The sequence below is a fragment of the Perca fluviatilis genome, chromosome 9, assembly GCF_010015445.1.
Source record: "Perca fluviatilis chromosome 9, GENO_Pfluv_1.0, whole genome shotgun sequence".
Taxonomy (NCBI): domain Eukaryota; kingdom Metazoa; phylum Chordata; class Actinopteri; order Perciformes; family Percidae; genus Perca; species Perca fluviatilis.
This window is the reverse complement of record NC_053120.1, coordinates 25,476,609-25,544,882: the sequence shown is the minus strand read 5'-3', so window position 1 is coordinate 25,544,882 and position 68,274 is coordinate 25,476,609. Positions and strand designations below refer to the sequence as shown.

Below are 68,274 nucleotides of genomic sequence, written 5' to 3'. Positions count from 1 at the left end.
ATACTCAACATAGCTTACACAGCTCTGTGCCTTTTTGTTTCTTTTTGTGATCATCGTTACTGCCCAACATGTAAGCCAGACCACCCAATAAATGCCAAATTGTAATTCAAACCTAACTCAAACCTTAAATCCACATTATAGCATTTCACAGTGTGTTACAGAGCACTAAGTGATTGTAATATGACAATCATGACAACTACAGCTTAAAAGTGTATAAAGAGAAGTAGTAAAGGTGTAAAGCCAATCCAGTTACATTTTACTTCAAGATAATTTAACATTACAACTACTGAAACATAATTGTATGGCATTTTTGTCTTTATTTGCCACTACAGAAGCTCGGGGGAAACATAGAGAGGGGGATGACGTGAGACGAGGGTGTCCAGCTGGGCTCACGCCAAAAACTTGTGGTTACATGATACACCATCTTTACCCGTAAGAAAACTAGGTTTCTCCACTTTACTACTATCAACAGCTCAGGCCAGGAACAGTTTATCTTGATAGATGTGGGCAGACTGATGTAAAGTACTGGTAAAAACAATCAAGAAGAAACAGATAATACCAACAGTGTCTGACTATGAAGCTCCATTTTTTGTGCGGGGACACAATGTTCTTCCCTCTAGTTCCTCTCTGGAGCTTCAGGTCTGAGCAGAACAGTGGACTGTTTTTCCTCCCCACTACTCATTTCAAAAGTGCAATCCAAGGGAGACAGAGCAAACAGGAGTAGAGAAGAAGGATGTAGATGATTAAACATAATAATCAGGGTGGTGATAAAAGAGGAGTGACACTTAATTGTGCAGCAACAGCAGCAGCAGGACCCCAGCTCCCCCTTTAACCTCCAGATTGTGCTCCAGTTTGACCAGGAAATGTTTTTTTTTTTTTGGATGTGCTGCATCTGTGTGAATGTGCATGCATTATGAAACATAAAGAAAGGTTACAGCAATGACCAGTTGTAGGACGTTCTGCGGTTAGAAAAGTTAACTTAAGTTCCATCTCTGGTCTTTAGCAAATGCAGTGCACAATACATAGCGGGGGAAAAACTGAAGAGATCATATGCTACCTGATTTGTCTTCATTTCGCCATTGATCCAGGACAATTTACTCTATAAGTCCATTTTTGGTCTTCATTTTAGATAAGCTTGCATTTAGATTGCATTACAAGCATAATACAAAGTTTTGTAAAACTGTTGTAAAAATTACCTAATTTGTAATTTCAAAGCCATCTGAAATGAATCGGACAGTTTATATTACCATTTTCATACAAGATTTGCAATGAGAAATACAGCATTCCTTAATAAATGTAAGAAGTGGAAATCTACATGGGAGCAAGTGTTGTTGAAATGACACGATGACAAGTCTTAAACTGATTAACAACCCGGCCAGTTGACAAAATCATGCGTGTTTCCAAATATCTGGACAGGCTTTGGCCGGTCTGAGGATGGTAGGAGGATAATCTGCACTGATCACCCAGGTCAGGTCTTCTTCGCCCTGTTACTGCAGCCCCTGACTCACGCTGACAGTTAGGATGGTCAGTAAAATTTTCCTTTAGAAGTTTTCCCTCTGCAAGTGGGTGCAGGTCTGAAAGAGAAGTGGCAGAGTGGTGAGAAAGACTCTCACACTGCTGTTAAAGAATGAAAGAATTAGAGAAAGAGGGGGATGGTCGGGCAGCGAGAAGGTTGTCAACCATGTTAGGAAATTACCCAGAGGGCATTTAGCAGGTTCGTTAATCCACATTCCCACAGTAGCTTGACCATGAGTATGCTGCTCTCTCCCTTTGTTTTGTTGCTGCTGCTCCTGTCCTGACAGAACAGCAGTGAACTGTAAGGCAGGGCCAGACTACTCATGTTGTTCTTCAGAAAGGCTAATTAATAACCTGTACAGTGAAAGAGCCAGACTGACTGAGCTTTGCAATAGGACCCAGTAGTTGCTATGAGACAGGGAAATGTCAATGTTGTTGCCTGTCAAGGGTGTATGAAGCTATAGTCAGCAGTAGGTTAGCTTAGCTTAGCTTAGCTTAGCATAAAGTCGGGAAACAGCTAGCCTGGCTCTCTAAAGTAAAACAATCTGCCTACCAGCACCTCACAAAGCTTACTAACTAGCTTGTTAGTATTAGTAAGCTTGTTTATTTAATTCATACAAAAACCAAAGTGTAAAACTAAACTAAAGTTGTGGTTACAGGTGGTTCAGGTTACCAGGCAGCCAGTGGAGACTCCAGAGTTTGTGCTAAGCTAAGCTAACCATCTAATGGCCAGATATGAGAGGGGTATCTATCTTTTAATTTAACTTTTCATCTTTCCCTGCAAGAAAGCCAAGAAGCAACAATTTTACAAAATGTCCTAACATTTTCACATAAAGAAAAGAAAACACACAAAAAAGAAAGAAACACATGAAATAAATAACAGTGGAGTGGAGAGGGACTGGAAATATAGAGAAAGGGATATGCAACCAAGGCTACATAGTTCCTCATAGTAACGTTATCTTATGGCTGACTGGACTCCCCATGAGTAAGAGGTTAAATTGGGAAGTCAACAGCTTTTATCTTTTGCCAGCTGTCAGTTGTGTTTTGCGCCCTGCTTCCAGGAGTTACTGTTTTTAGTAAGCAACTTCAAAGGAAATCATAGAGGATTTCATAAGCAGTGAACTTTGTGTTTGTTTTAACGTGTTAGGCCCAATGCAGACAATTCTCTGTTAAGTTTAGGCCAGCCTATTATTACTTTGCTCCTCACACTGCTGGCCGCCTGCTGCTTACTGCCCGCCGGCTGTGTTCATGTGGGGAAGTGCATTCCCAGGTGCTGTGCTGGATATCGAGATGATGATTTGTGGCCTTGTCAGAGAAGACTGAGCCATGAAGAGGATGTCAGAGCGCTGACATCATCGGCCATAATGTCATATTTACTCATTAATCATATAACCACTTATATCATATTTATGACTTTCATTGTACTTTATAATGACAATGCAGGGATGAGGATGGACGTTTGGTATGAATTTTTCACTTTTAACAACCAACTATATCTATTATTATACAACCGCTGGTACAACCACTATAAACCCTATGCACCCCAAGGCATGATGTGACTCTATAAGTTAAGGATTTTCCACATTTGCCCAAATGTGTACCGGCTGAATGCCTCAGTGACAGTTGTGCTCCTGTCAGACACAGAAGTTTATGTAAATTTATCCTGTACCGAATCCAGGTTCATTCAAGAATTTGATAGAAAGGATTTGCCCCCATGTAATATGACGTAACATGACATAAACAATATTTAAGTTATTTTGACAAGTGCACTGAGTTACGCAGCAAACGAACCATGAAAAATCAGACTTGAATGCTGAGTAAAGCATCTTTTTGGCTGTATGGTTTATGCTGACTGCAGTGTTGTGCTTTGCAGTGGCATGTTCGTCTTGCACCAAGTGCCAAATTACATTTTTTAAACACCCTTTTTGTACCAGGATATGTAGTATAGTTTGTCAATGTTTCATGTTTATTTGCTTGGCCTAGGTGCCCCTCTGGTTAACTGCTCAGACTGCTGGCCAGAGTGAATCTCATTCGACCTATTTACATATTTTGACCATATAAATCATGTCTGATAAAGACTTTCTGTCTGTTTATGGATGCATTATTTTGTTTTTTTAAAGGGGCTATACTCGATATTCAGCGCATACAGCCCCTTTAAGTATCCAGACATGACTGCGTGCCATCAGCTAAAAGTTTAGAAGAGTTGCTAAGCATAACTGGTCATAGCAAATTCATTGTACAGGAAATACCGTAATAGCACATCTTCATTTTAAATCGTTCGAAACCAACTGCAAATTTTACTTCATGGAAAAAAGGGACACCGCGTCCAGTAGTGATGGTGAGACTGCTGTTATCTGTATCCCGAGGTACAATTATGCAGAATTTATGCTGTTTTTTACACTGCCTGGTGGATTTTATCCTGTAAATCCAGTGTTCTCCTCTTATTTTGTTGAAAATAAATCTTGGCATCCACTAGGGCTGGGTGATATGGCCCAAAAAAAAATCCCTGATTTTTTCACAAAAAATCAAATTTAAGATTTAAATTGATTTCCCAGCTTGTTGCAGGTTTAAAAAACCTCAATCATATGGATCATGTGATGGTCTATCCCGCTGTAATATTATTTCCATGCAAGTCTTAGATTTAACTAAAGCAAATACACATTTGTCCATCATTTGTCTATTCTAAACATAAATTTGTTACATGTTAGCTGTTATTTACTAAGCAAATTGTACCTATTGTACCTTATTTTTTAATCCCTCTGATAGATATTTAAACCGAAGAAAATGGAAAGAATCACACAGGCTTGAAAGGTCATCAGTTTTGTGATGTTGGAGGAGTTCCCCCAATCCAGGTGCGTTACCTTGGGCTCCATTCCTACGTGGGAATGCAACAGTGAAGCACAAATTGTTCCTGGTTTTGTTACACTGTGAGTTTGGCCATTTTTGGAGAGCAGTTTATCCAAGTGTACGGAAAAAATTATCAGAATGGGATAGGCTATTGTGTGTTATCTGGTGCCGATATGGGCATTTGTGAATGATTAGCAGCATATGCCTTTGGTGTGTGTCAGTACATATTAAATCACAGTACTGGCACTCTGTGCTAAAATGAGTGTGTTTGATTATCTTCATTGTTCTGGTGCTTGTATGTGTATGAATGTGCAAGAACGTATGTCCCTTTTCACATATGTGTGTGTTTGAATGCTATTACACACATAATGGGTGTGTGTTTCTGCTCTGCTTCACTGGCTCAGCCCCTGTTTTCCATTCACTTCCCCAGTTACCTCACAAGGCTGACAGTGAGCCAGAACCTCCATATGTTGAGTAAAATGCCAAAATCATCTCTGACCTCCCAATCAGTATCACCTGAGGAGTCGTATTCTGCATTCACATCCAATCTGGGGGAAACTAAAAAGGTCTTTTTAACATCTGCTCAGGTTTTTGACATAATGTCCAGAAACACAGGGTGATATTTCCCAGAGAAGCAGCTCCTAATGACGCAAACTTCACTTCTCTCTGTACTAGAGCACAATTTGCTTTGAAAAAACTGATGTTGTACACACCTCATACGAACTTAGATAGCTGCCCATATCTTCACCAATTTGGAACATTTTACACACCATTTGACATCAAAGCCACCCGCCCATTTACAGACATGACTCGTTTAAGTTGAATCTCAGATGGCTTCAGATAAAATAGTCAGAGCACATCTGGCAGCACCTTGAAGCAACCCTGCTGAGAGAAAGTCCACCAATCGCTGAGTCACATTTTTTATACTGCTCATATAGCTCCAGGATATCAATGGAAATAAATAATTTCACATGTAATGATGAGGTGAATAGAAATTACTAAGTGGCCCAATTTCCATTTTCCAAACACATTGACTGTAGAGCCTAATCTTTGCCAGGCTATTACTGAGCCTTAACCAGCAAACTCTCTGTAATGCTGAAGAGGTGCAGCTGACGATGTTGTACCTGCCAACAGTCCAACCCCATCCTCTCTGCCCTGTAGCAAGAAGGTACTCATGGGAAGGTTTTCTCTGTAGACCCAACATATCTGTTCAATCAAGTTTCAGTAAACAAAGAGAATTGGCTTTCCAATCCCTGAACCTTTTTTGAGCTCTCTCTCTCTCCCCCTGGAGTGAAAATGATTGTTCCTGGCTCCAGCCTAGACTGTGAATTCTTGCTTAGATGCCCCATGTGTTCCAACGCACTTCCAGCAGTATTGTCAGAGCTTGGCAGCACAGCAATAGAGTTGGCAAAACACTGAAACACAATGGCATTTTGGTATGAGCACTCTCATCTGGAAAGGGAGAGTAGATAAGGCGAAGTAAAGAGAATGAGAGGTTTTTCATGTTTTTCCTTTGTTCCTCCATCAGCTTTTCCATTTGTTTCTTTAACCACTTTTTGTCTCTCTCTATTTTTTTACTCTCTTTCCGCCGTCTTTCACAACCAGAGCGTGTTTCAAATAATGAGTTGCTATGACTGCATGACTGATATTGTTTTGGATGTTTAAATAGTGTAAATAGTTGCTTGTGTCCATAAGAGAACTTCACCGTGCAATACCCATTATTGACATGAATGTCAAAAGAGCAATAGCCTAGATGTGTTTTAGAACAAATATTAAGGGTTTTGGTGCCAAAAAAATGACATGGTATCCCACTCATCTGCCCAGCTAAAATCATAGAGTATATGGTAATTTACTAGGAGAGTCTTGCTCTTATGATGACTGAGCTTCTATCCAGAGAGTTTACGAAAGTGGTCTAGAACTGCAGGGAAAGATTGTACTAGATTGAAGACATATAAAAGTAGATCATCAGCATAGAGTAACATACCCTGACACACGTTTCTTTCCAGCAACCAAATGGCTGAAAAGCTTTGGGCCAGGAAACCTTTTTCTGGTGCCTTAGGGCAGAGGGAAGGGCATGCATGTATTACTGCAAGCGCACTCTTTCTTAATTTGGTGGTCATCGGCAGTACTGCAACAAAAAAAAATCACTTTTCGACCAAAAAGCACTTAGCCAACCAACATTTTAAAAGAGAATTCTGTAAAGCTGTTAACACGACACCTGTGACTGTAAACAGGGTCAGATAGGTTCCCTTTTTAAACAATGAAAATGTAATACTTGAACAACTTTTCAGGAGCTTAGAAAAGCTACTTTTAGGTGCGTGACATCATTACAATGTAAAGTTTATGGTAGGGGGAAAGACGGAATCATTAATGGCAAAATATAGGCTGTTCAGCCAGCACATACACCAACAACTTTTCTATTTCTCGTAATATACCATAGGAGAAGGGGGTGACTCTGTGCCAATGGTCTGTTCAGATACCATTGCAGCATCTCTCATTTCAGCACAGGCTCCTGAAATTACATTCCTCCAATGCAAATGTTCAGTAAAAAGTAATAATGTAGACGTCAGGTTGGTGAATTGCAATACAACATTGGAAGCCAGGCTTCTTATCCTGTGTCCTACCAACAGTCAACATAGACTTTCCTTATATCTAACCATTATGAATATTTTTTCTCCCAATATTACACTTAAGTGCAAGCCCGCCGGCCTTGGCTACTCTTGTTGACCCTGAGAGTCATGAGGAATTTCCCTTTCCCCTCCATCTTTCTACCCATCACCCCCTCCTCTTTCTCCTTTGCCCTACTAAGCCCTCAAGAGGCCTGTAGCCACGTCAGCCTCCACAGGAGAGACTATACTGCAAAGTCAACAAAGACACACACACATTGGCATAGTTATTATGTTTTAAAGGCATCTACGCTCTGGTCTGAAAGAGGCTTTCTTGCTTCTTAATTACATGCAGCACACAGTCATTATTGGCAACTATATTAGATCGTTTATTTAATCAACAGTCACCTTACACTTGCCTGCTGGATCCTTTCAGACCCATGTTTACCTAAAAGGGCCAGTCTCAGAGACAAGCCTCTGTGTTTAAAGGCCAGATGTCAGCCTTCTCCTTCGTGACACACTCCCTGTTATCTGACACCCTCCTGCTCTGGATAACCTTAAAGCTAGAGAGAGTAATGGAGTGGGTTGATAATTACGTTATGTGATGGGGATGCAGATGTGACCAACATATTAGTACCGCATGATTGCTGCACTGCAATCTAACCAAACAAACTTTTTTTAGCAAATATACAAATGTGTGGTAAAAATAATATGGCTATTTCTTTTCTTAAAATGTGATATAAGAATGTGTGCCTTTCATATATTATACAGACCAGTATCAGAATTGGTTGAATAAGGGATCATTTGGAATTTTCTTACCTACAAACTACAAACAAAAATAATGTTGCTGATAATACTCGTAGCTGCTGCAGTAGTGGCAGGTGTAATATGTGGATGTTTTGAGAAGAGCACAAGAAGGACTACAGATGACAAGAGGGATTGATGCATGTAAGTAGGTGAAAGGACAGTTGGTCTTGTGCACTGAGATTCAGTAACGAGGGAAGAATAAATAGACGTCTATGAAGTGATAGAGAGAGAGAGAGTGAGGGAGTGGTTGGGTGTGTAGGTGAGGCCTGGGGAAGCATGTTGTGTCCAGATGCTGATCATAAAGACAGAAAAAGTGAGAGGAAGCCCAAACTCAAAGCTGCAGGCAGCAGAATAATGAGGCTGCAATTTACTGTAAACTTCAAAACAGGAATGAGGAGATGTGGCACGAGGCAAGAAAGAGATAGATATAGAGGAATGGAGTGATGAGAAGGGAGCCCATATTGTATGTATGTGCAGAGAGGCATACTATAGTTATATCCTCATTTCAATATTGTTTTCACAGACACCCAGGTAATGTTGCTAGCTGTGTTTAGATGTAGATGGGTCTCCATAGTTGGATCAAATATTCATAATCCTGTATAGTTTCAGAGACATCAGCTTCGCATAGCTAAAGAATTTGGCAGCAACTGCAAAGTCTCTAGCATTAAGCTCACACTACAATACAGTTCAGCTGCTGTGGGTTATCTTGCCTGAAGGTAGAGGAAATTGAGGAGCACATAGTTGCCTCCTGAAGAAGGACAAACGTGTCTAAAATGAAATGAGATGGAGGAGAGGATGCCCCATGGAAATAATGGAAAGCATAAAATAAGGCACATCAAAATAAGGCACATTGAAAGGCAAAGATTACTTTATTTGATTCTGTTTTCTTTGCCTGATTAAACTTGCAGCAGACACAGTGTACAGAGTCCTGAGTGCTCACAGGGGCTGGGCAGTGGGAGGAACCCTAAAGCAAGTGGTATACTCGCCATCCCGACCTGTCGCGTGTGGTGGTTGCGACACTAGTTGTAGTCTTCTCCTGAACAGAGGTGTCGCTAATGAGGAAAGGCTACCGACTTTGCTATTTCTACGGACTAGAAGAACAAGAAAAAAGTAAACAGTGGCAGAACTGGCACCGACATTGACGTCAGTGTTTCGATTCGATCACCTACTTCGTCGGATCAAGCCTTTCATTCACCATAAAAGAACTCATCTTAACCCAGTAAGTTTACAAGAAAGACTTGTAGTCACTCTAAGAGTCCTGGCATCTGGTTGCCCTCGAACTCGTCCACGCTTCCTGCTTCCGCTTTGTCGTGCGCCGCTGGTCGCGCAATTTAACTCCTGACGCGCCAGCAAGATCTACGTCATTTTGACGTCATGTATCATCCTCAATACATGTAGAAGCATCATAACACAATTAGGGTAAAAGCTTTCTTTTTATTGGCAAAATCTACTTCTTTATTGAAGTAATTGTTACCACATTTCATTTTTAACCATGATGATGGTGAGGCAAAGAAAAAGCATCATTAGCATTTTAATGATATATGTGTAGAACAAAGTGAGTCTGATCATTTATAAGTTTGGAAGGGGTTTAATGAGGTCTTTGAGGAATTCACCGAAAGTTTAATTCTGTATCGATAAGAACATTTTGCACATTTTAAGTTTATGTTTAGCAGTAAAATAAAGTGATCCAAACAGAAAACCACTTGCTCTCTTATATACCCATAAACATACACATACCATTTTATACTATATACTGTATGTTCCCACATGCTGTACCATGTATTGCTCTTTACTTCCCAGAAGTCCCCTCCTGTTTAATCCCTGCCTGGAACCGAGACTGTCATAGGAAGATGGCGTGTAGGAACGCATTTATTTCCCCCAGCGATGTGCAGTTTAGCGGTTGAAAAAGCATGTAAATGTGAGTGCAGATGTACTCATTACCAGTCAGGTGTTTCAAAGCCCACTATAAAAAAAACATGCATGCACAACGTGCTTGCACACACACTCTTTTGACTTTTTACACACATACCCACCACCCTTTACACACACTCAAAAAGATACATTTGAAATGGAAAACTACCACTTGGGCGACAGATAAATCACCAGTCACACTGCTGTAAAAACAACATTCCCAGGACACGAAAATGAACGTCCATATGTTTTGTCACACATTTGCAGGTGTAGGCACACAGACACACACTCACACACACACACGCTATTAAAATTATTGACCGCTGTGTCTCCTTCAGGCTCACGGCCCCTCTCCAGCTGGTGATTATGTCTGATGAGTTATTTTTCTGTCTGACTGGAGATTATTGAAATTCCACACCTAAGAGGGCTCTGCCTCCTTCTGACTAATCCATGTGTGCAAAGCAAGACTGTGCATGTTTGTGTGTGATTTGTGCACGTGTGTAGTTTGTGTAGTTATATAAGCATAGGTGTGCATGTCTGTGTGAAAACAGGTGTTTCTGTATTGCTATTTGTGCAAAATGTGGGTAAATGAAGAGTGTCAACACTGTTATCTTACTTAAAATACAAGTAGATGGTGCACAAGTGTGTGTGTGTGTGTGTGTGTGTGTGTGTGTGTGTGTGTGTGTGTGTGTGTGTGTGTGTGTGTGTGTTGTGTGTGTGTGTGTGTGTGTGTGTGTGTGTTTGTGTATCTCTCTCTCCAGCTAAAATTGGGTGTGATTTTGGATAGAGTACAGGGAGAAATATTACAGCAAGCGATGGAAAACTCCATCACTAAGTGTGTGTGTGTGTGTGTGTGTGTGTGTGTGTGTGTGTGTGTTTAATGCCCACATTCAAGTACATACTTCTGCTGACTCTGCATTTTGTCGACCTTTCCACTTTAAAGGGCAATTTACAGTAAATGCAAAGACAGGTGATATTTATTTTTCTGAAACTCGTATAGAAGTGATTGGGAACTGCATAGTGATACAGTTACAGTTTTTCATTTTCCTTGCACAAATGTATATACACACACGCACTCTCACCCACACATACAGTAGTCACAGTGGCCCTCATATATCAGCCTAACGTAGAAACCAGCGCAGAAATCACAAATCACACCAATTAGAGCGTAAGAATGGTTGTACATTGATAAATGCAGCGGCTGGAAACGATCGTAATTTAAATATCACGCCCCAATATATTCTCGGTTTTGAGGCCTCGCCCCTACAATTTACAACATGGTGAGATGTAATCCGGCTGAGAAGCGGCACTTTTCAGAGGTGGAGATTGAAACCCTGATATTTCGGGTTCATTTGCACTAACCTGTGTATTATTTGGCAGCCTGAAAACTGTTATTAAAGGCTGTAGAAAGAATGCGGAATGGAAAGAGATCACTGATGCGGTCAACAGTGTTGCTGTAGTAAATCGGACTCCAGCTGAAGTTTATTTAATTTATACACCTTTGACATATGTATGCTATAGTCCTAATAGTAATATACAGGCTTATATTGCAATCTCTTAGGCCTACATGTTGTAGGCCTATCTATATTCAAATAAACACACAGTAGCGGAGTTTATGCAGTGTCTTTTATTTTACTCGTGTTTTTTTCATGAGTCAGAACGAGGCAACAGCTGTGAGGGAGAGCGCATGTCCTCCGCCCCCCGTGCTGGACCACCACCCCAACCTGTCTCCTGACAGCAGAGGGTCTGGAAAAACAAGCCGAAATAACTCGGTCAATGGCACATATAAGTATTCAAATTCAGATTAAGGGAATTATATCTTTAGGCTGGGTTAATTTTGATGGACATCCTCGTGGCAGTTCTGTTAGCGTGTGCCTGATATTACTTGTCTTTGTTATTTTCTACCCAGAGTGCCTCAGAGTAACGTTTGTCTGCACTGTGGCTCCTCAGACTTTGGCTGTGCTTCGGCAGTGCGGTTAATTAGGCAGTAAGGAAGCTTTGCAACGCTGAGGCCGCCTGTTGTAACATCAGACAGTAACTGGATAAATCTGGAAGCTTGAACATCTTCTTCCAAAACACGCTGTCTGAATGTCACTGCTCAGAGTGTCACAACCTGTTCCCTGTTACCTTAAGTTAACGACAGTTTGACTCAGCTTCACATCCTCATATTTTTCCAGAGGGTGTTATTCCTGGAAACAGTGTTGACATGCCAAGATGTTTGTTTCTGCGCAGGGAAAGCTGTTTACATCTCAAGTGTTTAGCAGATGCATTTAAATAGGCAGCATAGTTTCAAGAGTTCATTTGAATGACATCCCATGTTGTCTGGGTTGGTGTTTCAGGGCAGCAACAGACCATAATGTGGACAACACCACTGCCATGTTGAGAGAATGGCTGAAGAGAGCCCAGGGTGTCTACCACTACGTGGAGTGGAGACCCATGGAGGAGCCGAGGTGAGTCACGGTTCCCACAGGAATAATTTATTAACATTGAATCAAAGTAATTGCACTCTATGCTTTACTTCTGGTTCTGGTTTTGTCACATAATTAGTTAAATAGTGACGACCAATTGACAAGCTTTTACCTCTGTATCAGGTCCTACACAGATGAGTGGGGTCCGAAGCACTGGCCTCCGTCAAGGTTCAACCATGTGATGAAGCTGAGGCAGGCGGCACTGAAGGCTGCCAGGGAACGATGGGCTGACTACATACTGGTAAGACTTAAGATACTGTTTGAGTATTGTATATGCTGCTGCTGCTGATGATGTGATTGTAAAGCATGAAGGAAACAGCTGATGCTATTCAGTGATGTCAGTGCTCTGCCTGAACTATTAGTGAATTAGTTTTAGAGATGGGAACATAAAATAATTTTTTTGATTTGTAACTGAGGGCCATTGATTGTCTTTGTGATGTTTTGATGTGGATTTGACTGTTTACATCACGTATAGCTTGATGTACACTGCAAAAATATATTTCTAATACTGATATTTGTAATTTGCGTTTAAAGAATTTTCTAATGCTGTGTTCATTTAAAGGGACAGTTCACCCCAAAATCCAAAATACATATTTTTCCTCTTACCTGTTGTGCTATTTATCAATCTAGATTGTTTTGGTGTGAGTTGCCCAGTGTTGGAGATATCGGCCACAGATATGTCTGTCTCTTGAATACAATGCAACTAGATGGCACTCATCTTGTGGTGCTCACAGCGCCAAAAGAATACATTTGAAAAACTCAACAGCATTGTCTCTTTCGAGAAATCTTGACCCTGTTACTCAAGAAAATCTACAGCCTTGGTTGTGAACAGTTTCATGTAGGAAATATTTTCTTTCTTCCGAACAACACCTGCCAACCATATCATGCCCAGAAAGAAACGTACTCATGGACGAGAGGCTCAAGACAGCGTGAGATGTAAACATTAATGGCGTCCTCCTCGGCTGAGCTGTAGCGTTAGCTAGCTCAGGTGAGCTAACAGTATCGGTTTGCTATAAAGTAATCTCCACAAGCTAGCAATGTTGGACCACAGCAACTCACACTACAACAATATAGATTGATAAATAGCACTACAGGTAAGAGGGAAGATTTGTATTTTTGATTTTGGGGTGAACTGTTCCTTTCAGTAAATGTAACTTGTGTTCTTTTAATTAGATACAAGGGACATGTTTGTTAAAGATTGACCACAAGGCTCTCTGATTTAGTTTCAGAATGTATATGATATGATGAGTGACTTGTACACTCAGACCATCTTCCCTCTTTAGTTTGTAGACAGTGACAACCTGTTGACCAACCCCCGTGTGCTGAACCTGCTGATGGCTGAAAACTTGACCGTGGCTGCTCCCATGTTAGAGTCTCGCTCTCTTTACTCCAATTTCTGGTGTGGTATCACCCCACAGGTACACGTTAGACTTAAATTCATACGTCTGTCCATCCACTCAGCTTGACTTATTCCTTGAAACCCTCGTTCTTCATCTCCCTCCTCTCTCTCAGGGTTACTACAAGCGAACCCCAGACTACCAGCCGATCAGGGAGTGGAAGCGGCTTGGCTGTTTCTCTGTTCCCATGGTGCACAGCACCTTCTTATTAGACCTGCGTCGTGAATCCAGCAGGGACCTGGCCTTCTACCCTCCTCACCCTGACTACAGCTGGGCATTTGACGACATCATGGTGTTTGCTTTCTCAGCACGTCAAGCAGGTCCGTTTGAAAAACTCAACTCACAGCAAACTGACACATTTGTAGCAGGGCTGCGAATGCCACATGGCAGCTTCACTGAGATGAGCTGAGGACTGTTAGTGAATTCCTTAATTCATGAGTAGTCTATTTCAAACGTTTCTTTACTCTGCATGTGTGCACTGCTGAGGGCTTTTTTTTTGGTTTTATGCAAATGTGTGACATTACGGCAGATGAGCAAAAGCAGAGAAAAATGGTTCCATGTGTTTGTCTTGACTATGCGTGTGTGTGTGTGTGTGTGTGTGTGTTATGCACACTAAAAATATGATATTATACGAAAACTAGGAGACCTCCGACTGGTCACGTGACATCGGCTACAGAGCTCCGTGCTACAGAGCGGCAGTTGCTAGCTGTAGGCCCTCTGAGGTCTAAGCCATTTTTTTCCCATATTTGGTTTGCCTGGTGTAATAATGCCTGTATAACCTCAACCATGTGAAGCGGTGCTCTGTACTCAGCGCTCAGTCACCTATTCTGGGGTAACTAGACCACCACCTACCGCTGACCTGACGGAGCACCACCAGTATACTGAAATATAAAATGTATCAATCTTTGATTGAAAAAGGAAATTCCAATAAATTTAAATTGCAGAAACAATTTAAATGTTCAGTCAGAATTACAACACAGCTATCAATGTGTGGAATATTGAAGTTTAACATATGTGACGCCTGGATACTGGTGTCCACAGTGGGCAACATGATGTATTTCATCTCTCTCAAAGCATCAAATTTCTAATTTCTAATTTATTCTAAGAAAAATATAAGATGGCCAAAAGATCACACTGTCTATCACATTATCAATAATATAACAATAACACTTAAAGGAACATCAAGCAGTTCATTCCCCGTGGGAGTATTTATTAGTTTCTGGGAAGCATGTTGGCTTTAGTGTGACACTTGGTGCATGTTTATTTGAAATGTTTGGGTTTTATTTATAGAACCATGTGCACATGTGTGTGTGTGTGTGTGTGTGTGTGTGTGTGTGTGTGTGTGTGTGTGTGTGTGTGTGTGTGTGTGTGTGTGTGTGTGTGTGTGTGTGTGTGTGTGTGTGTGTGTGTGTGTGTGTGTGTCTTCCAGGGGTGCAGATGTATGTGTGTAACAGAGAACACTATGGTCTCCTGCCCGTCCCTCTCAAAGCACAGCAGAGTGTGGAAGATGAAAGCGAGAGTTTCATACACACCATCACGGAGGCTTTGAGTGAGTACACACACACACACACACACACACACACAGACACACACATGTTCCAGCTGATTCCTTGAATCCTTGATTACTTCACCTCTCAGGTTTGTTTCTTCTCCTTCTTGACCTCCGTGAACCTTTATGATTACATCCTGCCAACCCACTTTGCTAATTTGAATCCCCCTCCTCTGTATCTGTCTCTTCCCTCTCCCTGTTTATTCAACCCCCACCTCCCTCTTACTTTCTCTCACTTTTGCCCTCCCTCACTGCTCAGATTTTAAATAAATCAAATTAAATAAACCACCACGATCCGGAGGAAATTCAGTTATTTTCTAATCCTGTTTTTGCTGTCTTAACCTTTCGCCTTCCTCCTCTCTCTGTCAACAGTTGACCACGACATTGAGCCCTCTGAGCACCTGTACTCTCCGCCATCACCGCAGGACACCATGGGCTTCGATAAAGTGAGTGTGTTGGCTCTGCCTGGAGGAACAGGAGCTTTTCAACTTCTGTCTCTCTTTATATTTACTGTTAATCAGCAACTCTCACTTCCTGTTTTTGTGTCTCCAAGTTCTTCTTCCTTGTCTTTTGCCTTCACCTCATACCTCTCTGACCCTAACTTCTGTTTTATCTGTCTTCTGTTTCTTGCATTATGCATCTCCTATTCCACAAAGAGAAACCTTGACAAACAACACAATAGAAAAACATTTGGAATATACTTACAGAATGGGGTTTCAGATTAAATTAAAATGTTCCCTCTTTAATGAACATGTCTCCATTATTTCTTTTTAAATGTTTAGATTTTCCTGATCAACCTGAAGCGTCGGCTGGACAGAAGAACCAGGATGTTGAAAACAATGTCTTCGCTGGGTCTACATGCCACGCTGACAGACGCAGTGGACGGCAAGTAGGTCACAAACACACAGCCCTGCATGAAGACGATGAACTGACCTGAAGGCTGATTTAATCCTGACAAAAATCTTCTCTATCACTCTCTGTGATAAAGTCTTTTGAAGTTTAGTTTATTCTGCAGCACGACAAAAGTATGTTTATCTGATGCACTTTAATTGTGGTCCCTGAACGTCAGATAACATATGACATCTATATCCAACCATCCTGTCTAAACAGAGCTTTGGTGTTTGTAGCATTAGGCTTGACTTACTTTCCCTCCTCTGTGCTTACTTTAATCCACCGTTGAGAATGCCCTAATCCTTCTTCCAGCCTTTGTTTTCCTGACAAAATGTATTACTCGTTGCAACTTGCAGAATGTGACTTTGTTGTGTTGTGCAGTGAAGTTTTCGCTGATGACAGACTCAGCTGGATAATGAAAAGTATAGTTATAAGGAATACCTTTCTTTTTTACTTCTCCATCTCTCTCAGGGCTCTCAATTCGTCCCAGCTGCAGGCGCTGGGAATAGAGATGATGCCGGGCTACAAGGACCCTTACTCTGGTCGAGTCCTGACCAGAGGGGAGATCGGTTGCTTCCTCAGCCATCACTCCATATGGACACAGGTGAGAGCAGGGCAGAGTAACGCACTAGTATGGGGAAGAAGGCTTGTGTAGTTCAATAGAGAGTCTGTCTGTCTGTCCACCTCTAATTTGCATTTGTTGTTATGATTGTGCAATGCATACTATAGATAAGATACGTAAGCACAGCACAATCATCAGCAGGAATTATGTAAAAGAGAGGGACAATCTGGACAGCTGGCAGAATCTCCGCTGTTATTCTTTAATTTTAAGTGAAAGTGTGTGTGTGTTTTCCGACCATCAGGTGGTGGAGCATGGCCTCCAGAAGGTTTTGGTTTTAGAGGATGACGTGAGGTTTGAGCCCAGGTTTAAACGGCGAATCCAGGCCATAATGGATGACACAGAGAAAACCCAGCTGGACTGGGACCTCATGTAAGATACCCAACCCATACACACTCCCTTTTTTTATTTCATGAATGCTTGTTGAAACTAAAGGTTTGCACCCATTTGTGTGAAGCCTCATCAACACACTCTTTCTGTCTGTGCTCCAGCTACGTGGGGCGTAAGCGTATGCAGGTGCAGCAGCCAGAGCAGTCTGTGGACGGTGTGAACAACCTGGTCAAGGCCGACTACTCCTACTGGACGCTCGGCTACGCGCTGTCCCAGCAAGGGGCCAGGAAGTTACTGGCTGCCGACCCCTTCAAAAGGATGTTGCCCGTCGACGAGTATCTGCCCATTATGTTCAACAAACACCCAAAGTCAGTCTTTACTTCAGTTTTCTTTGATTTTAAATTACAGTGCTGCATAAATGCAATGCACTTATATAACGTAGCAGGAATAACGTGATACAAAGGCATGGAGCTTTATTTGAGGCATGTAATGCAGAAAACCACAAAGCTACAAAAAGAAGTAATACTTTATAACGTTCACAAACACAGACAGAAAGACCCTTTTAGACGGTCTGGTTTATGAACAGACAGACCAATATTTACTGAGGAGGACCACAAATAGATGATCGCAGGTGCACTCTATATCAGGTAATCCACATAAAAAATAAACACGAAGATGCAAAAGTAAAAGCTATATTTAAACAACACAGGCAGGCCTGCATTGATCCAGTGCATGCACAAAAACAGACACGAGGGCAATAATAAACCAGTGCAGAAATACTAAAGGACCTACTGTACAGTAATTATCCATACATAGACACATACATGCATGATTGTTGGCAACATTTTAGACAGTGGGATTGTGTGTAGTTTTCTAGTTTGTTCTCGTGTGGTAGACCACAACCTCTGTCCAGTTCAACTCCAAACTATACGTCTCTACTTCTATCCTTTTTCCTTCGCCCTGATTATGTCCCTTTTTCTTTCCAGCACCACCCCTTTCTTCTTCTTTTTCTTCAGTGCTCCCTCACACACAGGGCAAGGATTGTTCTTGGGGTTCAGTGGGTGAGGGGCTTTGCGCAGGACACACAATACCTGCTTTTCTCTTTCTTTTCTCCTTGGGGATTCCTGCCGTTCCCTGCTCCCCTCCACCTCCACCTCTTCTCCCCTTCCCATGTTTTTTATCTTTTCATCCTTTAAGTCCGCCCTCTGTCTTTTCTGTCTCTCCTCTCATTCCTCGTTTCTTTTTTACTTCTTTTAACATTCCCTCACTCCCCTCAACAGACCTTTACTTTTTTGCACACCTACTCCTTCCCTGTGTCACCCACTTCTCCTCCCCCTTCCTTCTCTCTCTTTGAGGAATGTGGGCCAGCATGGCTCTTCCTGCTGGTTGGAGAAGGGGACAGGATTCCCATTGATAGAGGCCTGGGCGTGGGGGTGGGGCAGAGATGGACACTGTGTGAGTGTGTGCGTGTTACTATATAAATACATGGAGATGTGTGTCCAGTGTGCAGTGTATAGATTACTAGGTAAACACACTGTGTGTGTATTCAACAGTGAGAGAATGTGAGTTTGTTCAAAAGTGAAAGAAATGGGAAATATGGACAGAAAAGGTGGAAAGGAGGCTGGGGAAAATATGTAAAATGTGTTGTATGTTACATAAATAAACAGCAAAGGATTATGTGCTGTTTAAATTGTGGATATTATGTTTCATGTGTTGTTTTTAGAGGGAGGAAGGCTGTATGGTGAGACTCTGCTCTGCTGTTTTCCATAACACAGTGCTCCTCTTCCTTTTTGATCTAAAACGCATATAAACAGAAGAGAAATACATGACAGGGAACCCAGTGATAAAGGCAGCATTGCGTGGAAAACATGTGTGAGTGTTAGTTTGTTTCTAGTCTAATGAAGGTGTAGCGTTTCACTGTCCTCATGGAGCACTGACAGGCTTTAAAGAGCCGATTGAACGGCGGGGAGTTGACCTATGTAGTGACCTCTGTCTGCACGAGCTGCCGGGCTGACGTGTCACACCCAGACAGCCATCATTCCTCCCTCTGGCCCTCCTGCAGGCTGATGATGACAGGCTGATAGTAGAGTTCTGTGCTGTTTGTAATGTGACACAATATGTCCACATGAGGATGTGATTTTGATCTGCTGGGATGAAAGCTTTTTCCGATATTCTTTATCTGTAGTATACTGTGATTTACTCAAATGCTACTCTGATGTGCTTTGATGTATGTTATTGTATGTTGTCTTTTTTTGGTACTTAATACTTCTATTCTATTTAGGGCTGCAACTATTGTTTTCATTATCGATTTAATAAGCAAATTATACTCGTTTGGTCTATAAAACAGTAAAAAAGAGTGAAAAATTATCATTATAATCCCTAGAACCCAACTTGGTGTCTACAAATTGCTCAACTTGTCTGACCAACAGTCCAAAACCTAAAGATCTTTAGTTTAAAGGTCCAGTGTGTAACGTGTTTAGTTGTTCATTATCAAAATCTGTGTTGCCCGTTCACAAACTTGTCCTTTTTTATGAATATTTACCACCACCATCAATTCCAAGTATTCCTTTCGGCTTGAAATTTTACATTTGCATTCGCATGAACTGGGGTAGACGCTCCATATTCATGCGCCATCTTGAAATACGTAGCCGGTAAGGGACATACAGGACATACTGCTCCGCCTTTCACGTTTTCGCTGTCACATGATAAACTCACAGGTGCTGCTAATGCTGCTAATGGGTATCGTAGCTTCCCGGCCCCGGCAAGTTTGAAGAAGGAAACTGAATGAAATTCAAAATCCAAATTTCAGTAACAGGAGTCTTCTTCTTCGCCCAGAAAAAGAAAAAGGATATTGAGGCATGTAATGCATTGCGATATATGATCTCAACGCTAGATAGGAGAAATTCCTACACATTGGACCTTTAATATCATATATGACAAAGAAAAGCATTACATCCTATTTTACCTGATAATGATTGACATGTCTGCTTGAAAATGACAATTTGCAGAATAGTCTATTCTATATAGCCTATTAACTTTACACTGATTGATTTAATGACTTTCAGCTCTAATCCTACCACATTTCAGAGAGAAATAATGTGATTTTCATTCGAGACATATATCTGACAGCTATAGACACTTTGACCTTTAAAACATATGATCATTAGCATTGTTATAAATAAGTTTCACCTTTACTTAAATTGATCAACAGACTGAATTTTTCCACCACTATAACAGTGGTGGAAAAATGTATTAACATGATTTTGAACATGGGGATAAAATTCCTTTTATGACTGTGCTGCAGAATATCCTGTTCCCCTATTTGATATCCTGTAAATTTGCTGTCTGTGTTGAAATTAAATATGGTACATTGAGTATGTATGCTCACCAGAACTTCCAGTTAATACAGTATATGATGTGTCAGTGAAGCAAAATGAAAAATAGTCATAGTCCTTCCTTCTTTACTTTGGTATAAAGCAGTCATAGACAGGGTGAGTTGGTAATCATAACCATGTCAGTGGCAGAGTACTGACATCACATTTCTCGATGTCAGCATTTTTGTCTAGAAACAACTGGTTGATTAATTGATAAGTCAGTTGACAGTACTTGATAAGTATTTTGATAATCAGGCACTGTTAATCAATCTTTGCAGCCAGGTGACATCAGTCATTCACATTTCATAGCATATCAGCTGAATAACATCCAATGTAAACAGGTGTACAGTACCATCAAAAACTTCATCAGTCCTTATGTGCTACATTTGTGGTGTTGCTGACTTAATTGTATGAAAATGTATGAGAGAGGGATTCGTTCTCTGAGAATCCTCATTGCTGATTGTAGTTTGTGAGAGCCCCCTTAAACAAATCTTATCGGGTAACAATTTGCTATGGATGGACAATCCCTTGACGTACAGTAAGATTGTTATTTATAAAGCAAAATTGCCTTAAATTCACTGTTTCCAGTTTCCCAAATGTGAGGATTTTCTATTATTCTATATTGTAGACTTAATACCTTGGGTTTTGTACCTCATTGGAAAGCATAGTCATCTTCTTGGGCTCTGGGAAATTGTTATAGTCGTTTTTCTAACATTTCATGGCTGAAATGAAATAATCAAGAGGTTCTTTGATAATGAGAATAATCAATACTTGCTGTCATAATCAACATCAAATTTCTTCCAGTGTCCAACACATCTCTTCTTTGTCTCTCTTTCCATCTCCCCCATCTGTCCCTTATTCTCCTCAGCACGGAGTTCATGTCTCACTTTGAGCCGCGGGACCTGAAGGCCTTCTCCGTGGAGCCGCTGCTCATCTATCCCACCCACTACACCGGAGAGCCGGGCTACATCAGCGACACGGAGACCTCAACCATCTGGGACGACGAGGCCGTGGCCACAGACTGGGACCGGCAGCACGCCCGCAAGACGGCCCAACAGGACAGCATCCGGCCCGTGGCACAGAACAGCGTCACTGGAGACTCGCCGCCTCCTGCAGCTCGAGCCTCGCGGGACGAACTCTGATACAGAGACCTGAGACTCTGAGAGAAAGACTTGTGTTTACTATGCCATGTACACACAGTGAAAGTCATGTGTACACACACTTGAAAAGACACTTGAACTACAAGCTGACATACCGTACACAACACACACACACACACACACACACACACACACACACACTGGTGTCCAAGTGGATGAAAGCAGAGTTATGATGTCAATCTACTCTGCTGCCTGATGAAGAGGGACACTAAAGGAGAGGAAGAAGAGGAGATTCTGGGACGAGGGCTAGCAGGCCTTTGAGAAAAGCTTTATTTATTCCCCATGTGCCTCCTTTGGGCATGTGGAGACAGTTATGGCCCGAGAAAACTTAAGCAACACATGGAAGACAGCTAACATCATTTGCAGGACTTGAAAAAAAAAAAATATTCACACAAATCAATTTTTAATGTTGTTTAAGAAGATTGTTATTTAAAAAGAACAGATGTGTTTTTTTAAATGGGCAGCCAAAGAATAAAGGAATCTTAAAGTTGTCTGAAAACAGCTCCAAAGTGTGCACGTGAAACTGAATGCTTACAGAACTGAACATGTGTGGGAGGAGGGAGGCTGACATACTGTACCCAAGAGTGTCACTGCCTCCGATGATGTCACACACACACACACACACACACACACACACACACACACACACACACACTCACACACACACAAACACACACAGAGAGAGAGAGAGAGAGAGAGAGAGAGTACAGCCCTTCTTCGCCAAGCAGCAGGGCAGTAATGGATGTTATTAGGCTCAGTGTTTCTGTCATTACAGATATCTCACTTGCACAGCGGGCTGGTCCGGCTGCTAGTTAGCATTTCAGACCTCAGTCATACATTACACATTGCCTGCAGGATGTATAATAGTATAAATGCAGACCCCTGCTTTGAATATATTTTGGATAAACTGGATTATTGAATTATTCATGTCCTGAACACAGGCTGTTCTTCGTTCAGTTGTGGGCTGAACCAATAAAACAACTTCCTTGTTTCTGTGTTTTTACTCACTCTGCAGCATAAACCGACACACGTTAACCTTATCTTCTTACAGTATTTTGGATTATTATTGGATTAATGACATTGCAGAGAGTTTCGAGACGGAAGCAAATGGGAAAAAAAAAAGATTTGAAAACCATGAGAGGCAAACAACAACAAAAAACACACTGCTCTCTTTATCTTTGTGTGGGACTGGAAAAGAGCTTTCATTAAGTATTGTATATTATTGTTTAATCGGTTGAATAGCAAGCTTGACCTTTCTGCAACTGTTCACACGACCTGATATCCCCTATAAGGGAAGACAGACTTTTCCTGCAAGCTCCTGAAAATAAGCATCGTGGCACGATGCATTTCACGAAATGGTGGTAAAACATGAAAGGAGCTGCAACCTCCCAATAAATTTGTGGTTTGAACGTTGATCACGTAGAGGCCACTCAGTGGGTGTGTTGGCTCCTACTGTTCACTGGCTGAGTGGAATTCTGCTCAGTGTTTTATAGTTCCTGTCTGCTGTGGGACCTGATGGGAGAGGGGGGAGCTGGGGAGCTGGGGTACGGTGGCGCTGGCGGTGGTGGTGGAGGTTATAGGTGATGTGGAGTGGAAGTGGATGAGAGAGAGAGAGAGAGAGAGAGAGAAATGGAGGAAGGGTGAAGAGGACAATTGAGCACAAAGATCTATTTAAATATTAATATCCTGCAGTTGGGTTGAGATGTGACACAGAACCTGTTTGACCAGATCAAAACGTCACACCATTGCTAACCCTGCTTCATGCAACACTGACCAGACCTCACCTAATATAACTATTAGGCCGTTAGACGTTTTTCATTTGCAGGTTTGTTCTCTCAGGCAAATTCCCTTTACAGTAAGATGCTGCAAATGCCAAAAGAGAGGGATTACGCTGCCATCTGCTGCTCATGAGTGGAATGAAAACTGGATTGTACAGCGTTTGCTTTAGGAGACAATACACATCATATAATAGTATACATGATAGCGCATATTACAGTATGATTCACTGTTATATAATGTAATAGATAATTTAACATATTTACATTACACACACACGATAGTGTACATACTTTCATTTAGAAGTCACATGTTTCCCTCCTCTTCTTCTTCTTCCTTTTTTTCTGCTGTCTGTGTTTTATGGAGGGATCCTGCACTCAGGTAAGAGAAATGTTGCCCTATCTAATAGAATTACTATTATCAGACTTTACCGTAATGTGCCAATAAAATCATATAATATATTATATCTTGGAAATTGTGTAATTACTGTAGGTTTGCATTAGGAGTGCTAGAGAGGAAATACACTTAAACACTTACAATAAGCTAATGTCAGGAGTTGGAGAGAAACACTTACCTGGAATCACTATCAAAATGTGTGACTCTGTCTCAATGTTATGGGGTCAAGTCAAGCCAATTTTATTTATACTCAAAATTATAAACGCAACACTTTTGTTTTTGCCCCCATTTTTTATGAGCTGAACTCAAAGATCTAAGACTTTTTTTATGTACACAAAAGAACCATTTCTCTCAAGTATCGTTCACAAATCTGTCTAAATCTGTTAGTGAGCACTTCTCCTTTGCCGAGAAAATCCATCCACCTCACAGGTGTGGCATATCAAGATGCTGATTAGACAGCATGATTATTGCACAGGTGTTCCTTAGGATGGCCACAATAAAAGGCCTCTCTAAAATGTGCAGTTTTACTATATTGGTGGGGTCTGGGGAGGGGTCCGAAAGCCAGTCAGTAAACAAACAAAAAAAGAAGTTGCTGGAAATTGCCAGGACCTGGAACACCCTGTCGTATACGTCAATCCAGAGCATCCCAAACATGCTCAATGGGTGACTTGTCCGGTGAATATACTGGCCATGCAAGAACTGGGATGTTTTCAGCTTCCAGTAATTGTGTACAGATCCTTTCAACATGGGGCCGTGCATTATCATGCTGCAACATGAGGTGATAGTCGTGGATGAATGGCACAACAATGGGCCTCAGGATCTCGTCACGGTATCTCTGCATTCAAAATGCCATCAATAAAATGCACCTGTGTTCGTTGTCCATAACATACGCCTGCCCTCACCATAATCACACCGCCACCATGGGCCACTCGATCCACAACGTTGACATCAGCAAACATCTCACCCACACAACGCCATACACGCTGTCTGCCATCTGCCCTGTACAGTCTAAACCGGGATTCATCCGTGAAGAGAACACCTCTCCAAAGTGCCAGACCCCATCGAATGTGAGCATTTGCCCACTCAAGTCGTTTACGACGACGAACTGCAGTCAGGTCAAGACCCCGATGAGGACGTCAACCATGCAGATGAGCTTCCCTGAGATGATTTCTTACAGTTTGTGCAGAAATTCTTTGGTTATGGAAACCAATTATTGCAGCAGCTGTCCGGGTGGCTGGTCTCAGACAATCTTGGAGGTGAAGATGCTGGATATTGAGGTCCTGGGCTGGTGTGGTTACACGTGGTCTGCGGTTGTGAGGCCATGTGGATGTACTGCCAAATTCTCTGAAACACCTTTGGAGTCGGCTTATGGTAGAAATTAACATTCAGTTCACGGGCAACAGCTCTGGTGGACATTCCTGCAGTTAGCATGCCAATTGCACACTCCCTCAAAACTTGCGATATCTATGGCATTGTGCAGTGTGATAAAACTTCACATTTTAGAGAGGCCTGCAACTTTTTTTTTTTTTTTTTACTCACTGGTTTTCGGACCCCCCCAGACCCGCCCAATACAGTAAAACTGCACATTTTAGAGAGGCCTGCTATTGTGGCCAGCCTAAGGAACACCTGTGCAATAATCATGCTGTCTAATCAGCATCTTGATATGCCACACCTGTGAAGTGGATGGATTTTCTCGGCAAAGGAGAAGTGCTCAACCTAATTCACAGATCACATTTGTCTCATAAAAAAATCTTTAATGGGGTTACAATTTTTGGTAACATCTATCTACTACTGTACATACAGTATGCACTTTGCCATGTTGACAAAGCTAAAATCCCTAACCATGTCATACAATCTAATGGATCACCGTATTCCATGTAAAACCAGAAAGCAGCAGAGTTTGATTCACAGAGTTTTCGGAGCCAGATTTACACAGTGCAGGATCCAAAATGCCAGTTAATACAGAGCAGCATCTACCTGCTGTCCTGCTGCTTTCACATCACAATGGACCAATGTCTACTTGACACTCATCATCCCTAATTGCATATGCCTGTGGGTTGTAAACCAGGTCAACGAGAGAGAGAGAGAGAGAGAGAGAGAGATATATACCCTGTTTTATTTGAATATTTTAAGAGACGTGAACAGAAAGTTCAAGAATACAGTTACAGATTGTTTATGTGGGATAAAAGATACGTTCTGCCTCCCTGTCGCGTTAATCGTCTCGCAAACCAGCTTGCCACTGTTAGGGCGTGCATTATTTGCGATGCAAATTGACTGAAATTGATCAGACCTACTTTTTTTTTAGCGCTTGTGCACTGATGTGAGAAGGCTCTTCATAGTTTAGAAAAAAGGATGTTTTTGTCAGTTCATTTATTTACATACGCACATCTTAACTGATGATCCTATTACTGAAGGGGGGTGTGCAAAAATAGTACATGTAAATGCTAAATGTCAGTGCATAAAAGGCCCTGGCTGCATCAATACTCACAGGAGATTAATGTTAATATAAAGAATCTGTTAATCTGATGTGATTTTTGTGTTTACGTCACGCTAATCCTCTTTAAAAAGGATTAAGCAAGAAGAAAAAATTAAGACATGCATTTTTTAGCTTGTGTGTGTTGTGTTCCTATGGTCACCAGCAGAGAGCAGTGTGGAGTTGAAATGAAAGCTCAACTATAGCATCTGTGGTGTGTCATCATAAAAGAAAAAGCTTAATTTTATGGGAATGTATATGTATAAATTGAGAAATTATGCCATAATTTAGCATCTAATAAATGAAGTACATTTACTCTAGTACTGCACTGAAGTAAGATTGTAATACTCATACTTTACTTGAGTATTTCCATTTTATATTACCTTATACTTCTACTTTACCATATTTTAGAGATATTGTACTTTTTAATTCTCTTCATTTATCTGACAGCTATAGCTAGTTTTTTTTATAAATTAAATGAGCCAATATATAAAGTACTTAGAATTAGGTGCACCTCAACCAGCTACAACAATAAAATGATGCTTGCACAATTAGTGCATTAGTAAAAATAATAACACAACACTGACTGTATTTTTACTTTTCATTGTGGTATTGTACTTTTACTGTACTTTGAAAGTATCGGGATACATCTTCTACCAGTATGTTTTTTTAAAGAGTCTACTCAGTTATAAAGTAATTACTATTGCGTCCAATAGAGACGTCTCCTCTCGTGGGCCACTGTTTGTGTGAGAAACTGAGAGCAAGAGAGGTTTTGTTTGTGTTGACCCAGACTGAGGGGATCTTGTGTGTGTGTGTGTGTGTGTGTGTGTGTGTGTGTGTGTGTGTGTGTGTGTGTGTGTGTGTGTGTGTGGTGTTGTCAGAGTTTAGAGAGCCTTACCTTCCCAGCTGTGTAAACTGGTGCTGGCCTCACTGGGACTGTGTCAGCACACTCTGACTGAGGCAGAGAAGAAAAGCAAGAAAAGTGAATTCTTGAACTTATATTTTACTGAACAATGAAAACAAATTATTCTGAAAAGTGAAGATCAATGTGTGGGTGCAGTAAATAGAAATGAATGGATTCATGTTCTGGTTGTTTTCTATGTTCAATCCCTCATATCTATCACTGTTAAAAGAGCTTTGGCATCAGTCCAGTGATGACCCACCAAACTGGGGTAAAGTGCAGTGAAGTGAAGTGATTGAGGTCTTCTAGAAAAGGAGCTCATAACAACAGAGAGAGGAAATGGAGGAAGGAGGGGGAGAGGAAGGCAGAGAGCGGAGGCCAGTTCACTGGAAGTCCATCCAGACAGCAAGAAGACAAGGCAGCGTGTTTACTCACTCTTCCTGACTATCATGCTCCCATTCATTCCCAGCAGTCACTCAGAGAGTCATGGTCTTATTTTTCCTCTCCAGTCACTTAGGCTGAACATGATTTATCTGGTCTGATTACAAAGGCATTTTAATGTTTGATGTTTTTTTATCCATGGCATCCAACCATGAGTCACTGCTAAATATAAACATACTTTAGGTGGAGTGTCTTTGCATTTTTGTGTGGTGAGGAATTTTGTCACGTTGAGTCAAGAGTGAAGGTCTGAATCATGACCGCAACACAGCTTCTGTCTCAGGAGAGGCTACTTGATGCCACAGCAGTGTTTTCTCTTTGGTGCTGAGCTGTCGGTGACTGAAAGAGGACTCCACTGGTGTGTTTGCCAGTGGTGGAAGACGTGTTAGAGTAGTGGTGAAAGATCCTTTTTTGTAGGGGGCCACAAGCCATAAAGGTTCAGGATTACTGGCTTAATGTTAAACAATGTATTTTATTAGTTTTATGAATGTTTTGTTGTAGTTGTTGTTGTAAAATCTTCCTGTAATCTAAAAAAAGTAACTAGTGACGACACTTGTCAAATAAAAGTATTGTAAGATCAATATTTCCCTCTGAAATGTAGTACAGTATAGAAGTATAAAGTATAAAAGTATATACTAGCATAACATAGAAGATAGTACTTCAAAAGTGTGTGTGTGTGTGTGTGTGTGTGTGTGTGTGTGTGTGTGTGTGTGTGTGTGTGTGTGTGTGTGTGTGTGTGTGTGTGTGTGTGTGTGTGTGTGTCCAAGTTCCTCAGCCATAGAGCAACTTCACCGGATGTTTCTCTGACGTTGTTTTTCCAATGGCTGTTAATTTACCTGAGAAAACAGGATGCAAAGTCTGAGTACACACTGCAGCTTCTGACTGTAGGAAGCAACTTTCTTCACACTTTGTACAATATTAACTGCTGAATTTACATCTAACATCTTCTGTGTGTGTGTGTGTGTGTGTGTGTGTGTGTGTGTGTGTGTGTGTGTGTGTGTTGTGTGTGTGTGTGTGTCGGAGCACTGCTTGGTCCCAGATAATCCTCTCTCCTCAGCAACTGCAGTGTTTTACACATGACTGGTTCTTATACCCTGAGCTCGATGAAACACACACACACACACATACACACACACGCTCCATAATTGTTACACATTTATTATGGTTTGACCTTTGCCCTGCTGTCAGAAATGTCACCAAGCTGTACAGCTTAACTGAATCAGTAACTTTATGAAGCCATCTGCACATATAAACCTTAAAAGTGTTAAGGTTACTGTAATGCAAACAAAAAGTCAGTGTATTTTAAAACTTGTACAAACACAGGATGGAACTGCCTGGACTACTTCTAGTGACACATTTGAAAAGAAGGAAGTGACTTGAAATGGCTATAGGGACAACTTTTTGCAGCAATGACAATCACTCAAAACAATGAGAATAAGATTTGCATTCTGTTTGAAGTTTCAATGAGTGCAGTTGGGATTCAGCACGTCATAAAAGAGGCCAAAAGTCCATCTATCGTTGAAAATATCAGCTATTGTTAGTAGTTCTTAGAACCACTTCCATAACATCCTCCTCATTATCACAGCTTTCCTGCCTTTCTTTCCTTTTCTTCACATTCTTCCACAGTCAAGCTTTCTTTAGTCAGAGGGTAGATTTTTAATTAGTGGGCTGGGCCACCGAGTTATAACCCCTCCCCTTCTGGCTGGGATGAATGTAGGGGGTGAGAGAGAAAGAGAGAGAGAGAGAGAGAGAGAGAGAGAGAGAGAGAGAGAGAGACAGAGAAGCCGAAAGAGAGACAATAGATTTTAATCATTCATGTGGTTGAGAGCTGTTGGCAAGTCAAGTTCCAGGCGTACAGAGAGAGGAAGATAAAAAAAATAAGGGGAAGATAGAAACTTTATGTGGTGGGGGAGACAGAAGAGAAACAAGAAGGGAGAAGACTGAGGTGGACAACATGAGAGGAGAGTTATTGGTGACACCTCTGAGCTGAAGACAAGTCGAGTCTACAAGCAGACTGAGAAGAGAGGAGGAGGTGAGCAAAACATCTGACAATCAAGACTTAAAGGAGCCCCTAAATCAGAACCTAAATCTGTCAACACTTGAAAACCCCCGCTCCAGATTTCTATTGATTCCACTGAAGAAGTCTCCATTGACCCTGCCATCCAGACTGGAGTATGCCTTGCCATCCCTGTCACCCCTGCAGCTGATCCAGGCTGTCAGTATGATCTCCCACTACCCTCTGGCCACCCTGATGCCCTGGCAGGGGCCCAACCACCACTACCCAGACCTGGACTGCACCTTACTGCCGGAGGGGGAAGGAGGCGTCACCCTGCAGAGGTACCAGCCTCGCTTCCCGGAGAGCAGCCCCCGCCACTGGGTCAGTACATGGCAGAAAAAAGTTTTTTGTTTTTTTTCTGGGAAGCCCAGGGTACTTCTAGTCTTCTTAAACAATCTGGCAGACGTTAGCCTTCGCTTGCATGACCTTCCTGTGCCTTCTGTTGTTTGGAGTGTGCTGCAGTGTTGTTTGGTGTCAAATGTTTGGTCAGTTCTGATAGATTCAAGGATGGGAATGGGGAGTGAAGTGGAATGTGTCTGGAGTAGTAAAAGGAATAAGTTTAAGAGTAAAAAAAACGAAAGCTTGGAATTATAAACATTTAAAGATGTGCAGAGAGGTTGGCAGTGTTTGTGACTCCTCCAAGGTCTGTTTGTTGGATGTGTGTGGTGATAGTGCGTGTTCTTATGTGTGTGCACGAGAGAAACAAAGGCGTTTGAGTACAAATAGCAGCAGATCTGCGGCTTTTTCTGCACTCAGCCGTTCTGGTGGTAACATGGACAGCTAACTGTCGGTGGCACAAACCATGGTTTACGCTTCGTACATAAAACACAAAACAGTGTATGGTACAGTAAGTGAGGGTCAAATCAAAAACATCTACAACTTAGTTGCTCAACTCAGAGATCAATCAGTGATTGGTTTGCCATTTCTCTCAATTTATTGCATTTCAGTTCCTCTGTTTGACCTCGACTTACTGAACTTTTATGCAATAAGTTGACAACTCATAATGCAATAACGCAAACTAGACAGTAACCTTTGGTGGCACAGATGGGAGGACAGCTGACCTCTTGTGCAAAGCAGTAATTCACTGCAACTACCGCATATTGGTCACTGTGTGTGTGTGTGTGTATGCGTGCACAGTTTTGCTGACTGGTCACAGAGTTCACAGCAGAGGAATTACTCACTTTACTTCAGAACCCAAACGCCATAATGACTTTAATATGTGTCAGCCAACAGCAGAGCATGATAAAAATGTGGCTTACATTACACTTCGTGTCAGCGTACATGCGTTCATGTTTATTTACCTCTATCTAATTTGTGTGTGAGGTCGCAGATTCCCCAAAGCAGCGTGATTAACAGAAAACGACCTGAAGCGACAGCTTATTCCTGCTTAGTTGTGGCTAATTGTTTGCATGTGCGCACATGTGGTACTGGGGCTAAAGTGAAAATAGTTGGTTGTTTACATCTGGCATGTTGAGATTTAGTCAGTAAAAATAGCCTCCTGAAGTGTCCTTGAGCAAGACACTGAACCCCACCTGCTCCAGTACAGATATTCTGTGACAGCAAAAAAGACATTTTGTACCCCAAAAAACCCATTATGAAAATAATATATACAGTATCATCTTCGTCGCCTATCTGATACCTTGGCTGACATGTCCTTCTGATTCACAGCACTGTTTGCCAATTGTTTCAAGGGCTAGGAAGGTTAGCATGCAGACGCTGACACTCTCTGGATGCTGTGAGGCTCAGCTTACATGCATCGCTCTGTGTCAAAAAACTCATCCTTGTGACTGTTTTTGCAGCATTGAGTTGTGATTGCCCTCACAGCTTTAGGCTGGGGACAATAAGGGCGATTATATAGAGTGGTAAATACCCTCAATCAAGTTATATAAGAATAAACAAAACCATCAGGGGGTAATCATAGTACATAGTACAATCATAGTCCAAGTGTAGCAAGTACATCCTTTCTTCTGATAAAAAGCAAAAATTGCATGACCACTCCACGTGTTGTTTTGTCAGTCCAACAGTTGCTGGCTCCCGCTGGCTTGGAGGAGACTTTGCCTTTGCTACTGTCAGGTGTTCCTCACTCGTCGTCAGTCAACTTGTTACCTACCTGCATGAGGTTATGAAACCATGTCAGTCATATAAAGGCAGTAATTAGTGGGAATGCTGTTCTACAGCATTCCAACTATTGTTGTTTCTGTCGGCCATTTTCTTTATTTTTCTGCTTCTGCTTATTCCCTCTTCCGTACGTTTTTTGGCTCTCTGTAACTTCTGCATACTTTCACCTATTTAAACCATTCAACTTTTCAAATGTTCAGCTCTTTCAGCTAATGATGGGACTTCTTCAACTTTTTTTCTACTATTTATACTTTTTCAAATTTTAAGCTTTTTAACACTTTTTTTAACATTGAAGTGAATGAGAGCAGCCTTCAACAACTTGAAATCCTCTTCTGCTTCAACATGTATCTCCTCCTACATTCTTCCACCTACAGACGTGATTCAAAATGTAAAATGTTCACAAAATATTCAGGTATTCGGGGTGTGCTCAGTGTTTTGATATCTTTTACAGTTTTTGTGAAAAATCTGTTTAAGTTTAGTGATTATTTCAGGAAATTTTATCGATTAAACAGGGTGTGTATTGCGTTTGCTAGAGTGGATGACATCACAGCTAGAGGGTGAAGCTTCGAAAAAATTATCTTAGTTCCTTGTCTGTAAACTGCTCTCACGCCCACAATATCTACTTGTCATACACAATTTATACATCAAAACGTAGGTATTTTTGTCTAGTTTCAGAAAATCTGCTCAGTTTTTGTCATACGCCCTTTACTTTTGGCTGGTTGAGCTTCCAAATGACAAGATGTCCATATCGTTCTCCATTGGCTTCAATGATCAAACTCCTAGATATTTCCCAGCCGAAACACTGAACGAACCACTTTTGGAAATCGCTGATATGACCACATTTTTACGTTTATCCATATAAATTTTATACCGAACGTTCACAAAGGCCTTGTGATGCTCAGGATCCGTCATTTGACTGATAGCAGTTATGGTGTTGCCACAGTGAGGCTTTGTTTGGGAGCTGCGCTCTCAGGGACTCTGAATAGCTGCAGCAGCGCCAGCTGACAGATTCAGCAGGTGACAGGCTCGTTAGCTTGATTACAGACATCAAAGCAAGTAAACATTCCCAGGCCATGGTTACCATGACAACACTTTCACAGACACACACCCAGATACTACAGGCAGTAATATGAACAGTAGTCTATACAGATACTACAGGTAGTAATATGAACAGTAGTCTATACAGATACTACAGGCAGTAATATGAACAGTAGTCTATACAGATACTACAGGCTACAGGCCTCCCTCCATCTCTGTCTTTCCCTCTCTCTCTCTCTCTCTCTCTCTCTGTCTCTTTTTCTTTACCTCTGCCTCTCTCTCTCTCTTTCTCTCTCTCTTTTTCTCTCTCTCTTTTCTCTCTCCATCCCTCCTTCTCCCTCCCTCTCTCTCTGTCCTCTCTCCATCCCTCCTTCTCCCTCCCTCTCTCTTTCTCTCTCTCTCTTCTCTCCTTCCCTCCACCCTCTCTCTTTCCCTCTTTCCTCTCTCCTTCCTCCATCCCTTCCCTCCCTCTGTCTCTTCCTCTCTCCCTTTCTCTCTCCTTCCTCTCCATTCTCCTTCCTCTCTCCATCCCTCTCTCCTTCTCTCTCCTTCTCATCCCTCCCCTCTCTCTTTCTCTTTCCTCTCTCTCCTTCTCTCTCTCCATTCCTTCCTCTCTCCTCCCTCCCTCTCCCTCTCTCTCTTTCTCTTTCTCTCCTTCTCTCCATCCACTCCTGTCTCTTTCTCTTTCTCTCTCTCCTTCCCTCCATCCCTCCCTCTCTCTGTCTCTCTTTCTCTCTCTTTCTCTCTCTCTTTCTCTCTCTCCTCTCCCTCCTCTCCCTCTCTCCTTCCTCCTCCTCTCTTTCTCTCTCTCTCCATTCCTCCTTCTGTCCTCCATCCCTTCTCTCTCTCTGTCTCTCTCTCCTTCCTTCTCTCTCTCTCTTTCTCTCCTTCCATTCTCCCTTCCTCTCCCTCCCTCCTTCCTCTCTCTCTCTTTCTCTCTTTCCTCTCTCCTCTCCCTTCTCTCTCCATCCCTCTCTCTTTCCTCTTTTCTCTCTCTCTCCTTCTCTCCTTCTCCTTCCTCTCCATCCTCCTTCCTCTCTCTCTCTCTCTCTCTCCTCCTTCTCTCCATCCACCTTTCTTTCTCTCTCTCTCTCTTTCCTCTCTCCATCCCTCCCTCTCTCTCTCCTTCCTCTCCATCCTTTCCTCCCTCTGTCTCTTTCTTTCTCTCTCCTTCTCTCTCTCCATTCCTCCTTCTCTCTCCCTCTCTCCATCCCTCCTCCTCTCTCCTCTCTCTTTCTCTTTTCTCTCTCTCCTTCTCTCTCCCTCCCCTTCCTCCCTTCTCCCTCTCTCTCATCTCTTTCTCTCTTTCTCTCTCTCCTTCTCTCTCCATCCTTCTCCTCCCTCTCTCGTCCTCTCTCTCTCTCTCTCTTTTTCTCTCTCTCCTTCTCTCCCTCCTTCTCCTCCTCTCTCTTTCCTCTTTCTTTCTCTCTCTCTCTCCTGTTTCCTCTATTTCCTCTCTGTCTCTCCATCCTTCCTCTCTCTCTCTCTCTCCATCCACTCTCTCCTCTCTCTTTCTCTTTTCCTCTCCTCTCTCCATTCTCCTTCCTCCATCCCTTCTCCTCTCTCTCTCTCTCTTCCTCCTCTCATCCCTTTCCTCCTCTCCTGTCTCTTTTCTCTTTCCTCTCCTTCTCTCTCTCCATTCTCCTTCTCCTCCCTCTGTCCTCTCCATCCCTCCTTCTCCCTCTCTCTCTCTCTCTTTCTCTTTCTCTCCTTCTCCTCTCCATCCCTCTTTTCCTCTCTTTCCTCTCTCTCCTTCTCTCTCTCTCTGTCCTCTCCTCTCTCTCTCTTTCTCTCCTCTCCTTCCTCTCTCCATCCATTTCTCTTTTCTTTCCTCTCTCCTCTCTCTCCTTTCCTCTCCTTTTCTCCTCCTCTCTCCTCTCCCTCCCTCCTTCCTCTCTCTCCTTCTCTCCTCCTTTCCTCCTCCTCTTCTCTTTCTCTTTTTTCTCTCTCCTTCTCTCTCCATTCTCCTTCTCCTCTCCTTCCTCTCCATCCTTCTCCTTCCTCTCTCTTTCCTCTCTCTCTTTTCTCTCTCTCCCTCTCTCCATCCATTCTCCACTCCTCTCCTCTGTTTCTCTTTTCTTTCTCTCTCCTCTCTCCCTGTTTCTCTCTATTTTCTCTCTGTCTCTCCATCCTTCTCCCTCCTCTCTCTGTCTCTCTCTCCTCTCTCCTCCATTTCTCCTTTCCTGTCTTTCTCTTCTTCCTCTTTCTCTCTCTCTCCATTCTCCTTCTCCCTCTCTCCTCCTCCATCCTCCTTCTCCTCTGTCTCTCTCTTTCCTCTTTTCTCTCTCTCTCTCCTTCCTCCTCTCCCTCCATCTCTCCCTCCTCTCTTTCTCTTTTTCCTCCACTCTCTCTCTCCTCCTCTCTCCATCTCTCTCCCTCTTTTCCTCCCTCTCTCCTCTCTCTCTTTCTCTTTTCTCTCCTCCTCTCTCCCTGTTCTCCTCTCTCTCTCTCTCTCTTCCTCCGTCTTTCTCTCCTCTTTCCTCTCTCTCCTCCTTTCCTCCCTCCCTTCCTCTCTCTTCTCTCCTCTGTCTTTCTTCTCCATTCCTTTCTTCCTGTGTGTCTTTCCTTCTTCTTCTCTCTACATTTTTTGTCCATTTCCTTCTGTCTCTGTTTCTCTTTCTTTCTCTGTCTCTCTTTCTCCATTCTCACTATCTCCAGCCTCTGTCTTACAGAACTTGTTGAATAAATTTCCACTTTTTCAACTTTTTTTCTGCTTTTTTTTTTTTCTTTCTCTTTTTTTCAGCTATTCAAGCCGTTAGGCTTTAGCAATTCAGCTATTCAGCATTCCCACGCATTTTTCCGCAGGAAATGCATTTTCTAGTTGGACTTATACCCTCCTTGTAATCACCCTACTGTGCAGTTGCACAGACAGCTGTCAGGTCCACAGTTCAAGGTCAGAGATTAGGGAGGAGTGCTGAGGTGTCAATCTCTATCAGCAGTGAGAATCCCACATGAACACACACTATTGTTCACACAAACGGTCAGGGTTAACAGGTAGATTAAGCAACTGAAATTAATGATAATGAATCATAAAGTATAAACTTAGATAATAAAAATGCATCTTTTCAATTTAACTATTCGGATGTTGCAAGATGGTGTCACAAGTAGGAATAACAAAGGACTTGACCGGGTTTGAACCCAGTTGCACAGAAGTGAGAGTGTTGACGAATGCACACATCTTAGTGGGTTATCACAGGACATTTTACTGCTCTCACTGCATTTTGGAAGTGTTCTTTTATACTCTTCTCACTTTATCAGTAATAAGGCAATGTAATTAAGCCGCAGGTCGATCAATAAAAACTCCAATAGAAGGAATATTAGCTGCTACCTCACACCCCTTTGGCCTACAATAACCAGCAGGGTAGTTAAATCACCTCAGTGGGTCATTTTCTGGAAATACAGAAGTGATTTTATAAAAGGAAAACAGGGACAAAGGAAGGGGGGGGGGTGGACAGAGAATTTTGATGATGACTTGTTTTCCATTGAAAAAAAGTAAGAAAGCTGAGTTAGCACTCCTCCTTCCTCTTTCTTCACTTTTTGAACAGAGAAGTGCACGTTTCATGCTGATGCTCAGTGACGTCTCAGTGTTTCCTAAAGTTTAGATCCTCACTCGTCATTTGTTTTGATGATTGGTCAGAGTGATTCATTCATCCAGCTAAGACTAGTTCTGTAGCTTCGGACATGTTAATTTCCTGTAAATTAATATAAACCGTATGGGTTTCAGTAGTACAATTCTGTAATGTTTAAAAAATATCTACGCATTTTACGAGTTTATATGCGGCACAGCTGGGAGAGCACCATTCAGGGAATAAGGAAAGAACTTGGCTTTATTGATTAACCCTGTAAGCACTGACAATACAAGACACAAGTAGAGGGACGATAATGTACTTCAGTACTTTCTTTTTGTCTCCTATTGCACAATTCACAACCTACACAGTTCTCTTTTCTTCAAATCCAGGTTTCCATCATTCCCTTTCATTCAGTCCAACACTTAAGATGGTGTTTACACACTTGGATGACCCCCAGCGTGCAGGGTGTCTACTGGCCTGCAGCTCTGTAGAGGCTCATATTGTGATCTTGGGCCTAATTAGATCACATAATAGGACTGATGTGAAAAGTCAATACTGCTGGCATTGTCCCTGTCACCCGAGTGTCCATTCTAGAGCAACAACACCACAGGAACAGCTCGCTTAACTGGGGCAGAAACTCATCGCAACATATGGAGATGGATGGGTGTGTGTGTGTGTGTGTGTGTGTGTGTGTGTGTGTGTGTGTGTGTGTGTGTGTGTGTGTGTGTGTGTGTGTGTGTGTGTGTGTGTGTGTGTGTGTGTGTGTGTGTGTTTGTGTGGGCTTGTGGGCTTGTTTAACTATATTCCTGTGGTCCAAAAACCGGGAGTCCAGTATACTTGTGGGGGCCATAATGCTGGACCCCACAAGTTTAAAGGGCTGTTTGAGGTTTAAGACATGGTTGTAGGATTAGGGATAGAATTAGGTTATGTTTAGGGTGACAGTAAGGGTTAAGGTTAGGCATTTAGTTGTGATGGTTAAGGTTAGGTTAAGGGGCTAGGGAATGCATTATGTCAATGATGGGTCCCCACAAAGATAGTGCCCAAAGCTGTATGTGTGTGTGTGTGTGTGTGTGTGTGTGTGTGTGTGTGTGTGTGTGTGTGTGTGTGTGTGTGTGTGTGTGTGTGTGTGTGTGTGTGTGTGTGTGTGTGTGTGTGTGTGTGTGTGTGTGTGTGTTTTTAGGGGTGGGTTGGTAGTAGGCAGAAGTCAATATGTGCTGCAGCACCGGCTTTGATTTGGTTTGTTTTTATGGTTTGGCAGCTCTTTGACACAAACACTAACTCCTCTACTCCTTTTCCCGCTCAGGCAGGGCTTGCAGTATTAGCCAGGACACATGACTGGGATCAAGCTGGCACTGTGATGTGTGTATTAGCATGTGTGTGTTTGAGAGAGAGAGAGAGAGAGAGAGAGAGAGAGAGAGAGAGAGAGAGAGAGAGAGAGAGAGAGAGAGAGAGTGTGAGTGTGTATGGCAGTAGTGTGTATAGCTGGATGCCGCTGGTGTCCGGACAACAGTTATTAATATGACCACTCACACATTCTGTATGTCAGCAGGATACTAACTATAATAACTCCACTGAGGTCAAACGCGATGATAAACAAAGAAATACAATAACTTTAGAACAGGAAATACATCCTGTATTCGTTTAAGTTAATCAGTAGAATACATTTTTATTATGACTTTACACAGTATTTAATGTGTCCATATTGTTTTGGCAGGGTAAATATCTTATATTTTGGTCGTTGTTAAGGCAACAGCTGTGCTGTCAACGCTTGTTATTGTGCTACTGTCTCTTTTTTGTGTGCGTTGCTGTGTGCCCCACTTGTGCAGTTTCATTTCCTACAACGCACATGCTTCATTTGATTTAACGCTAACAGCACTACAGACATCAGCAGTAAAATCCCTCAGAATTTAAACAAGCATTAAATGGAAGCAACTTTTTTCTTTCTCACAATGCAGTCAGAACTAACAATTTCATAAAGTAAAAAAAATGGAATGGCGTGATGGTTAAAGCAAGCGTGATTTTTGCACATTCTGATGTGATGGATTTGCGGTCTTATGTGTAGTTTTTCTTGGTTTTGGCGAGGCAGCAGTTGTCACCAGCATGTGACCATCTTCACTGATGCTGTGTGCTTTTTTGTTGCGTATGTGACAGCTTTAGGGTAGCATGTATCTGTCGAGCAACAGATGGCCCATCTGTCATTAGCAGGGGTGTGTGTGTGTGTGTGTGTGTGTGTGGGGGGTCAGACAGACAACCGAGCCAGTCCAGACTGATTCATACAAGGCTTAGCAGGGCTTAGATCTAGAGGGGGTCAGGGTTGGGGCCGCATGAAGGGGGTGTGTGTGTGTGTGTGTGTGTGTGTGTGTGTGTGTGTGTGTGTGTGTGTGTGTGTGTGTGTGTGTGTGCGTGTGTGTGTGTATCTGAGTCATCATAGCTACAGGGAGGATTACCCTCCCTTTACGGTCCAACTCACCCCATATGGAGGCTGTTATAAGAAAAAATAAGTCTGTTTCACAATTTCTAATAGCCGAAACATCTCTGTACATAAATATGATTTGGGTGGTTTTGTGTTAATAAAACTTTGAGCAACATTTGCTTGAAGTGTGTCTTGGTTTGCAGGGTCAGCTGTGTTTAATGTGGAGTGTGGAGGAGGTGGATGAGGAGGAGGAGGAAGGGTCTCAGTCTGAAGCCCTGGACTTTACTGGAAACTAATGATGTCACCCATCCAGAGAGAGAAAAGAGGGAGAGCTCAACAACAGCCAGGACAATAGATCTGAGGGGAGTAGAGGCATGACATAAGAGAAGGAGAGAGGCAGACAGAGCTTTAATGTGGCTGTTTGAACAAAGGGGTTCAGTTGACCGAAGGAGAGACAGAAACAGAGACAGAGAAAAAGAAAATGCAGCTGTGTGTGCTGTGTGAGAAGACCTGGCATGTCCTAATCCAACTGTGTTTTCATTGTTGCTACTTCTGGATCCACAGACACTCATCTGCTAATCTGTTGCCTCATCAAATAACTATCAAATAACCTTGTGCACTTATTAAGTGCTTTGCCCCCGCTTCACTGCTCTCAAATGACCCATTTAAGCTATTTTGATTGTCTCATTCATAGGTTTTATTGAGTTATAGCAGATCATCGTGACCCTGCGCCATAAATCCAGCCTCTTGGGGGTTTTGTTGCTCTGGCCTGGTCTGGCTAAAACCTCTGCTGACTCTGGATAAATACAGCGGTTTATGAACTCTGCCCTCTACTGGGCAGTATGCGTTGAAAACACAAACCCACTAACCACACACAAACATACAGTGAAACGCACTGCGTGTGTGCATGCATACCCGTGCATAATTAAAGAATAATGTAGAAAAACTACGAATGTACTGAGGCATTTGGTCCAGAAATGGTAGCAGATAAAGATCCTGTCCATTTCAAATTTTACGCAGTGACTTTCCACTGCAGCGGATACTCCTCTCCCGGGATGAGTCGATGAGTCTCCCCTGTTTATTTTCCAGCAGAAAAGAAAGCAGTGCGTCTCTTTCCGGTCTGAAATATGAAATCACTCTTTCTCTGGAACAGTGCATGATGGTCCTGTTGCATCATGCATATCTTTCAGCCAGTATAGATCCTCTCAGTTTCTGGCTGTGTGAACTCTCCCCCTCTTTTCTCTATCTCTGTCTCTCCCTTTCACACTCACAGCAGAGATAATGTCCTTTCAAGTTAATCTCAACTTGTCTTACATTTTCTTTGATACATGACCTTCTTATCTTGGATGTAAACACTGAGACATTACACATGCTGTCCAGAACCGCCAACCCCGCTATTGTCCTCCTGTGCGTCTGTGGTTTGGTTCTGTTTTTTCAGTATTGTGATTCCTTATGTTTTTCGGTCTCTCCTGCTCATTCTACTTGCTTTAAGAAATCCCTTTTTCCTCCTCTCTTCTCCTCTCTTCTCCTCTCATATCATCCTATTTTACCATGCTTCAGGCCAGAGAAGCTCCCCAGCCACTCAGGTATGAGGACAGCAGGCTCGCTGGAGTCAGGAGGCTGGAGGCAGGAAGTGGGAGATTTCCTGGAATGTGCGTTTTTTCCCCACAGTGGTGCAATAACAGTGCGAGCGGTGCTCCTCCTGTTTTTGTCCCCTTTCTGTCTGTACTGTAGCTTGGTGTTCTGACTGTGTGGAACAGGGATAAGAGCGTAATTAGGAAGTTCAATAATAGCAGGAACCCAATATGAAAAAAACTGCTCAGTGTAATTATACGTCACATTCTCTTTAACCTTTACATTCAGGAAATCTGATTCCAAGAGAGATAGATGCAGTTGTATGTTGAGATTCATGTATTCTTGTATTCTTAACTTGAGTATTTCTATTCTATACTACTTCATTCTTCTTTTTCAGAGGAATGTTTCCACTACATTTATTTAACAGCTATTGTACTATAGTTTCTGAGTTACTTTGTACAGATACAGATACAAGAACTTGGTCTCATTTATGGAAGTAACCCTATTCACACCCGTGTCATTTTATGTCATGTTCAGCATTCGTAAAGACTTGATGAGACTAGCAGCTTGAATTGCCCGGCACCACACAGTGACGATTAGACTCCAGGAAGTCACTGCTTCCGTTCAATAAATAGTTCATGACGTAACTCCGTAAAACCAAAACTTGTCACTTTTACACTTTGGTTTTTGTTCAGATTAAGCAAATAAGTGTTAATTAGTGAGCTTTAGAGGGGCTGCTTGGTGGATTTTGCCACTTTTGGAGCCAGGCTAGCTGTTTCCCTCTGTTGTCAGTCTTTATGATAAGCTAAGTTAACCTCCCGCTAGCTCCAGCTTAATATTTAAAGATTATTTTGGGGGCATTTTCAGCCTTTATATTGATAGGACAGCAGAAGATGTGAAAGGGGAGAGAGAAGGGGAATGAAATGCAGCAAAGGGCTGCAGGTCAGAGTCAAACCCTGGCCCACTGTGTCACGGAGTAAACCTCTGTATATGGGTACCTGCTCTACCAAATGAGCTATCCGGGCGCTCCAGCTTCATATTTAGTGCACAAAGTGGTATCGACCTTCTCATCTAACTCTGGCATGAGAGTTAATAAGTGTATTTCCCAACATCTTCCCAACTCTTTCTTTAACTTTCCCTTAAGGACTTAAGACTTGGCTTAGACCACAATACCTAAAAACACCTCTGACATTTACTGAAATGTAGCCGCCTATTCCTTAAACTATAACAGACCTAAGAATCTTTTCTGATGCAGCCCATTAGGATGATAATATCAGTACACATTAATGGACCTGGACTCCAGCAAAAAAGAAGAAATTTCACATTTTGATCTCATGTTAAAAGATGTGCGCACTGATGTGGTCATCCATCAGTTGGAGCAGCAGCTGTCACATGTCAAATGTGTTGTTTGCGCTGAGATGTGACATCATTCCAACTGTGAGACCAACACTACAATCCTCCCGGGGCTAAGCTGGAGGTCGTGTCGGGTTGCAACCTTCCCACTGCCCCTCTGGGCTTCCCAGAGACCCAAGTGGACACCAGGGCAGCTCGGCCTGGGAACTGGAGCCTGGCCAGATATGCAGCCTGATGAACAGTCAGCGAGAAGAAAACCTGATAAAACATGTGATTACCACACACGGAGAAACACTGACGGAGATGTACATTGGGCTTCCCTGGCCTTTTAGTGCCCTGCAAGCATCAATGCCAAAAGTGAGGACCTTGTGTGTGTGGGTGCACCCTGCTTCACAGCATGGTGTGTGACAGCCAGTGACGCTGAGTGTGACGTTGGGGTTACGTGTCAGTGTTGTGGGAGCCAGAGGAGTGGGTAGAAACATCACGTACATACACACACACACATACACATTGTAAAAAGGGGCCACAGCAGTTCTTGCCATCTCTCCCACTGAGCCAGATAAGCATCATAACGTTCCCACTGTCTCCTGACTCCGGATCAGTAGTTTAATTATTTCATCAGCCGACTAAATGGACCTGCAAATGTATGAACCACTGCTTGCTCACATTTGATATATGTTTACGATACAACTTTGTACAAAAAGACCACTCACAAAGTCAACGCTTGATTCATATCTTCCCGTTTATTCACACAAGTGGGCTGTTTGAGTACGTGTGCAGGCCCATTCACAGTGGAACAGTGTGGCCATTCTCACACTCAGCCTATTCTGCTCTCCTGTCACTGACAATTCACAGTACTGGTGACGGCATCTACGACCTTCCTTGTATTGTCCCACGCAGGGGCCGTGAGGTGGCAGCTGCTTCACACACAAGACAGCTACTCAATTCATCCACTCATATGAAATCTGTATGTTAACATTACAGTAATATGTTACTGTAATCGCCACTGATGATGAACAGGTTGGTAAACTATAGCCAGAAAACTAAAGGATTAATGACCCAAAGAAGCTTCTGATTTGTTAAAGGGGAAGTCCACCAATTTTACACATGAAAGTCAGTTTATTGGTGACTGGGAGTACAACTGAATTTGTGAAAAAGTTAAGTTAAGCTAGCAGCGCTTAAATGTTAAAAACAATGTTTTAAGTGCCAGTATGCTGAAATCTATTTGCTGATATAGGGGAAGGCAAGCATATATTGACACTATTGTTGGAAACAAAAATATAAACAATGAACAATGAGAAAAATTTGCCTGGATTGATGATAATAAATGGCCAAAAATGTACACCCACCTCTCCTACAGGATAATTGTACAAAGTGGAGAGGTGAGGGGGGGCAAAAAAGAATTTACAGTGGAGATAGAAGAAAAAATGGAGGAGGGACCTTGAACTTGGACTTAATACACAGTGTACATAATAGGTTTGGAAGCCTTCCTAGTCAGATATTAACTATTTGGATAGGACCTCTGTAGCCCGCACCGCATCTCTGCTTGAGGCTACAATAGCTGCTTAGCATCAGACACCTGAATCTATGATCAAACTTTTTTACATTGCTGAATTGCATTCTGAGCAATGTAGGTTTTTTTTCTTCTTCTCATTATTAACAAGCTAAACAAAACAAACACAAAAGAACACAAATAAAAGAAGTATCATTAGGATTTATGTTTACATGGTTTTATAAACCCCATTAACGTCATGAGTGCTCTGAATTTTATAGGAATGAGATTTATGATTTTTGTGTATTGGTGCATTGCGTAAACAAAAATCACAACCCTACGTCTGAGTGCGCACATTGTTTGGTGTGATGGAGGTCGGACAGAAAGGAGGAGGAGTTTAAACGAGGCTGTTGTTAGTGCAGGAGGAGGAGCACTTTGGTCATTCAGTAGAAGAGGGAGTCCGCTGACAGACAGAAGAGGAGGATTTGGAGTTTGGAGTTGAGCGAAAGTGTGTGTGTGTGTGTGTGTGTGGTGAAGAAGTAGACAATTTCTCAGCGAGGATCTGGGATTTGATAGGAACGCATCTTCTTCTTCTTTCCTTGGCGGATTATTCCCGAGCTCTGATGCTGTCCCCGGATCATGAAAGAAACGCTCACCATGAAATTCGCCTGGAAAAGTAAAATGGTAAAAACAAAACAAAAAACTCTCATGCTTTTCCATCCTGTGCTCTGTTGTTGTATTTGTGGTTTTGTGAAGAGAGGGAGAGAAAAAAAATGGTGAAAAGGAAAAGGGGGAGAAAAAGTAGGGGGTGTTTAGGCTTGGGAAAGTAGCGGATAAAGGGGAGAAGAGGAGGAGGAGGAGGAGGGGGAGGAGGAGGGGATTGGGAACAGTTGAACATTGAGTTTTGATTGTTTTGTACTGGGCCTTAAAACCAGTTTAACCTACATTGTTGGTGCGTAAAGATGTCGCAAAGTTCGGAAACGTGGGAGAGGGATAAAATAGAAAATCCCCTGTCGACTCCGCCAGAATATGATCTCGATCCATTAGCTCTCCCCTCCCTGATGGTGGATATGAAAACTTTTGTCTGAGGGCCCGCAGCGAAACCGAGAGGGATCACTTGGCGAGGCCCCGGGGCCATCAATGTGTCTCTCTACGGGTCCCAGCTGCGTCCAGGCGAGAAAAACACAAAGGCCAACAGATCAGAGCCAACTGTTGTTGTTATCTTGGGAGTATTGTTTCACACACAGCTGATAGGCAGATCAGCACTATTTGAGTTTAGATGGTTTGCTATTTGCTCTGCTTAGTGCCCTCCTCGTGCCATTTTTGAGCATCTTCTTAGGAAATAAATCAAGTTAGTGCAGAGAGTAAACAACTTATCTCCTGTTTACCTGCGTACCCCCAGGCTCATATTGTTCTCTATGTAAAGGCATCCCTATTGGGTGTGCAATGTTTCTGGCCTGTATTCTCTGGTGAATAGAAATATCACAGTGACAGGCTGTTTTGATTCCCATTTCCATGCAAGCTCGTGGAACTTTGTCTCACAATAAGCCCCAAACTTGTAGCACAAAGCGAGCAGAGCCTTTTTTAAAACCCTGCTCTGAAAAACATCTCCAGTTCTGTGGCTGACAAAAAGCAGGCTGTGTGTGCAGACTGTGAACTCAGCATCCCGGGCCGGCCAGCACAGAGACCTCCAGCTATTGTTTTGGGAGTGTGTGGACTGCATGACTCATGCACTGATGTATTTATCTGTCTCTGCGCCAGCCATCCAGCCAGCAGCAGCTAAAGAGAGAGAGAGAGAGAGAGAGAGAGAGAGAGAGAGATATGCACCTACTTAAGACGAGATGCTGAACAGGGTAGGGGATGGACATAAGGACATGCTTTGGACAAATACAGCTTGTGACATCCTACAGCAACAAAAACATACTTACTGGTTTCATCTGCCAGAGGTGGTTAAAATCCTCCTCCTCTCCCTTTCTCTCTCTTTGTGTTTTTTGCTTTGGGGCTTCTTTTCATTTCAGCATCACATGTTTCTGTTCAAACCCAAACACGGCTCAGTCATGGCTGAGTGCCACCGGCCGTCCATTGAGCCTGTTAACGGCGACTTTGACCCTTGACCTGTTTTCTGGCAGCCCTTCTGTGTGGGGAATAGTGTGGACTTTCGCCATTGAGTGTGTAAGAAAGTGGGGACAAGTGAGAGTGAGAGTGAGAGTGAGAGTGAGTGTGTGTGTGTGTGTGTGTGTGTGTGTGTGTGTGTGTGTGTGTGTGTGTGTGTGTGTGTGTGTGTGTGTGTGTGTGTGTGTGTGTGTGTGTGTGTGTGTGTGTGTGTGTGTGTGTGTGTGTGTGTGTGTGTGTGTGTGTGTGTGTGTGTGTGTGTGTGTGTGTGTGTGTGTGGACTTGGCCATAATACTGCATGCGTGGTGTTTATATTTGGCCAGTCCCTCTCTTTCGCTGTCTCTGCCTCCTGTTTTTGTCTCTGTATCCCTATGTTGATGTCTCAGCATATCTCGGGCTGTGTTTGTGCACACTCTTCTCAGAGCAGGAGTTTTGTATTTTGATTTCACTCTGCTCCCTCTGTTTGTTTATGCACTCTGCTGTCTGTCAGTGATTTACAACCAGAGACAGATACAGTACATATGGAGCAAGATGAGCACAAATCTATTTAGTGTTATGAGCTGATCTAAGTGGGGTTGTGCTCTCATTTGTAATCGAGCTCTCTTGGCTTATCACCATGTCTTGTTTTATTATGTAGGGGGTTGTTTGAGAGACTTGGTCCATTCTGGCTCTTATCTCCAGCATTTTGAGCTCCAGTGAAGCGCTCCAGCTCTGACCTCACCTCAGACAGAAGGGGAACACAGTGAAAGAGATGGATGGGGAATAAAAGAGGGAGTAAAGACAGGGAGGGAGTCCTGGCAGGCCTGCAGTGGTGGGGGTTGGGGAGTTGGTCATTCTTGATGTTTTACTGCACTTTAGTCCTTGTTTTACTAGTTTGTTTGAGTGTTGTGGTTGAGTTTCTGTATTTTTCTCTGATGCTTCCTTCTGCTTTTCTCAGAGATTTGAAAAAAAAAACTCAGTTCCTATTTTGTTAAACTATTGAAATGACACTTGGAAGATAGCTCTGCAGCCTGCCGTTATTTACAGGAAGTTGTTATATCTTTTTCTTATCCTAAACGTATCCTCTCCTGTCTTCTGGAGGCTTCTAACATTTCCCCTCTTTACTCTCTCCCTTGCAGAGCTCGGTGCAGGACTGGGGGGAGGAAGTCGAGGAAGGAGCCATCTACAACGTGACACTGAAGAGGGTTCAGATTCAGCAGGCCGCCAACAAGGGAGCAAGATGGCTAGGGGTGAGTAGGCCCACCTGATGTTTCCCACTGTGACAGAATCACAGCTCCAAACCCTCAGCGAAACAGACTATACGAATGAAAGCCTGATGCCGCTTTTCCCTCTCTATTAACCTGTTGCGGTGCAAAATGTGAACTGCAGATTTTATTCCCAAAGTGCAATGGTCTTTCCCTTGGAATGTATCAAGTGTAGATGGTTTTATAAAAGCAATCTTGTGTGCAGACTGCTGATAATAAAAAGAGAACCTAATCTCTATTGTCTAAAGCAGTGGTGTCTTTCAATAGTAGGGCGTCTCTCAGCATTGTGCTCCGCACACAGCTGTTGTTTTAACATTTGAGCTATAAATCTCCCACTTTGGACAACACCTTTTTAGCTGCCTGCTAAAAATCAACAGTTTTACCAGACTTTGACTGTTTAGCCAAAGCATGTGATTTCCTGACTTTCGCGGCTGCCAACAAAACTGCTCGGTATGACAAAAAAAGGGGTATTAAAGGCTTTTCCTTGAGTTGCGCATTTTTTCATTGCATATGAAGCGTTGCTTTTTTTCTCCACGGTGCTGTTTATATCAGCATAATAAGATGTTATACTGTATATTATTATACTGCGCAGAAGGGCCAATTAGGGCATTATCCTGAGTTTCTCTGGTGTGTTTTTTTTTTTTTTTTTACTGAAGGAATGCATTAACCCAGCATAACAGAAATTACTGCTTTTGTTTACAAGAAACAAATCAGGCTTTGTGTTGGTTTGTTTGTATCACTGTTGTCTCTTTGTGCTTTTGGCACATTAAAGAAGAAATAGATAACAGCTCCGAGGCTGTAAGACTGATGTATTGACAACGGCATGAGCTGCCAACTGTATTCCAGCTAATTAAAACAACATGGGCACTTTATACAGTGCTGTCTTTGAGTCGAGTAGAATAGAGAGTGATCCCTATTGAGGCATCAGTATATTTACTATACACAGTCAATTGTCGGTGAATAACAGCAATTACCGTACAATCAGTGGGATTGTTCACTGATGCGTGTTTACAGTGTGCATTAGTAGATTGTGAATTGTAAAATCCGAGCCTGTGTGTGTGTGACTGTACAGCGGGTCACCTCACAGAGATAAGTAATGGTATTTCTTGTTGTACTGAGTTATCAGAGGGGAGTGGTGGGAGAACTTGGCTGTGCTGCTGTCCTCTCTGTCTGGAAGGACGGTGGAGGAGGGGTCTGCTGTGATTAGAAGCAGATTGGAGCGTTTCCTGTTTTAGCGTGCTAACTTCACCAAGGTCTCTTTTCTCTCCGTGTCTGTGCCACCTCCTCTTCTACTCTCTCCCTGTGTGTTTTGTAACCGCTGAGTCGATTTCCCTGTGGACACAATAGTCGGACACATCTGGAGAAATCAGAATCAAATATAGGTTATGATTGTCCTTACCGTTTCCTCCATCTTTGTTTTGTAATGAATTGTTTCACTACTAATTGGAGAAGACGATGCAAGAACATTTTCTGTGTGAACAGACAATAAACCTTAACTTATTTTTAAGCTTAACTGACAAATTATTATTATGACAGTTGTTAATCTGTGATGCATTCAAAGCCAAACAAAGTGGATAAAAGCTTATTCTATCTTGTGAAGGGCTCGTTGCATGAGTAGGATCTGGTCTCAAATGCATGTCTCCTTCAAAAACAATCCAAGGCACAATGTAGGGTTTGTGAAAAAATTCAAATGCTTTTATTTTACATGGCAATATGCATTTAAAATGACCAACGTGTTGCGACCGACATAGGTCTTCATCGGGGTCCAAAGCAGATAAAAGCATTTGGAAGTCCCAGCCAAGTCATTGCAGTGCATAATAACGCTCCTCAGTTCAGTTCACACTGGTTTAACAGTGTAAAAATATGTTTTGCGTGCATGTGTGTTTAGGCGGAGGGGGATCGTCTACCTCCCGGCCACACGGTGAGCCAGCTGGAGACTTGCAAAATCCGAAGTATTCGTGCCGGAACACTGGAGCGTCTGGTGGAGACGTTATTGACAGCGTTTGGAGACAACGACCTCACCTACACCTCCATCTTCTTGTCCACCTACAGAGCCTTCACCAGCACACAGACTGTACTGCAGCTACTGCTAGACAGGTAGGGCTGGAGTGAAGTGTCAATGCAGCCAAAATAATGCATTGACTGTTAACGTTTAAGAGGTTTTGAATATCCTCTCTCTTTGTTTGTTGTTGCAGGTATGGAAGTGTGGAGGAAAACGAGCAAGGCACAGGCAGATGCAAAGGCTCTGAAACCAATGGAGCCATCAGAAGGTGAGATACATTTTTCTATATCAGTTCCATATGGACAGCTTTCAATAGATAACATTTCAGTAGTATTGTTGACTTATCAAACCTGTCTACCTCTATCATTGCCAGCTCTCTCAACACAAACCTTTCCCTACTGTCTCCACAGTGCCTTGGCCTCTATCCTGCGTGCCTGGCTGGACCAGTGTCCTGAAGACTTCCAGGAGCCGCCCAACTACCCCTGTCTTCACAGACTGATGGACTACCTGCGCAAGGCCGTGCCAGGCTCGGAGGCTCTTAGACGGGCAGAGGGTCTGCTGGAGCAGCTGCAGAGTCAGGCCAGCATGGAGGACACTGATGGTAACTAACGCTCTTTAAACTCTTTTTAAAACGTATAGTTCTTTGTTCTGTACGGTGCTATTTTATTTTATTTTTTTCATCTTAAGTAGATAGATAGATAGATAGATAGATAGATAGATAGATATACTTTTATTTATCCAGAAGGAAATTAAGGTGTCCAATAGCTTATACACATAGGCACGCAGACATATGACATCCACGCACACATACATACTACAAAAATACAAAGGAAGGACAGTAAAGTTAGATTGTAGCATGTTTAAAGGAAAAAATGCAGAAAGGTGCAATGGTATCCTAGTGCAAGAGAGTGTCAGTGCAAGTACATTGCCAGTGCAAATTCTATATCTCTTCAAGTACAACAGGCTACACAATATATCAAATCGCCTGTGTTTTCCTGCTTTTAGCTGGTTTCCACGGCAACAGTTCTTTCTGCCTGGGGGAAGAGGAGGAAGTAGAGATCGAGGTCCAGGAGGACTTCCTGTCGTTCGAGGCCGACCTGGTGGCGGAGCAGCTGACCTACATGGATGCTGTGAGTGGAGGGAAATGAGAGATGGAAACGGGTGCTTTGGCAGCGTGCGTTGTGTAGCAGGGAAAGGTTACGCAGGTTACATCCCTGCGATGTTTCGTCAGTGTCGTCATACTAACATCAGCCTGTTCTCCTGCTTCTAGCTGCTGTTTAAAAAGGTTGTGCCCCACCACTGCCTGGGCTCCATCTGGTCTCAGAGGGATAAGAAGCACAACAAGCACAGCGCCCCCACCATTCGAGCCACCATTACGCAGTTTAATGCTGTGGCGGCCTGCGTGGTCAGCACAGTGCTGAAACACCGACAGATCAGACCGCATGTCAGAGCGCGGGTCATCCAGCGCTGGATAGACATCGCTCAGGTTGGCAGAAACACACACACATTTTATCTAAAAACCTAAAACAAAATGGGTCAAGTTGTGACTTTCCTTGTGCTACTTGTCTCCCAACAGGAGTGTCGAATACGCAAAAACTTCTCGTCTCTGCGAGCCATTGTATCTGCGCTGCAGTCCAACCCTCTGTACAGGCTGAAAAGGGCATGGGCCTGTGTGCACAAGTAAGTCTTGATAGAATCATCTCTGAGATTTTTATTTTGGACATGTATTTGAGCAGATATGTCCGGTACCATTAGCTAACATGAATCTGTGCTTCACACAGAGACAGCATGCAGACATTTGAGGAACTGTCGGACATTTTCTCCGATCACAACAACTACCTGACCAGCAGAGAGCTCCTCATGAGGGTGAGCATTAACTTTAACATGTATCTAATATCTGAAAATGATGAATTAGTAAATTTAGTATCCTCTGTATAAAAGAAATCCCAGTTTTAAATAGTCCTAAACACATTCCTTCATTCACTGGTGAGAAGCTGGAGGTCTGAAGCTGCTTTTTTGTTCGCTCTACAGGAAGGCACTTCAAAGTTTGCCAGTCTGGAGAGTTGTGCCAAGGAGCACCAGAAACGTACCCACAAGAGACTACAGTTGCAGAAGGAAATGGTGAGACAAAGACTGGTGCAATAAGAGCTTCTGCAACAAATGCCAGACGAGCGGAGCATTTTTCAAAGAGAGCTAAAACCGAGCTTTATAATTTAAAACAACACATTCCTCTAAAGCAACGTACCGTATGATGAAGCCACATGCTTAGCTTTGTTTACTCAGTGCACCATGTGCTGTGCTTACATTAAGCCTGTGTTGTATTTTACAAAACCCACCCTGGCATCTGTAAATCACGGGGACCACAGTGGAAATTAGTCTCTGGTTTTATTGTGGCATCCTTTTTTAAGTATTTATTTAAACCAAGTGTTTTTCTCCGCAGGGAGCCATGCAGGGAACGATCCCATACTTGGGGACCTTTCTAACCGACCTGACCATGCTGGATACAGCTCTGCCTGACATAGTAGAGGTAAGAAAAAATCCATAGCCACCTGGTGAATGTGTGTGTTTCGATATTTGAGAGCATGTGTCTGCAAGTTTACACAACTGTGCAGATCTGAGAGTCTATCTGTGTAACTGCTGTCAGAAACCGGGGCGTAAGTTTCCATGAGTGCGTGAGGAATTTTTGTCGGGCCGTTTTTGAAGCGGTCCACCTAATGCTGTTTGTCTAAGAAGCCGCTGGTATGTGATGTCCATGGTCTGACAGCGTGCTCTTTGTGTCCTCCGCAGGGTGGTCTGAACAACTTTGAGAAGAGACGCAGGGTGAGTGTAGCTGCAAGCGGCCTCCTCTGACATGATTATACCATGACAATTGCCACCTGATGAGCTCGGCTGACATGTGCCACGTGTTTTGAAGCGAAACGGATCTAACGTTGGTGACTTTCTCTCTGTCTCTGCAGGAGTTCGAGGTGATCGCTCAGATCAAGCTGCTCCAGTCGGCCTGCAACAGCTACTGTCTGGCTCCAGACTCGGCTTTCCTCCGCTGGTTTAAGAGCCAGGTTCTGCTCAGTGAGGAGGAGAGGTACTGCTGCTTTACTAAGAATGTCGTCTTTCTTAATTGCACCATTATCATCATAAGTAAATTGGTGCATGAGGTCATGGTCTGTTGGACCTATTGTTCACAAACACACAATAGAAGCTTCTTTCTGTCCTTTCTCCTCGCCTCTCCCTGCTGTTCTTATGTCGTGTCTTCATGCCCTACTGATCTATTGTGCTCATTGCTTTTGCTCTGTTAACGGTCTTCTCTTCCTTCCTTCTCTTGTCCTCTCTGACTTTCTCTTTCCCTCTCTCACACTCTCACCGGCACATGATATGTCAACTTTTTATGCTGTCTAAGGTTGATTATCAGTGTTCTCTCTTGCAGCTACGCCTTGTCCTGTGAGATTGAAGGTATCGGTGACAGCAGTCCAACCTCCCCTAAACCTCGAAAAAGCATGGTGAAGAGACTCAGCCTGTGAGTACATCCGGGGGAAAAAAAGATGATAATAGAACCTGTGGAGAGGGTCTAGTTTTAAATGTGAAGTATAGAATACTTTTCTTTGGCTGAGATAGTCACACAGTCATATTTTAAGCACTGAATTGCTGTGACCCATTTATTTTATTGTCTAATAACTGAGTACTGCTACTTTCCAGGCTGTTTCTTGGACCAGACAATAATACAGCCAGTTCTCCAGTCAGAGAAACACCGCGCTCGCCTCCTACTGGCAGCTCTGGGGAGAGCATGGACTCAGTCAGCGTGTCCTCCAGTGACTCCAGCAGCCCGTCAGACAGCGAGGGCCTCACCCCCACCCACACCTCCGACTCCCAGCAAAACAAGGTGGGCTACAGCGCTAAATAAAATGTGATCATTTTGGTCATACTTAGGGACTGTACGAAAATGATTGGCCTGTGTGGGGGGGGGTTCGGGTGCTGAACTTTATGTTTCACTTTTTCAAAAAGCGAGGCCTTCTCAAGTGTTATTGATCCATTTTTTTAGAACCCTCCCGTTGACTAAGAAACTACTCAAAACTGTCCTCAATACCTCAAAATAAATTTTTCCTACAATGCACTTTGCTGTTACTAACAATAATTGCACAGAAAAACCACAAGTAAGATATTTCTCTTATTAGGAAAGAATAAAATAAAATAAAATAAAATCTAACTTTGGTATAAGAGAGAAGGGCCTCCACGGCTCTTCCAAAAGTCTTGAAAACCTTCCCTTTAGCAAAAAGAAAAAAAATACACTCCCTTTTCTCGTCCCCCCCCCCTTGCCCCTAATAATTTCCATGCAGTCCCTTAGTCAAAATGTTATTTGGGGAAAAGGTTTATGTGAAAAACAATTATATTTATCTCTTTTGAGCCCTGCACGTGTCACTTTATTCCAATATTTTCTAGTCTAGTTTCCTCTCACCTCACATAGCTGCAAATGGATGATCAGAATATGGTTATGTGCATTTGTAGAAGAAAATGATCCTGTTATGGTTTTGTGTATCGGTATGTAACTTCTGCTTCTGTATATGTTTCCTCAGCTTTCAGAATCCTCCTCTTGTAATTCACTCCACTCCATGGACACCAGCTCGTCGACAGCCAGTGTCTCCATGACTCCTGCATCTCCTTCACTCCCCGGGCCCCCCTGCACCCACAGACGCTCCATCTCCCTCACACCCCTGTCCCCCAGCTCCCCGAGTCAAAGTCCAGCTTATAACACCCAGGCCCAAGATGCATGCATCATAAGAGTCAGTCTGGAGCACGGCAATGGGAATCTCTACAAGAGCATATTGGTAAATAAATATGTGTGTTTGTGTTCCTGTTTGAGTGAGATGCCCTTGGTTTACACACGATATATGTAAAACCCTGTATGAGTATTTATTTCTTTTTTTTTGTCTATTCCCTAAATAGTTGACAAATCAAGACAAGACTCCGGCGGTAATTTCTAGAGCCATGGCCAAGCACAACCTGGAGGTGGAGCCAGAGGAGGGATACGAGCTGGTACAAGTCATCTCTGAGGAGAGAGGTAACATGGCTCTACTTTTTAAATTTAGCCTCATTCATATATTTGTTTCATGGAACCTCTGCGGGTTCTTGATGGTTTTAGATGATTGTTTTCTAGACATGTATATGTTTTTCATTATTCAGGCCTACATTTTCCTCAACCAGAGGGAGCTAGCTCCATGTTGGGCTTTCCGAAAACTGTAATAAAACTTGCCTCGCATTATATCTGTCATACAGTAAAATCCCGAGGCTTACAGTCAGATATTTACAGTGAATACAGGAAGCAGAAGCTGTTGCAGCAGTTACTGTATAACAACTATTATGAAACACCCTTTGTATTTGCAATTCAGAAGTTTTTTGCACTGATCAGCCGTTTTACAAACCACAATGAGCCCTGTATTGCTGACTAAAAGTACAATAGCAGCAACAACAGAAAGAGAGCTATACCCATACTCAAAATTTCTCCCCCATACCCCTTGCCCCTTTTTATCTTCTTTCAGAACTGGTGATCCCAGACAACGCCAACGTCTTTTACGCCATGAACACCTCGGCTAACTTTGACTTCCTGCTGCGGGTGCGAGGCACAGCGAGTCGGCCAGTCCAGCTGCGAAGCCGGTGTAGCTCCACACTCCCTCGCGCCCAGCACCGCTCCAGCCTGTCTCTCAGACTCAGCAAGGTCACACTGTGACCCTGGACTGCAGGGACCCAGCGCATTGCCCTTACACCACTGATCCAGGATGATACAGGGCATGGACCTGATGTGAACTGTTGTGTTTTAGATAAGGAGGCTGGAGGGATACATGGACGAGGAGCTCTGGTGGATTCAAGAAGGAACAGATGTTGCTTTTTAGACTCTTTTTAAGAGCTCCACTTTGACTTTAATCTTGCCAGTTGAGCCTCACCCTGAACTGTGCCATCCCTTCTTGTCCTTTGCCCAGCCCTAATGTGGAACATGGATGTGTAGCGTGACTGCTGTGCCAGTGGGTCTTGCCTTTTGACTATTAATGCCTGTGACAGAGTGGAACAGCGACTCCTTGTGGCCTCTGCTCTTTACAACAACAGGTTTTTGCACATGTTATGGGAGCAGACCAAACTCGACCTCCAACAGTATTCTGATATTGAATGAACTTGTTTTTGTCCTGTGATGTCTATGTAGCTGAACATGTACTTTTCTGAAAATAGAAGTGTGGTGAATGCAGAAAGAGAAGACGGATGGTGAAATAGAAGGAGAAGTGGACTGAGTGTCCAGTCTTGTTGCCTTTAATCGATGAATGAATGGACTTTCGATAGTATTCTGAATGATATTAATGAATTAATTGATTGACAGGAGCTGTAATGTCATTATTTCTCATAGTTGGGCATGTTTACCTGCCATGTCCGGCTCGTGCACAGTGTGCACTGTGTGTGTCCAGCCCCTCTCATATTGTGAGCTGTGTGACGAATGTTGCGTGCATTCTGATTGGTTCCATTACTTGGTTTTAACAAGTCCTTGGCAACTATTGAAATGGCCTTACCTGCCCTATCTTTAGGGTGTAGAGATGACATTTGTGCTGCGTTCTATTCCAGAAAGACATTCCCTCACATTTTCAGAATTTTTTTAAATAAAGAAAGAAGATTATAGATGTACAAGGACCGAGAAGAGGAATGAAGTGACTTCCTGGAATGGAAAATACCAACATGTCTCAAACTGATGCATACTTGTACCTCTTTGCCCCTCATTATATGAACTACAGAGTTGCACTTGTCAGTTGGCCGGGGATGCCAATGGGATGTGAAAACAGAAGAGTGAACAAGCCGCTCTGTAAGTGGTTTTCTCCCTCTTCACTAAACAAATTATTATTTTTGTTTGTAATTGTTGCTTTTTACATGTTTTTTGTAACACAATTCAGGCCAACAATGTATGCCACATTGGAGAGAGATGAAGTAAATGTTAACGAATTCAGAGTGTCATATAAAAAAAAAAAAGCCAGTACCAGATAATACTGTGATACATGTGGAAATCTTTACCTAGGGACCCATCACATCATTAAACACACAAAAGCCAAACACCTTTTTCACCCAGTAAACACCCATCTGTTCCCAGCACTATCATAGTGTCACAGCAACATCACCAACACTTCTCACCTGTCCCATTTAAAGCATCCTTTTTTTTCTTTCAGTTATAATCCACTCCTACAGACCTTACAATGTCATGCTATTGTGCCAATTTGTGCAACCAGTTCATGTTTCTTGGTTGATATTTTAAATTCCCAATAGAAGAACTGGTTTACTGTTGTTAATGGCCCAGTTGGGCCAATCATTTGTCCCATGCAGCACTTCACTTTAAAATGTTCTCATTAAATCACCCTCAGTTTCTGTGTTCTTCACTGCCAAAGACTCTTTCTCTACCTGAATAAATAAATTATTATCATTATTATTATGGTTTTCCTGTGTGTTTTTGATTCTCTCTCATCTTTAGACAAATGCTCTGAATGCAAATGCTCATTGGAAAGAAATATATGTTCTGAACTGTTTCTGTCCTAGTTAAGTGTGCTTTAATAATGTTCGGTTAATGTTTTGGGTATGCATTTATGTTATCTGGGTTTTAGTTTTGTATGGTTGATTTAGTGTTCGTGTTTATCTACATTAATTGTTGCACCATGACCGAGACCCAGGTGGGGACTGATGGCTTCTGGGCAGCGGCAATGATGCCATTCATACACATTGATGGGAATTCAGTAACTCTGGCATTAGAGTGGAATTTCCTTGTTCACTCGTTGGGAAATTCCAGTGTTGAATTTGATTTGTATACTTTCTCCTGTCTGGAACAATTGTAGTGACTATGTTGTTCTAAAAGCAAGGCTGTCATAAGGATAAAACCATAGTGGCAATATAGGCCTATGTACTATTTCTTTAGTAGTGGAAACTAGCTTAATGTATGTATGTTGGTGTCTTTGCATGTTTAAGGTCCAATCTATAATATAGTTACTGTAAAAATCATCAGATATTAAGGAAACTTTCTGACAACAATGCTAATGCCAGTATTTTCTCCTTCTGTAATTTGCGTTGTGACAGAATTTCTGTTTGTGTTTTGGCCTGTGTGTTGTTATTAACTGCCCAGTTTGACAGCCAGGCCAGGTTGCCAGATATACCTGTACTGTAAAAACGTAAACCCAGCACACTACAGCTGTAACGTCAGTACAGCCATGAAAGCAATAAAACAAACGGAGATAGATTCTACCCTACTTAAAAAAACGGCATGTTTTTAACAGTTGCGTGAGACGTAACAAACCCCGAGTAAATATTGTAGGGATGCACCGAATCCAGGATTTTTGACGGGGTTCGGTTTCTGCCGAACCTTAGAATTTTTTTCCACCGAACTGAACCCTACGCGCTGCACTACGCCTGCTGGTCGACGTTGATTGATTACGGGAAGGTGTTAAATAGGTGGGCCGTTCAATGCAGTAGGCTGTGAGAAAGTGAAAATGGAACTTGTGAGCAGAAAAAGTGTTTGTCTCGTGGTGGCAAGGACCCTAAACAATACACAACATCGCTGCTGTTAAAACATTTGCGTATGAAACATCCGAAAGAATACGAGTTGTGCATGAAGGAATCTACAGACAGCAGCCAAAATGCTGACAGTGCCTCTCCCGGGCTGTCAGCTGTTCTTTCTGCAAATGAGTTCAGCAAAGGTGTAGGTTGAAGCATTTGCTTATTACACCTACCCTTTTTATAAAATGTATTATCATTAATTTCTATATTTATATACATATTATCACACATACATTCCCATTCATATACACATTGCCATTCATGCCTCGCTTTTATATTTGTATTTGACTCTGGCTTTATACATTATTTGCATTGTTTTGGCTTCCACCAAGTCTCTAAATTTAAGTGTATGTGAGTTTATAAATAATCTGTTTGTTGGTTCAATGTATTCTGCTCTGCTCTGAGAGTCTTATTACTCTCTTTTGTAATATAAAAATAGGGTTAGTGATTGTTTTGTACACGTTTCCCCATATTTGTAGTGAATTTGAATTGAGCACATCTTTCGTTTTTTGTAATATCGTAATGGACATTGATAGTTTAGTTTTCACATGTTTGATATGTGGTTTCCAGCATAATTTGTGGTCTATAATCTATAATAAAACATCACAAGAATTTGCTTTCATAGACTGTTTCTATTTCCACATTTTCTATCATGATATTTACTTCATGATTGATTTTTTTATTTCCAAATATCATGAATTTAGTTTTATTTAAATTCAAAGACAACTTATTAATATCAATCCATCTTTTTAAGACTTCCAGCTCTTTCTCCACTGTATCCGAAAGCAGCCTAAGGTCATCACCAGAGCAAAATAAATTTGTATCATCAGCAAACAACACATATTTCAACAATTTGGAGACATTACAGATATCATTTATGTACAATATGAACAGCTTTGGACCGAGTACTGAGCCTTGTTGGAACCAAACATGTTACTTTCTTTGAATCCGATTTATCATTACCTATTTGTACATACGGCTGTCTGTTGTCCAGATAGTTACTAAGCCATTTGTGTGCTACACCTCTTATGCCATATTTTTCTAGTTTTGTCATTAATATTGCATGATCTATAGTGTCAAATGTTGATGTCTATAAATACTCCTAATTTCCAGGGCTGGACTGGGACAAAAAAATCGGCCCGGGCATTTTTGGCCCAGGCAGCCCACACCCACCGATTGGTCAGACACATTCCCTGCAGACAGTCCTCTTAAAATATGCGTGCATTCTGTGATATGAGTTGCCTAGCGTTCTGTGTTCATGTGATCGTTTTGGATCCTTCAAGAGGGGTCTCAAGACTTATCTGTTGATCTTACACTTAAATAATTCATTCATTCTTAGAGTTATGATTTGTATATTTATGGTATTTTTATTATTTTTTATTATTGATATTTGATATCGTATTGCCATTATTACTATTTTGCTTAATAGTGGCAACTGTAAAAACAGTTTACTGATCATTTTAACTATTGAGATTCATATTTTGTCGCTTTAGACACAAGTGTCTGCTAAATACTATAACAATAACTATCTATAACCCGTCCCAAAAGCTACAATAAAGCTGAGAGTAGTATATGCCCTGGAAAAGGCCAACACAACCAACACAAGAACACTGATGCTTGTATCAACACTGATTTTATAAATCACACAGACTTTTCAGCTACCCAACAGGCTAACCGCTAGCATTTTCAATGACAGCCACTATCTTTAATGTTACAGCCAAACCGCTTGTTATCGTTATGACGTGTGAGACAGACACACACACACACACACACACACACACACACACACACACACACACACACACACACACACACACACACACACACACACACACACACACACACACACACAGCCTCCCTCCCTTCCTGAGATTCCCTGTTAATTTGCCTACTCCTTACCACATCGTCATCTACTCTCTCTTCCATCTTTTCCTCACTCGCTCCCATGGCCCTGTCATGGTCACTCTCCTCCTCCTCGTCTTCATCCCTGTCTTTCTGCTTCTCTGTATAGCCAGCCACCTCTCCTCCTCCTCGGCTTCAGGTAATGCTGATGTTGAAGCAGCTACTACATCCCCAAACATGTCCGAAATTTTGGCACATTTTGAGGAATCCGCCTGTAGATTCTTAATCTTTTTCTCCTGTCATTTCTCTGCACCTCCTTTACACGTTGGTGGTCGTTTGTCCATTTTAACGTAAATGCTAAACTTCCAGCATAACTATTACAGCTCGTGTCCCAGGGCCGGGAGGCGTGGCCATAGTGGGATTCGTAAATTTGCGGCCCGGAGTGGGGAAGGGGGTTCCTGGTTTTGATTGGGTCAGGCCAGTGCCAGTAAAGAAAATGAACCAATGGGCCGCTGTGAGTTCTTTATGGGCCGGCTCGGCCAAAAAATAAAAAAAGGCCTATTTATGTCGGCGATTCGGCCCAAAAGTGCGTCGGCCCACCGGGAAAATGCCAGGTATGCCAGATGGCCAGTCCAGCCCTGTGAATTTCCTATTTTCAATTGCTGTCGATATCTCCTCTACTAATTCCATAACTGCCATTGTGGTGGATCGGTTGGATCTGAAACCGTACTGGTGATCGCTCAATAATGTGTGGGTTTCAATGAAGTGGTCCATTCTTAGAACAAAAAGTTTTTCTAATATCTTAGAGAACTGTGCTTTCCTACGATGTAAAAAGAGCATGTGAATTCAACATTAAGTTGTTACATTTAACTATTTTAGAGGCTGTGGACGTTGTTGACTTCATTAACGGACTGAGAATGGGAGTAGGATTCGGTATTCGGCAGAAAACACAGCCAGTAAAGTGATCCTGACTGGTCCTGGCTTACGCCGCCGTGCTAACCCTGCTAACTGCTAACAATTGTTTACAACGTGTAGCCTGTTCAGCGGCCGTAGCCGACAATGGTGAGTTATTTTAAGCCAAGAGAGGGGGGTTGTAAATCGGGAAGAGAGGACCGTGAGTTTGCGGTGTGTTTAGCGATTGTTGCCGTAATTCTAAGCCAATAAAGTGTGTTCAGTCGGGTGGAGAGGACGGCAAGGTAGTGTTATTTTTAGCGGTTTCTACCGTAATTCTAAGCCATAAAAATGTGTATGTCAGTTGGGTACAGAGCCCCGCATGGGCTTTTATGACAATAAAATGACAATTCAATATAGCCAGCATCTAGTTAGCTACTCCGCTGTGCTGTGAAGTAATGTCTGGCTAAGTGAGACAAGCGTCTAGCAACATTAGCTTTGTAGCAACTCATTTGGCAATGGCTTGAATGTAACGGACGTTCATTAATATAAAAAAGTTACGCACTAAAGCTTTAATATGATCTGTGCACTGCATACTTAAGCCAATTATTACAAACAACTAATGTGATATAGTAATGAATAGGGTTTATAACAAAACATGAAAGAATAAGTAGTGACCACTAAAAAGAAATCAGGGGTTACAGGGCATACACAGTCATCTTTCTTCTGAGAGCATTGGATAGATGCATGAGAGTCTTTTTGCCCTTGTCCTGTGATAGATAATATGCTCGTTCCTGTTAGGATTGACATTATCAAGAAAAGGACCAAAGTCTGTTCTGGACAGAGCCCAAGTTTTTTTGCTGAGTGGAAGACATTTCTGCTGAGTTGAATGCAGCACTCACGACCTTCCTTTCCTGAAACTGGGTTTGCTGCGCTGGTCAAATACTTTCCCAGGAATTCAAAGACAAACATACAGTACATTTTTTGACATTCACAGGAATTCATTCAAAACATGAAAACAGACATAACTTTAGGGAATATCAATTTATTTTACAAGCCATTGACTTTTCACGCCATGTGATTTTGTTCTTATCCATAAAAGAGTATGTAACCCAAATGACAGAAAACAACATTTTTGAGCTGGGTTATGTGGTATTAAAGTGTGACTGACTTTGTTTCATTGTTTCAAGACAACCAACTGGAGATCAGCACTCACCAAGGGGTCCCCCGATAAATCAGAGAGGCCACACAAGGTTTTTAAAGGGGTAGCAAAAGAAAAATATGTTTAGTTTTTCTAACTTCTCTCTGATTTTTGCTATTTCCCTGTAAAATACTGGAAACAATTTAACAAAGCAAAAATCCTCCCTTGGTTACACTCACAACTCATGTCCATATTAAGACCATAACATGTGATAAGTGGTCGTAAGTACAGTAGACATTTATCCATTTTAGGGGGTCTCAAGCCAAAAAGGTTTAGAACCGTTGTCCTAGTTGACAAAATTAGCATTTTGTGTCATGAACGTTTGTGTGTATGCATCTCAAGTTCCCTAAAAGGCTCTGTGGCTCTAAGAAACATGTACATTCTTTTGCAAAGTCAGTGTAGTTATTCCACAAATGTACTCCTCTCAACCAGACACAAAACTGTAGTGTATTTTTTACAATGCAACATAACACTACAGGCATTCTAGAGATGAATGATGAAAACATTGGAGCATCTCTGACATGTTGTAAGAATGACAATTTTGTCCTGTGGAAGGCTTTCAGTATTTTCAATGACCAGTGTCGTCCTCTTTATTCTGAGTTCAAGCTGCTCCCCTCAGGCTGTAGGCCTCACAAAGCTCCTTAATGCCACAAGCTATTAACACTAGGGACTTCCTCTTTCTTGCTTATTCCAGAAGTTTTAAATTTGTAGGTTTTTTTTACACATTCTTTTGTTTTCATCACTTTCATTTGACAGAAAAAACTTGGAGCTCCCCAAGTGAATCCGAGCACAAAAAAGAAAACATTAAGGAGGGGAACGCATTAAAATCTACAAAGAAGACAGCAGATAAACATCAGCGAGTTATACATAATGCACGGGGTAAAAGATGCTCTGCAGGAATGATAATGAGAAACAAAAGCAAAACATAAACTCAGCAGGCAAGCAGGCTACCCTCAAATTAATATGCAACACAATACTTAAGAAGGAAATGTTCTCTAACACTAATTGATCCAAAAGCTGCATTTTCCTTTTGAATGCTGGAAGGACCGTTTCATTAGAAGGCAGAGCTCATCCTACATGCTGGCGACTCCTTGACTGATTATGCAGCAAGATATTTTAGGAGTATATGTGTAAGCAATATAGTCCAGTTTTATGTTTTCCCTAAATCCTGCTTTGTGATATCAGCCTGATATCCACTCTGACTTGGAGGTCAGGCCCTCTCAGTTGGAGGTGTCTCTGAGCTGCTTGTACATTCAGTCTAGCCTGCCTTTGTCTGGGCTTATGATGTACCATATTAGTTGATGATTACTAGTTGTTATGAGGTCTGAATTAAATGAGCAGGAGGGCAGCTCAAGAGCTAACGTTTGTACATACAAACACAATTTCAGATACATCGAGTGACTGCCAAAACCTAAAACCTAAACAAACGTCAGGCGTAGAGTCAACCGAGACATGCAGCGCAGGCCTAATGGTTTACATTCCATGTGGATACAATTGTGTATTATTTCAGCACTGTTTGAATTATATAAATCTTCATTTTTGTGTGTGAGTCTTTGTATGCTAGAAAATGAGATAAGAAAAGGGAATCTTGTACTTACATAAGCAGCACCATGCTTCAGAAAGAGTATTAATATTCTGAAACTGATCCAGGGCTGAAGTAGTTGACCTATGGTCTGCTATTAGGGATTGTACAAGGCTGCTAAAAGATTCATCAAACTGTAACATTATTAATTATTCTGTTAAATATTTAAACAATGATACATCTGGTGGGGGGGGGACCTCTAGCTCACCCAGTAGAGTGTGCACCCCGTGTAGAGTGTGCACCCCGTGTAGGCTGAGTCCTTGGCAGCAGCTGCGGGTTCAAATCTGACCCACAGCCCTTTGCTGCATGTTGTCCCCCCCCGTCCTGTCAATTAAATGCCATAAAAGCCCAAAATAATAATCTAAAAAAAAAAAAACACATCTGGTGAAGAACAAAGACCTGAGACTTGCAAAATAATGACTTTATCCGGAAACCCACACTAATGATCTGTTTTCTTAAGAGTGTGCTCCTTTTTTTCTAAGCAAGCATCACAGTCTTTAGGGGTCCTCTGCAGACTTGCGTCACACATTAAGGTCATCGGGTCAACCTGTGATATTTATACGTCCAGTTGACACTGTGTCAACATCCATGCGGCAATAATGTAAATCGGCAGGACCGTTTCATTTCCTCATCCAGACTCCTTCACACTCTGTTTCTCTAGCTCTCAAACTGTTAAGTATAGTCTAAGGGCGTTTTCACACCTACCTCATTTGGTCCGGACTTTTGGACTTTTCAGTTTGGTCCGAACCAAAATTGCAGGTGAGAAAGGTGCCTCGGACCACGGTCCGGATCAAAAGACCAAATTTTGGTCTGATCAAAAGGTGGTCTCGGTTCGTTTGCAGTATGAAAACAGTTTTTGGATGGTTCGGACTTTCGGACCAATTACAGGAAGTTAGGCAACTACGTACCATAGAAGAAGAAGAAGAAAAAAACCCGGGAAACCCCCACCCGCTAGAACAAGCAAAAATGAGTCGTGGAAGTACGTGGGGAGAGGAGGAGATTAGATATTTAATTTCAATTTGGTCAGACGAAAACATTAAAAGTCAATAAGAAAACACTCACAAAAATGCCGACATTTACAAAACAAATTCTGAGCGGGATGAAAGAGAGAGGGTATGAGCGAACGGCTCAATATGACGACACGCCAAATGTCAGACGCACGCCCGTCTACTCGCCAATCAACACGTACGTGGCGACGACACGCCGTGGGTACTGTATGTCATGGAAAGTTCTTTAGCGCGCTAGCAAAATCACTGTGTGAAACCAAAAACAACGGGATCACATTTATACAATGTAATTAAACACGAATGTTGGTTCGGACCTTGGTCCGAACTTTTAGGTGTGAAAACGCCCTAAATGTTCGTCACTTACAGTCCTCAAGTTGAGAACATTCAAAGGCTTCAGAGCTACGTCCTGTTTTAACTCTTTGAGTTTTCCAGACCCAGCACATCCACAATCCTTTGATACATGTCAACATGAAAGGGTTTCTGTGCTCAGGGCTGTGTGAAAAACATTGAGTGCATTTGAGTGTGGAGGAGCGGCGGTCGTGGTGGTGGTGTTTAATGCAGTAGATCAGGCTGCACTAACTTTGCCTTTTTACGCAGGGGGGGGGATGTGAGCTGCAGCTGCTTTTAATCCGTAAGAGCATTTGAGTGGGACACCAGATTGTTTATGTCGTCCGTTGAAAAAGAGCTGGCACAAGTGTGTGTTCGGAGGGAGGAGGGGGAGCGCAGCTTATGATCCATCTGTCCCCGTTTCCCCACAACTCAACGTGGTGGCAGAGAGCGAGGGGAGGCGGGGACAGACCTGAGTCCTTTGGTACCGCTTTTAATTAAAACACATCCACTGAGCCTTTTTTGTTTTGTTTTTTCTTCTTTGTGGCACAGATGATAACAAGCCCATCGCAACACGCAACTCCACAGAGGAGGGGAACACACACACACACACACACACACACACACACACACACACAGCCTTTCTTGGATCTGTCTCGTGCAGCCCCGTGAGGCCTTTCACTACAGGCAGGTCATTATTCACCGTGTGCCAGGACTGCGATGAGTGGAAAATCAGGGACCGAATGAGCCCACGCGTTGCATTGACTTCAGGAGAGAAAAGGCTGTTCCCTTACAGATATTTAAAGGTCCTATTACATGGTGCTCTTTGGATGCTTTTATATAGGCCTTAGTGGTCCCCTAATACTGTATCTGAAGTCTCTTTCCTGAAATTCAGCTTTGGTGCAGAACTACAGCCACTAGAGCCAGTCCCACAATGAGCTTTCCTTAGTATGTGCCATTTCTGTGTCTGAAGCTATTGAGGAGGAGAGTGGGAGGGGCAAGGTGGAGAGTGGGGGTGTGGCCTTGACCAGCTGCCACTTTTCTCGTTTGAAAGCCATGATGTGTCTCTCTCATGGGTGGGCCATATTCTCTGGGCGGGCAAAGCAGAGAAAGGGGAGGGAACCTTGCTTGTTATGACCTCATAACAAGCACATTCCAAAACGGCTCATCTGAGCTTTCATTTTCTCAAAGGCAGAGCAGGATACCCAGGGCTCGGTTTACACCTATCGCCATTTCTAGCCACAGGGGGACCATAGGCAGGCTGGGGGAACGCATATTAATGTTAAAAAACCTCAAAGTGAAATTTTCATGCCATGGGACCTTGTCCTAATGTAAAACAACACATACACTGGATGGAACTACCTTTGAAAAGAGCGACAGAGTCGGGTTGATTACCAATTTCTGATTATGTTTTATTAACTTTTCATTCTCTTCAATTCTTGGAGGAAAAAAAAAAGACAAAATCTTCCAAAACTAAACATTTGTCAGTATAATAAACGATGGATAACAATGCGTGATGCCAAAAATGATACCCACAGATGTGTGTTCCACCAGAAATCCAAACATTTGAATAAAAGAGCAAGTGTTTCATTTATCTGCTTGAAGCTTCATCATCATTGTTCTTTAATCATTCCAAACACTCCCCCAAACATACCCAAACTCACAGCTTTGATGTATTGCTTAGCTGTAATCTTTAACAAATGATAAATTAGAAACAGTTTGAAAAAAGCAACTACAAAAAAATAAAAATAAAATAAACTTGGTAATTAACAATGTTCAAACGCTGCTGCTGCATATTTGAAACCAATTATGGTAAAACTGAATCATTTAGCAATCTGATAAATCATATATTTCATTTGTATCCAAATGTACTGTATAGTGGAAAAAGATCAGCCCAACCACATAGATAAATAAAAAAGTTAAAAGAACTCAAATTTAAACATTTTTTGCCTTTGGTTATAAAGCTATCAACATAATCAGCAGGCACGCTGGGTAAAGCCCTAAAAAATAAAAATAAAAAAGTTACACATTGGTTCATACATACACATTCTTGAAATCAACTCAGAGGAACCACTTTATTCCTTTTCATTTTAAGCCATAGGTTCTAATTTTGGCTTCAAACTTCTGTGGCTTAGTGAGTGTTGCACCTTTAAGATGGACGCTTTATACTGCACCTCATGTCTGCTTGTAAATCAGATAGGAGACAGTAGATAGAGTGCAGTGAATCTAAAGCAGGCAGTCAAAAGGAAGGGATTAGGCTTGATCTTATAAGTCAACCCAAAATGACTTGAACAGGACAGCCAGGTGATATACTCTTGAACCAGGCCTTTTTGTATACTGGTAACAATATTAGAGAAAGATGGCCTTTGCAGCACAACAGGACAATTTACTGTATATTGGTTAGTGATATTTCCCTAAATAATCAGTGCATAAAGGACAATCAAGAGGCCAATACAACATGTTTTCAATTGTTACAAAAAATCACACCAGCAGTTAGAAAATGTACTGTACCACTCTTGTAGTTCATTTGTTTTGTAAAACCAATAGTGCTACCAAGAAGTTATGCCTAAAATTAGCACACTTACTGTAACTATATATATATATAGACAACCAGACAGACGTTCTAGGCAGTTCTTGTAAAGACTGTAAACCAGAGAGGAAAGAGACTTGAAGAGGGATATTCTTCTTCACGTACACACAGCCTGTTTGCTTTCTACTTCTACCTGTAGCACAGAATAGTAGTGGAACAGCGGTTATAAATAAATGTGCCAAAACGTTGTCGCGCTGTCGGATTTCTAATGCTCAAGTCTCAGTTTCTCAGAAGGGCTCCTTGCTGCGCTTTTGGCTTATTCTGTTGAAGCTGTACAGCAAATAAAGAACCATACTGCTTCCATTTTGTTGTGATAAAACATCTGTTCCTGTGCTTATCTGTATCGGAGTGGGAATGGTTTTAATTCATCAGAACGTGAAGCTCATCAATCATTAAAATGGGAAAATCGACAAGCAATTCTTTTTGTCAACGCTTATTCACTCCTCAAATTGACAAACTGCCCCTCAAGACAGTGAAAATGAGTAAGATGGCTGTCAGACAGCATTAAAGAGATAAAAAAATAAATAAAACCCAGGCCTGTTTAATTTTAGTGTGTAGTTGCTTCTCTGTTCTAGACACTGATGGAAACAGGAACTTCACTGACAGCTGTGACCTACTGGTGTGAGACATTAAACAAGACAAACAAGACTAAAACAAAGCGGGCAGGACTAACAGACATTCCACTCAATGAAGAAGCTGGAGGGATTTTCTTTCTGAGGCTCTTGAACTTCTTTAAAAACAGCCAATCCCACCGCATTACTGGGATACAGATGTGGCGCAGAGAAGAAAAAGTTTACCAAAAACACGTCTGGTCTGTACCTCCGTTTCGGGACCCTGGTTGGCTTCGTTACTTGGTTCTAAATTGAAGATTAAAAAGACCTCACCCGCTGGATGAACACTCAAGTCTTTGCTCAAAAGGATCTGAGGAGATTTAGCTGACTGAATAAACAAAACAACAAACGAATGTGGAACCCTAATGTCGAAAAGAGGGTTATCTATAAATTAAAGATGCAATATTCAAATTCATCTCTATGCCTGGATGTATCAAATACGGCGACAGGATATTAGAAACACCGATTAAATATAATGCAGTCCAACGCTACACAACCAACAACTACAAGATGATACAGTTAACTCAACCACTCAAATCGAATTTTGCCGTTTCCATGCAGCTTTTCTAATGCCATACTAGGGCTGTACCGAATACCATTTTGTTTTGGGCTTCGGAACTACTCAATGAATGTTTTGTAACTAACTAAGAGTCATCACTGTACTTCTCTCTGCACCGTGTGTGTGTGTGTGTGTGTGTGTGTGTGCGCAAAGCCCCGCCCTCGGTGAAACACGGAGATCAAAGGAGAAGAGAAAGATGAAAAATGGCAGAAAAGACTCTTAAACTGAGCTCAAATGGAAACACTGCGCTGCAACAAGTGTCTTTCTGTTTAATTAAAAGGCATTCATTTTTTTAAAGATTCATTTTTGGGCGTTTTAGGCCTTTATTAGACAGGACAACTGAAGACAGGAACGGGAGAGAGAGCGAGGGAGAGTGACATGCAGCAAAGGGCTGCAGGTTGGAATCGAACACGCGGCCTGCTGCGGTAAAGACTGAGCCTTTGTACATGGGGCGCATGCTGAAGCAGGTGAGCTACCAGGGCGCCCCAAAGGGATTCATTTTTAAAAAGGAACACGCCGACTTATTGGGACTTTAGCTTATTCACCATATCCCCCAGAGTTAAATAAGTCCATACATACCCTCCTCATCTCTGTGCGTGTTGTCCCACCACTAGCCTCGCTTAGCCCAGATCCTGGAGGTAACCGGTTCCAACTAGCCTACTGCTCCCAATAAGT

General features: G+C 42.3%; 2 protein-coding genes and 1 long non-coding RNA gene across 6 annotated transcripts in view; 2 read left to right on the top strand and 1 right to left on the bottom strand.

The window, feature by feature from the left end:
• Positions 1 to 21,977, top strand: part of colgalt2 (collagen beta(1-O)galactosyltransferase 2) — a 24,123-nt gene extending 2,146 nt beyond the window's left edge. Inside the window, exons 2-13 of one of the 2 annotated variants that reach the window (XM_039810371.1) lie at positions 333 to 432; positions 12,026 to 12,136; positions 12,278 to 12,395; positions 13,438 to 13,572; positions 13,667 to 13,871; positions 14,981 to 15,100; positions 15,473 to 15,546; positions 15,883 to 15,989; positions 16,463 to 16,595; positions 16,855 to 16,982; positions 17,102 to 17,308; positions 21,183 to 21,977. In XM_039810371.1, coding sequence (XP_039666305.1) covers positions 413 to 432; positions 12,026 to 12,136; positions 12,278 to 12,395; positions 13,438 to 13,572; positions 13,667 to 13,871; positions 14,981 to 15,100; positions 15,473 to 15,546; positions 15,883 to 15,989; positions 16,463 to 16,595; positions 16,855 to 16,982; positions 17,102 to 17,308; positions 21,183 to 21,456 — 1,632 coding nt within the window. In that variant the 5' untranslated portion in view covers positions 333 to 412 and the 3' untranslated portion in view covers positions 21,457 to 21,977. The remainder of the gene's footprint in view (positions 1 to 332; positions 433 to 12,025; positions 12,137 to 12,277; positions 12,396 to 13,437; positions 13,573 to 13,666; positions 13,872 to 14,980; positions 15,101 to 15,472; positions 15,547 to 15,882; positions 15,990 to 16,462; positions 16,596 to 16,854; positions 16,983 to 17,101; positions 17,309 to 21,182) is intronic. The other variant, XM_039810370.1, reaches the window with a different exon arrangement.
• A 1,618-nt stretch (positions 21,978 to 23,595) lies between these two features.
• LOC120565050 lies at positions 23,596 to 24,011 on the bottom strand. Its single transcript, XR_005640183.1, has 2 exons — positions 23,825 to 24,011; positions 23,596 to 23,652 (listed from the first exon to the last, which is right to left on the bottom strand). It is a non-coding gene; the product is annotated as an uncharacterized LOC120565050 (long non-coding RNA).
• A 5,253-nt stretch (positions 24,012 to 29,264) lies between these two features.
• Positions 29,265 to 55,871, top strand: rgl1 (ral guanine nucleotide dissociation stimulator-like 1). 3 transcript variants are annotated; one of them, XM_039810368.1, is made up of 19 exons: positions 29,265 to 29,490; positions 29,577 to 29,835; positions 46,303 to 46,413; positions 48,317 to 48,525; positions 48,624 to 48,698; positions 48,841 to 49,031; positions 49,436 to 49,560; positions 49,701 to 49,916; positions 50,007 to 50,110; positions 50,212 to 50,296; positions 50,462 to 50,551; positions 50,871 to 50,957; positions 51,218 to 51,250; positions 51,388 to 51,509; positions 51,852 to 51,941; positions 52,121 to 52,304; positions 52,996 to 53,247; positions 53,366 to 53,480; positions 53,959 to 55,871. In XM_039810368.1, the coding sequence occupies exons 2-19, from the start codon at positions 29,680 to 29,682 to the stop codon at positions 54,144 to 54,146; spliced, it is 2,433 nt and encodes an 810-aa protein (XP_039666302.1). In that variant the 5' UTR covers positions 29,265 to 29,490; positions 29,577 to 29,679; the 3' UTR covers positions 54,147 to 55,871. The 3 variants fall into 3 exon arrangements, with proteins under 3 accessions (XP_039666302.1, XP_039666301.1, XP_039666303.1); XM_039810367.1 differs by having other exon boundaries at positions 29,265 to 29,835; XM_039810369.1 differs by lacking the exons at positions 29,265 to 29,490; positions 29,577 to 29,835 and adding an exon at positions 43,504 to 43,756.
• The last annotated feature ends 12,403 nt before the right edge of the window (positions 55,872 to 68,274 follow it).

Coding starts and splice junctions, on each gene's coding strand:
- rgl1 (XM_039810368.1), top strand. CDS start 29,680: ATGATCTCCCACTACCCTCTGGCCACCCTGATGCCCTGGCAGGGGCCC. Junction 50,552..50,870: donor TACAGTTGCAGAAGGAAATG/GTGAGACAAAGA, acceptor TTTTCTCCGCAG/GGAGCCATGCAGGGAACGAT. Junction 51,510..51,851: donor CTGCTCAGTGAGGAGGAGAG/GTACTGCTGCTT, acceptor TCTCTCTTGCAG/CTACGCCTTGTCCTGTGAGA.